General features: G+C 41.8%; 2 protein-coding genes and 1 pseudogene across 2 annotated transcripts; 2 read left to right on the top strand and 1 right to left on the bottom strand.

Moving 5' to 3' along the window:
* Positions 1–17,252: 17,252 nt before the first annotated feature.
* On the top strand, positions 17,253–26,262 carry LOC147439711 (uncharacterized; annotated as a pseudogene).
* Positions 26,263–33,996: 7,734 nt separating this feature from the next.
* LOC147439710 (butanoate--CoA ligase AAE1-like) lies at positions 33,997–37,517 on the top strand. The gene is made up of 2 exons (XM_086485515.1): positions 33,997–34,662; positions 35,861–37,517. The coding sequence occupies exons 1-2, from the start codon at positions 34,471–34,473 to the stop codon at positions 37,301–37,303; spliced, it is 1,635 nt and encodes a 544-aa protein (XP_086341641.1). The 5' UTR covers positions 33,997–34,470; the 3' UTR covers positions 37,304–37,517.
* Positions 37,518–39,504: 1,987 nt separating this feature from the next.
* On the bottom strand, positions 39,505–43,454 carry LOC147439709 (uncharacterized). The gene has a single exon (XM_086485516.1). It carries the CDS (start codon positions 42,008–42,010, stop codon positions 41,513–41,515), a length of 498 nt encoding a protein of 165 aa, XP_086341642.1. The 5' UTR covers positions 42,011–43,454; the 3' UTR covers positions 39,505–41,512.
* Between the last annotated feature and the right edge of the window lie 28,635 nt (positions 43,455–72,089).

The raw sequence follows: 72,089 nt of genomic DNA, 5'->3' as shown, positions 1-72,089 counted from the left end.
TCTTCACGACCACAGCAATGCACGGGTCACATACTACTATATATATGTACATGTTGCCACCTTTGGGGGAAGGTGGGGGAAGAGAGTGCCACAATTGCTTCTTCTTAGCGACAGCAACGCACAAGTCACATACTAGTTCTTATTGTTTTAGAAAGCCACTATGACTCTTTAACTTGTTTTTTTAACGGTTCGCGCATTCTCGCTTGAACAAATATAAGAGAGCATTTTTAGGCATCATCCAATCGCCATCGAATCCATGACGCGAATCACAAAGTTTGCTCCCGTCGATAATTATTTTTCAAAATCTTATCTCTTTTGAAGGGTAAATTCTTTTGTGTCTTTCTTTATGTAGTAAAAGTGCCTCACCAAAGCCTTTAAAATTTAGGTGTCTCTGGTAGGGAGGGACTAAGAGGTTAGAAATGATTGGGTTGATTTGTGATACAATAGCAAATCACGCACGTGCAGAAAAGATCAAGCTTTTCAAATGCTACTTCTATACTTCTATCTATTATCAGATTGGACAAGACTGCGTTTGATTGTGTGAATCGTCTTCTAAGATCATGGTTGGGCCGCTGTCAATGCACTTGCATGCGTGTGTGTGTGTGTGTGTGTGTGTGTGTGTGTTTACACACAGGCACACACACACACACACATACATGTTGCCACCTTCAAAGAAGGTGAGGGAGAAGAGTGCCACAATTACTTCTTCACGACCACAGCAATGCACGGGTCACATACTACTATATATATGTACATGTTGCCACCTTTGGGGGAAGGTGGGGGAAGAGAGTGCCACAATTGCTTCTTCTTAGCGACAGCAACGCACAAGTCACATACTAGTTCTTATTGTTTTAGAAAGCCACTATGACTCTTTAACTTGTTTTTTTAACGGTTCGAGCATTCTCGCTTGAACAAATATAAGAGAGCATTTTTAGGCATCATCCAATCGCCATCGAATCCATGACGCGAATCACAAAGTTTGCTCCCGTCGATAATTATTTTTCAAAATCTTATCTCTTTTGAAGGGTAAATTCTTTTGTGTCTTTCTTTATGTAGTAAAAGTGCCTCACCAAAGCCTTTAAAATTTAGGTGTCTCTGGTAGGGAGGGACTAAGAGGTTAGAAATGATTGGGTTGATTTGTGATACAATAGCAAATCACGCACGTGCAGAAAAGATCAAGCTTTGCAAATGCCTTCTATCTATTATCTATTATCTATTATTATACATATTATACAGCTTAAATTTTTCAATCTCTAAGAGCCCCTCCAGGTGTCGCTTCCTCCTTACTTCTCCAAAAGCTTTCAGCTCCAATAAAGGGCTTTCAAATCAAAAAATGCTTTCAACTCAAAAAAAATCTAGAGAGGGAGAGAGAGCCTTTCAAAACAATGCACGCTGAGTTCTACTTCGTCAGTTGTTAGTACCATGTCCATTGATTGCGCGTTGCACTGTGACGTGCACCAGATCAAACCGAGCGTGCGTTTGTGCGTTTGTGCGTGTGTGTGTGTGTGAGAGAGAGAGAGAGAGAGAGAGAGCACGGCTTCGACGATGTACATGTGTCTGTGTGTATGTGTGTGTGTGTGAGAGAGAGAGAAAGAGAATCTCAACAAATTGGCCATTGTGTGAAAGAGCGAGAGTATGAATTCCATCACCACGTCGACGTCAGTCAGTTTTGTGTGTGTGACTGTGTGTGTGTGTGTGTGGAGAGAGAGAGAGAGCGTACTCTGCAGCATGACCGACGTCTCGCAACACGGCCCTATGCATGAATGTGTGAGAGAGAAATACGTCGACGTCTCAAGAATCCCATCTAATCAGCATGGCCTTATGCGCCTTCAGATCATGAGGTTGATGTACTCTCTCTCTCTCTCTCTCTCTCTCTCTCTCTCTCTCTCTCTCTCTCTCTCTCTCTCTCTCGCACGCACGCTCACACACACACACACACACCAGGGTTGCAACTTGCACCGATTTGGAAGTCGGATCTGTGTTTGTGTGTGCAACTGCATCCATCCACTGCATCGTTGAGCTGGTCCTCGGACTATTGAGTGGGTGCGTGTGTGAGACAATGAGAAACACCGTTACACCACACGCAGTGCTGAGTAGCAAGTTGAGTGCCTGCGCGCGCGCGCGAGAGAGAGAGAGAGAGAGAGAGAGAGAGAGAGAGAGAGAGAGAGAGAGAGAGAGAGAGAGAGAGAGAGAGAGAGAGAGAGGCCACATGCAGCAAGTTCCATTTGTCTTGCATCTGCGGTCAGGCCATATTGACTTACTGTTTTGTTCAAGACTTGCTTGTGTGTGCATGCCTTGCCATTCCAAAATCCAAAATTGTGACAATTAAAGCTCGGTGGTCCTCCCTCGACAAGTGAACAAGGCGAGAAAATTGCGGGTGATGAAGGCAAACGACGAGGGGGAACTTTGAAGGCGAGCGATGGAGAGCAGTGGTGGGAGGCAAGAACAAGTGGCAAGTGCCTAACAAAGACAAGCGGCAAGCGACGAAGGCGGAAGTGAGTGAATTGCAGCGGCGAACAACAACGCTTGAATTATATTTGAAGGTTCTCACAATGCATTTATCTTTGTGTTTCATGCGTGTGACCATCTTGAGGTGTTCTCAAGGTCAAAATGAAAACTTGAAAATTACAATTTTTGACATAAAAATTGTAATTTTTACACTGATCAACCGATCTTTTTCACATTGCATTGCTCAATTCAAATGTGTTGGCATTCGTGTCAACATGAGAATGTAGGGAATTAAATTGTAGCACATGTGATGGGGTTGAAGGTGTGCGCATAAGTGAAACTAAGAACTCATTGTTCCCAGGACGCGTGCGCAAGTATATGCTCTCCTACTTACCGAAGTGCTTGATACACTCCATGTTTGGAAGGCCAAGTCTTGGAGCCCATTGATTACAGAATCCTATTAACAGTTTCAAAAATCTATTTTGTTCAAATATCTATTTCTTAAATCTAGCACTAGGTCTTCTCTCCAATTGTACTTGTGATGTAATCTCTTGGACTACTTCAATTATTGGGTTATGTCCAACATAGGCAGGGCCACGAAGCTCTTTAATTTTTTCATTTATAAATTGTTAGTAATGAGAGGAGGTTGAAACAAGGTGTTGTGCTTGGCAATGTTTTGGGACATGTAAGTCGAGTGTCGCATAGTCAGAGAACATAAACTTTAGGGTTTTTTAAAATTGAGGATAGTATAGTTAGAGAAAATAAACTTTAAGGTTTTTTAAAATTGAAGATGTGATTGTTATCATGGGTTGATTGTTTATTGCAATGGTGATGTAAGTAATGTGAAAAATTTGATGCAAGGAGGCAAAAACGTGATTAGCACGAGGCATGCATGAGGAAAATCTATCGAGGATACATGCAGTTGATCTTAAGGTTAATGTGAAACCTTGGGAGTTGCAACTCTTGAAGTGCGCTTGCACGAGGTATTATTTGACGAGTGTGTGCGTGGCTTTGCAAGAAAAGAGTGGGTGGTGGCCAATGGGGTGATGATAGGTCATGCGTAACATCTGTTTGTAGGTGGTCATAGGATCCAGTCGGGGTGCTGACATGCTACACGTCATCCTTTTGTGCGTGGAACTGCTAATATGCTATGGTTCAATGTTCCTTGGTTGAGTTGGATACCAAGGATTGGTTGTGCATGTAATGACAAGATGTCCTAGGTAGAACTCGGCCAAGGATTTTCTGTGGGAAAACTCTGATGGAAAATATATGCGATGGAGTACAACATGACATTAATGGATGCCATGTGCTAATGGACATGTAGAGCAATGCAAAATGGAGAAGAGGGACAGTGTATAAGGATTGTGGGTTGAGTGTAGGCCAATCAAGGTATCCCTTATGTGGAAACTATGTGTTGATCTGCAAGGAAAATGGTTGGAAGCCCTTAGGAGTGATGTACGGGTAGAGATCATGGCGATGAATGCCTACGAAGCAAGTGTATTAGCCAATTGTCTTGACATGGGAATGTTGTGCTTGCCAAGAGAGTGTATGGATTCTGAATAGGCACAAGCTAAGAACATGTGGTCACTAATGCACGATAATGACATTGAACTAGCCATGTTGGCTTTGGGGTGTTCATGGAGATGTAGACAACGTATGTTGGAGCATATGTCTAATCCCTTGGGATATGATTCATGGTGCATATTATCAAAGAATGTGTTGGGTGTGGTTTTGTGCATGCCGATGTGCATTAATGTAACATTTACAAATGCACCTAGATGTTGTGAATGTTGTCTCTTGGAAAAATGATCCATTGTTTGTGACATGCATTTTGTTTGAAACAAAATGATGCCATCCCCCCCCCCCCCCCCCCCCCCCCCACCTTATAATACAATGATGTTGTTCGATGAACTTTATAATTGCATTATGTGTGCTTTTGTATTATCATCTCAATTTGGTAAGGATAAACATGCAGGCTTTTGATTTCCCATCTATACGCACAAGAGTTGCACATGAGCAATGTGGAATAGTATATTACACGACGTCTCAACACAAGAAAGTTTTAATGGTGGTGGTGGTCCTAGTGAAGGAGTACGAGCGGAAGTGCGACACGAGAGAGAGTGCGAGAAGAAGAGCACGACGATATGGTGAACTCGCTCTACTGTAATGTGTAGAGCATAGTGAGTTCTTATTAGGTTTTTACAAAAGAATATGTGTACATACCTGGCGGCCCGCCCACTTACCTGGGCGACCACATTGGGCTTTATACCCCAACAACCTCCCACTTAAAGTCCAATGTGGTACTTTAAGTGTGAGAGAAGCTACTATACAAGCTAATATACAAGAGATGTAGAGAAGTGATGTACTACCCTACACCTAACTGCTTGCGAAAACGCGCAAAGCTCTCTGAGGGAAGTCCTTTGTAAGTAGATCAGCAGGATTTTCTGCGGTGTGAACTTTGACAAGCTGAAGTTGCTTATCCTCGAGCATTTCCCTGATGAAATGATACTTCACATCCACATGCTTTGTCTTTGAGTGATAAACTGGATTGCGAGCCAATTGTATAGCACTTTGACTATCACAATATAACACAGGCATCTCTTCTTTGATTCCCAAATCTGTTACTAGTCGATTAAGCCAAATTGATTCTTTGCATGCCTCTGATGCTGCAACATATTCAGCCTTTGTAGTAGACTGAGTAACACAATCTTGTAATCTAGAACGCCATGATACTGCTCCACCAGCCAATGTAAAGACATACCCTGACGTAGACCTTCGGTTGTCTAAGTCACCTGCATAATCTGAGTCTGTAAAACCCTTTACACTTAGCTCCTGACTCCCATAGCATATACGCATACTCTTTGTAGCTTTCAGGTATCTCAATATTCCTTTCACTGCCTCCCAATGTTTCTTGCATGGGTTTGACATGTATCGACTTACTACTCCCACTGCAAATGCAATGTCTGGGCGAGTAGCAATCATTGCATACATCAAACTACCCACTGCAGAGGCATATGGAATCTTATCCATTTCAGCCTGTTCTTCCTCAGACACACGACAATCTTGTTTGCTAAGTTTCACATATGGTGGCAATGGAACACTCAATGCCTTTCCCTTCTCCATATTGAAACGTTGCAAAACCTTGTCAATATACTCTGTTTGAGATAACCAAATCAACTTCTTTGATCTGTCTCTCTCAATGCGCATACCAAGTATATGACTTGCCTCACCCATGTCTTTCATGTCAAACGATTTTGCCATCTTTGACTTCAAAGCTGAAATTTCTTCCAAGTGCTTGCCAGCAATCAATATGTCATCCACATACAAAATAAGGATCAGCCAACTGCCATCCTTAGCCTTCTTTGTATATAGACAGTGATCGAACTCACTACGTTTGTAGCCTTGAGAAAGCATAAACTTGTGGAATTTATGGTACCATGCCCTCGGTGATTGTTTTAAGCCATAAAGACTCTTTAACAATTGGCATACCCAATCTTCCTTGCCTTTCTCAACAAACCCTTCTGGCTGCTGCATGTAAATTTCCACATCTAAATCACCATGCAAGAACGCTGTCTTGACATCCATTTGGTGCAACACCAAATCTAATATGGCAACCAATGCAAGAAAGCATCTCAATGTAGTCATCTTGACCACCGGAGAGAAGACTTCATCAAAGTCAATGCCTTGTTCTTGCTTAAAGCCCTTGGCAACAAGCCTTGCTTTGTACTTTGGCTGACTATCATGAGGGGTGATCTTATACCTGTAAACCCATTTACAGGGTAGAGCCTTTTTGCCCCGTGGTAATTTAACTAGCTTCCATGTCTGGTTTTTATGCAGAGCTGTCATCTCTGACTGCATGGCCAATTGCCAATTCCCGGAGTCCTTCATTTGCACTGCTTCCTTGTAACATGAAGGCTCATTGCAATCAGTCAACATGACATAGTTCATAGATGGAACAAACCTATCAGGAGGTCGCGTGACACGTCCAAATCTACGCACAATAGGTGGCTTAGGCTCAGCCACAACCTGTGGTTCCACTCTATCCTGTCCTTGCTCCTCTTGAGCCCTGACATTTTGTCTTGCACGTGCAGGTCCATCTTCTTGGAAGACAACTCTTCTAATCTCCTCAACCCTCTCTGGTTTAGAATGATATTTGGATTCATTAAAGTGAACATCATTGCTACGGACAACCTTTCTGGATTCGGGATCCCAAAGTTTGTACCCCATCTCACCAGAATTACCATAGCCTAGAAAGATGCACTTTCTACTCTTTGGCTCAAGTTTGTTCCTAAATTCCTTTGGAACGTGAGTATATGCCTCACAGCCAAAGACTCTGAGATGCTTGTATGAGGGCATTTTGCCTGACCATAACATCTCTGGCACTGAATCCTTCTGCAAAACCTTGCTAGGAGATCTATTCACAAGATGAACAGCTGTTGATACAGCTTCAGCCCAAAACCCATTTGGAAGCTGTGCATTAGACAACATACTTCTGACCTTCTCTTGTATGGTCCTATTCATCCTCTCAGCAACACCATTTTGAGGAGGATTGTAAGGAGCAGTAAGTTCACGTTTTATACCTTTTGACTCACAAAAGTCCTGAAAGGCCTTTGAAACATACTCTCCACCATTCTCAGTGTGTATGCATTTAAGCTTCTTGCCACTCTGATTCTCCACAAGTGTCACAAACGTTTTGAAAACACTAAACGCTTCATCCTTGTGCTTGAGAAAGTAAACCCATACTTTCCTCGAGTAATCATCTATAAATGTCATAAAGTAAGAAGCTCCCCCTAGAGATAGGTTAGGCATAAGTCCACACAAATCACTATGAACAAGTGCCAACTGTGTATCTCTTCTACTGCTTCTATGCTTATGTGGCTGTTGTGTTTGCTTAAAATACAGACAATGTTCACAGAATTCAAAATCATTAAATGAAAAGCCAGGCAAATAACCAGAACGAGACAAGATTTCCATTCCCTTCTTGGACATATGTCCTAACTGGCTATACCACAAAGAAACGTTCGGCTACTCGGTTACATTGATTACATTTTTAGAGACATTTGATACATAAATCATGTAAAGTCCTCCAGACTTTACTCCATGTGCTACTGTCATAGAACCCTTGGATATCTTCCACATGTTCTGTCCAAAAGTGGTGACGTAGCCAGCATCATCAAGTAAACTTGTGCTGATCAAGCTCTTTGTAATTGCGGGAACATGTCTCACATTCTTCAGCGTGAAAGAAGAGCCATTCTGAAACTTCAATTGAACATCTCCAACACCTAAGATCTCACATGTCTACCCATTGCCTAGCCGAACATGATCTTTAGTGGTCACATAAGAGGTAAACCACTCCTTGTTTGGAGACACATGAAGTGATGCCCCTGAGTCTATAATCCAGTCACTCAGTGCATTTCCATCAGATGTTGTAAGAAGAGCTGAGTCCATTGTATTCTTCAAGAAGTAGATGTCTCCTGACACTAGACTGTCATCCTCTGCAACAGTGTTTGTCACATTTATTTCTTGAATCTTCACTGAGGACTTGTTCTTCTCACCATGGTCTTCAGCTTTCTCTTTGCCTTTTTCTGCTTTCCATTCTCTCCAGTCTCTTTTCATGTGACCCTTCTTGCCACAATGGTAGCATTCTATGTCACTCTTGCCTTTAGCACTGCAGGACTTGCTACGAGACTGATTCCTCTTTCCACCTTTGTACTTTTCTTTGGTCCTTCCCCAGACAACTAAGGCTGTTCCTTTGCCTTTGTCCATTGTCTTTCTATTAGTTTCTTCAATAAGCAGACTTCCTTCTACACCTGCTATGTTCAAACCATCTGGAGGTGCAGAATTACTCAAAGCTGTGCGAAAAGTGTCCCAACTTTCCGGCAATGTGATCAACAGGAACATAGCTCTAACAGGTTCATCAAACTTGACACCTTGAGCTGAAAACTGACTATAGATTGTGTTGAATTCATTCAGATGATTCGACATAGGTGTCCCTTCTTTCATCTTCAAGTCAACAAGCTTCTTAAGCCAGTATACCTGTGAAGCTGCACTCTGTTTCTCATAAAGATCACTCAGCTTTAACCATGCTTGATAAGCCGACATCTAGTCTGCTACATTGAAGTAAACGCTTTCTGCCAAAGTCAGCATAATGGTAGAAAGTGCCAATTCATCCATTTTGCTCCATTCATCTTCGTCCATATCTTCTGGTTTTATCCCCTTGAGCTTTATAGGTTTTATCTGCTTCTTTTGTACCAACACGTGCCAAATCTGCTTCTCCCACAATGGGAAATTGGTTCCATCCAGCTTCTTGATATTGTAAAGAGCAGTGTCCTGTGATCCAGCCATAGCTACGCTTCACAGTAGTTTACTTTTCTCGGAAAAATTCGGCAGAGTTTCCCCTGTAAACTGACCTCTAAACCAATATCAACCTGTCAAATGAACCAAGAAAGCTTCAGATTCTGCAGAAATTTTGGCAGAGTCTCCTTTGTAAAATGGCTCTGGTGTACTAAAAACAGACCAAAAAACAGCTCCAAAAACACTCTCTCTGACACTGTAAGCTGCGGGTAAACCTGTCCTGCACCTATACTGTCTCTCACTGTCCTGTCACTGTCCTATAAGCATAGACTGTGACAATGCCTCAACGGCAGTAAAGCAAAGATGCAATCCCAACTGTCTAACCCACAGTCAATACATCCCAGCTGCCTATCTAAGGGTGCTCGAGGGATCGCTCCAAGACCTGTATCACCGAAAGGATCTCAACATTCGAGAATCCCCCAGCTCAATAAAACCTCACTCGACCCTCAACAAAGGCTGCAGTAAATCTGACAGTACATAGACTTCCCACAAAGTCATACATCCACAAATTTCCTACTGTATGTTGTAACCACTGCGGCGGTTGTTTGCTGCGTGACTCACAGCCAGCAAACCCTCAACAGACATACATCATCTCTGACAATACATCCCATGTGGAAGTACCTGCAATGTCAGGATGAAATCTGGAATATCAAGCAGCAAACACAAGCTACCTTATGAACTAGTGAATGTCGCCTACAGTCTGTGTGTAGATGCGCCCGTGTCGTATGTGACACGCCTCCAAGAACTGTGAGCCGTCCTTCGATGTGTAGACAACCACAAATCAGCACTCTGGGAGTGTCGATATCCTCAGCACCTGCAGTCGTAGGCCGAAAACCCCAAATTTGCAGAGTCAGATCTGCACCCGTCGAGACCACGTAGTCAAAAATGGCCTGCGCAGACCTTTGTCGAAGCCGAACGGTGGCCAAGATGACCTCAGAATGAAATTCTGAGAACACCATGCCCTTTGGGCTGTCCCACAAGATTTGGGGTCGTGTCTTCGCCTGTCGAATTTCACTCCAATCTGAGTTGGTGACTCTAGCCTCCTGCAGTGCTGCCCCGAGCCTCGATCTGAGCTCTGATACCAGTTGAAGGAGTACGAGCGGAAGTGCGACGCGAGAGAGAGTGCGAGAAGAAGAGCACGACGATATGGTGAACTCGCTCTACTGTAATGTGTAGAGCATAATGAGTTCTTATTAGGTTTTTACAAAAGAATATGTGTACATACCTGGCGGCCCGCCCACTTACCTGGGCGACCACATTGGGCTTTATACCCCAACACCTAGAAGGGTTTGGGAATGTGGTGAAATATTTTGGAAATAGACTTTTGAAAAGTTTTAATGGTGGTGGTGGTCCTAGAAGGGTTTGGGAATGTGGTGAAATATTTTGGAAATAGACTTTCGAAACTAAAAGAGGAATCGATGAGTTTGCATGTACATATGTGTGTGTAATCATGCATGCATGTGGTGTCTATGTGTGTGACTTTTCCATTGTGTGCCTTTTATGCTTTATGTAAAGAGAGATAGACTCTGAGAGAGAAGTTGAGACTTCGGGGTTTGACTCCCAACTCCAAAATATGTAGCAAACCAGTGCTCATGTATCGTGGTTTGTAATGTAAATTTCTCAATCAAAATTTAAAAATCATAGTTGTGATTCAGTTGGACCTTGATTTTCAAGGTAAAAATATGGACATTTTTGTTATAAATCTCAGTAAAAATCCTAGATTTTGTCAAAGAAATTTGATTGTCTCATTGCTTTTCTTTTTGAAAACCATGGCAGACAAAATGGTTTTTTTGAGCAATGAAGCAAACCAATATGTAAGCGCACACCTAAGATTATAACATCACCATGTTATCATACATTTTTTCCAATAAAAACATACTAGGATAATACATAGTAAACAAAACAAAGAGTGTTACAACATGATGGCATCTTTTCCCCATTAAGATATTGAGTTGTTTTTGAGGGTGTATTATCTGCTTGATTGGGGTAGACTAAGATTTCCATCAAGAGTGTGTGCATGTAGTCACAATCATTGTCTCAAGTGGGGTAGACCAGCATGTCCATCAAACCTATTGAGATGTTTCCTACGGGTATGTGTATTTGGTCCTTATTAAAGGAACAAATTCGCTCCGAGTGGGATAGATCAAGTGTTCGGATGGACTACGTGGTTGTAAATCTACATGGTTAAGGAAACATATTAATCTTTTTTGGGACCTCTCTCACCATCTTTCCCCTTTCCTTGGTCTTGGATTTCAAGAAAAGGACATTCCAAAAGATGAGACTTACATATTTGGAACTCGGTAGATATGAGTACATACTTGAGATTTGAGGGAAATTTTCAGCCAAGGAGGTCAAAAAAATGTGCTAGCATAGAGGTGAACAATAGGAAACAGTCAAGAAGCACAAGGTTGTGTGTGTGTGTGTGTGTGTGTGTGTGTGGAGAATGCAAAACTTTTTAAATGATAGAGATGGCAATGCTTATTTGATGTCTTTCACACTGCATTTTCTAGATAAAACCTTCTCTTCTCTGGCTCTCTTCTCTCCTATTGGGGTTGTGTCACAAATACAACCTTGGCAAGGTGGCATTCATTATCTTAGAGTCAAGGTTTTCCATGGGAATATCATTTCTAGAAAGAATTAAAATTGCAAACTTAACAAGTAAGAGAAGTTGTGGAGGTGCATCCAAAAGGTTATGACAGGGCTGATCGTAACATTTTGTGATTAATACAATTCAAGCATTATCATCAGTAAACATCAAATTGACCTACGGGACCAATGAAAAATGTTGCATGCTCTATGTTGATTTGATCAATGAATCTTGAGACTTGAAGATTACGGATTTAAGGATGGCAACTAAAAATCCATGAGGGCTAGGAGAGAAAGGTATGTTGGCAATGGTTGAGGTTAAAATGTGAGAAAAGCAAGCTTAGTGTGATGAGAAACTGAGCACTCACATAGGGTATGATTCTTAGACTCCCAGAGTCTCAAGGCACATAATGTGCATACATGAGAGACTTTTCCATGATGCCTCAACATTATGTTATGCATTGAGAGGAGCGGGAGCTATGTTAGATGGCTATTATGATGTGGTTTAGATAAAGGAGTAGACTCAATCATGTAAAAAATCTCACGTTATGAGAATTTGAGCACTCGATCAGTAGGACATGAAACTTAGATGCTTGAATAGAAAAGAGACATAATGTGCATACAAAAAGAGACTTTTTTCAATCCTCAACATTGCATCTTGCATCTAAGGGAGTGGGAACCAAACTGGATGGCTAGCATTGTGCAAAGTGTGGCTTAGGGAATAGTCTCAATCATCTAAATGAATATAGTCTCCTCTCCCATGTAAAAACATACTTTTGTAATGTGTGTGTGTGTGTGTGTGTGTGTGTGTGTGTGTGTGTGTGTGTGTGTGTGTGAGAGAGAGAGAGAGAGAGAGAGAGAGAGAGAGAGAGATCATTGAATGCTTTCAAGTCAAGGCTTCAATTTTGTAACATGCCCTTAGTTTAGCATAATGCCCAAAACACTTGCAGAGATAAATAACTAAGCAATTTTTTTCTTTTTCTTTTGCTGCCATCAACTTTTGAGGTGCCAATGGTGCTTGAGTACACCTATAAAGAATATATGTGCTACAAAAATAACATGCATATGTATTGTTGTGATTGGGTGATGATGTATGCTATTTTCATATCTTTCATACGTGGTTCACAACATAGGTGGAGGTACAAGCATGTGAGGCATCTAAAGAGAATTGTAGACATACATACTAATTACCTTTCAACGGATACTAAAAGAAAGCCAACTCAGCTCTTAGTTCTCATCTTTTCATAATTTACTGTCATAGTTGGTTTGTACCATCGATATTTAAAGCATTGTGCTCCCAATGTAGACCAAGGAGAGCATGAACTCTTGGACTATCACTTTCAAGAATGCAACTAACTTTATAAATGTAGAAATAAAACATTGATTATTTTATAGTTAAGGGAAGATAGCATTTTAACAATAGAAATCATATTAATTGGCCACAGCAACGCGCGGGTCACATACTATTTAAATTTAATCAAAGACTGACATGTGCACTTTTTCTTATTTGCAATATATTCACTCACTATTTGTGAGTTTGGCAAGAAAAAAAAAGGGACTGACTACTTCTGTACCCACCTTGAAAGGGGAAATGACCTTGAATGCATCCCATCAATCATCCTTTCATAATTGAAGTTTCATTTCAACCTTTTGAATAAAAGAAAAACCTTATGCACTTCAATTAATCCCACTAACTTGCGCCTTGGAAGGGAAAAAAAAAATTGAATGCACATCCTCAAACAAGGCATGGCTTAGTGTACTTCTAAGGCGCCCGGGAAGTGAACACACGATATTGTTGACACAAAATAAGACCAGGATCTCCTTGAGTGTGTGTATGTGTGTGTGTAAGAGAGAGAACCGTCATGCATATTTTTCGCTATCCACCACACCCTCTGTGTGTGTGTGTGTGTGTGTGTGTGTGAGAGAGAGAGAGAGAGAGAGTGAGAGAGAGAGAGAGAGAGAGAACAAAGCCAGGCCTACGAACCCTGTGTGTGTCAATGAGTAGAGAGAGAGAGAGAGAGAGAGAGCCAGGCCTATGAACCCTGTGTCTCAATGAGTAGAGAGAGAGAGAGAGAGAGAGAGAGAGAGAGAACAAAGCCAAGCCTACGACATCACAGAACGAAGTCAGGTCCGTTGCGACGTGTGTGTGTGTGTGTGTGTGTGTGTGTGTGTGTGTGTGTGTGTGTGTGAGAGAGAGAGAGAGAGAGAGAGAGAGAACATGGCTCATTGTTTCTTGATGGTGTTCATGTGTGTGTGTGTGTGTGTGTGTGTGTGTGTGTGTGTGTGTGTGTGTGTGAGAGAGAGAGAGAGAGAGAGAGAGAACGCGAGTCGTATCACCTGGAGCTGATGCGAGAGAAAATGCAAGGAGAATTGATATACTACAGCTGCGTCCCATAAATAGTATTGTGTCTTCAGCAAGTAATTGTGTGTGTGTGTGCGCGCACACACACATGCACAAGAGAGAGAGAGAGTATGTAATTTTGTAAATATGGCCATTTAAAATACACTAAAACCGATTATTTGTGAACACCGGTTCCAATTAAGCATTTCATAAGGTTCATGAATCACAAACAACCCTCAAATTTCTTGGGCAACCTACTACTTTTCCTTTTTGAGAAAGTCATAAGGAAACTTCCTTTTTCTTTCTACACAAATTGAAAGGGCATACACCTATTTTTTTCAAAATTTTCTACAATTTATATCTATACTATATATAATGGAGTTTAAAATGTTTAAAGAAGGAGAAGGCCTCCACGTGTCAGCTCTTGGAGCGTTTGCACGGACTTGCAGTGGAAATGCACCTTTCAAATGGAATTTGGGAACTCCTTTCAAATGGAATTTGGAAGCTTAAGCTATGTTGTTCAAATCTATAGCCGCTTGAGTGCATGTGTGTGTGTGTGTGTCTGTGAGAGAGAGATCAGCGAGACTCAACGATTGGGGAGAGAGAGAGAGAGAGAGAGAGAGAGAGAGAGAGAGAGAGAGAGAGAGAGAGAGAGAGAGAGCACGACTGGCACCTGTGTGTGTGTGTGTGTGTGTGTGTGTGTGTGAGAGAGAGAGAGAGAGAGAGAGAGAGAGCACGACTGGCACCTATGTGTGTGTGTGTGTGTGTGTGTGTGTGAGAGAGAGAGAGAGAGAGAGAGATCGGCGAGACTCAATGCTTGGCAACTCAATTGCATGGATGGGGGGAGAGAGAGAGAGAGAGAGAGAGAGAGAGAGAGAGAGAGAGAGAGGGTCTCACACCTCCCCGTTTGTAAATTTTCCTTACCAACTACGCTAGCTATGCTGGTGCTTAGCACATATTGCAGCCTATGAGCGCAATGGTTGACACCATGGTGAAGGGTGGACATTTTCTTGGTTTGGGTACCATATTGTAACTTTCTCTGACAAGGCATCTGTGGCTCTGACGATTGAGTTCCCACTACAAAATTTGACACTAGTGGTGGGCCAAGCCTTGGATGTGGTGCTGGCGGAGCCATAAGAGGTGAATCAATCATCAACTACATCACCCGTGGCTCTGATGTTGGTTGTTGGAACTGTGTACGTGGTGCGGGATTTGGTGATTCACATTATCGACTTTGTCTTAGTTGGGATGCATTTAACCCTCAGGCAACTCTTGCCTCACTGCTCGCCAAGAGAGAAAAGCTATAAGAGGAACTTCGTTAGGTTGAGAAATAGGTTTGAGACCTTGCAACTACCATTAGCCAAGTTGGGAATGTGCTAAAAGGGTGCTAAAAGGGTTTGAAGGTTTCCTTTCATCAACATTGAGGTGCAAGCAATTTGAAACAACCAAAAAAGTTTCAAATGTTTCAAAAAGGGTTTGCATGTTTTCAAATGTTTTCAAAAAGGGTTTGCATGTTTTATTTCATCAAAATTGAGGTGCAAGCAATTTGAAACAACCAAAAACATTTTAGCATGAGGATATGTTGTTTTCCTTATTGATAGTCATGTTAACTGTGGTTGAGGAGCATACATTTGGTCGTGATTCTGATGATAGAATGGATGACATTGGTCAGAGCTGCAAGTTAACTAGGCTACAAGGCATGGACCAAGTTAATATGCAAAGCGTAGGTGGACACAATCCAAGGATGGTAAAAGGATCAAGCATGCAAGTGAGCTAGATTTTGTCATAATAATCAATATCTAATTCTCCTAAATGATTTTCTCATATTAAACTGATCATTTAATGTGGGGAAGGCCAGGGGAGAAAAAGCTAGAATATTGGTTAAGCTAGCAGACCGGCCACAGTAGGGATCCAAAGGAGGGAAAATAGGGATCCAAAGGGGGGGCCATCTGCAAAAGAGCCATGTGCAACAATGGGCTAAAAAGACCCTAAGGTTCAGTCCATTAAGACTTCCAAAATGCTAAGGTTCCAAAATTCAAAGGTTGTGTCCAAAAGGTCAACCCTAGGGAAAATTGGATGCTTTGTGTGTGCCCTAAAAGTCTTTGCACATCCCTACATGGGAGGGGGCGAGCCCTAAAGGTAGGGGATGAGAGAGAAAGCCACACACACACACACACACACACACACAGAGGCTCCCTTTACACAAAGGGAATGAGGGACACATGTCAGCTCCCTAGGCCAGATGCCCACAAGGTGTGCCCAATTTCTATTGGATGACCCTTGAAGTGGACCAATGCGAATTAAGCTAGAGTAAATCTAGTTTAATTAATTTAAAAACATTTAATAAAAGAAACCAATGAGAATTAAGTCTCCTAGAAGACTATTGGGCAGTCTCCCAAGGGGTCCAATGAGCATTCAGGAGCCCCATGGCTTGCCTGATTCCTATTGGCCAGGAGGCAAAGGGGTCCAATGAGAGTTTAGTTTAATTATTTAATTACCTAAAGCTCTCACAAAAGGGGAAAGGGGGACACATGTCAGAAGGCTATCACTTATGCTGCTTAATTGTAATTGGCTTGACTTGGGGAGGGCCAATGAGGCTTCAGCAAGAGCAATTAGCAAGAGGGCTCGCCTAAGAGAGAGAGGGGGCTGATTTTTGCAAGGCATTATCACACACACACTCACACAAGCTCATGTGTGAAGAAAGAGAAGACTATCTCTTCCCCAGCTTTAATGGAGAACTCATCACCTACTCCAAGCTTGTGAGATAGAAGCCTACATCAACACTCTCTTGGCATGTGGATGCAAATCCAACCAAGAGCCAAGCTTCAATGCATGCTCATCTCCTCTACCAAGCTAATTACTAAGCTAAGCTATGCTACATATGAGTGATTATGTGAGGAGATGTACATCTTTCTCGTAAGATACTCCTTCTTCCTCTCAATCTACTCTCATACCCTGCTAGCTCTCACCATCTTCGAAGGTGTGTGAGGTCTTGGGTCTGAGAACGGGGATAATTCAAGTTGTGTTTGTTAAGTGTTTTGCTTAGTGCATGAAGTTTCCATCTTCATTGCACTAGCTAGTCTTGAAGGAACACAAAGAATCGTATTGTACAATGTCTCTCTTGATGGGAGAAACCATAATACAAAGCCTTTTGGAGGGGGGACCGGCTCCATGAAAATCCGGTCCTCAACTGTTGTCAATAGCTTAATTTCTCTCTCTTTTGAAAGTATTGTCGATGCTATCTAACTAGGTGTTATGCTTTTTGTTGCTCTCTCCACCAAAGCACTCTTGTAATTCTCATTAGGAATCTATTCTAATGAAATGCCCACTATGTTCATGCTAATTTCCGCTACACACAAGTTATTAGGCCATTAAATGTTACAGATCTACTACTAGTAGAAACACTCACAAACAAACCAAAGAAAGAGAGGCTGAGGTGCACTATTCGAGTGCTGAGGGAGTATGCAGGCCACTACCAAAACTGCGAATAATCTATGTAGCTACAAGAACTACGAAACTCGCCATGGGAATGGCCAAGTACTTCGTGTTTGGCCCCATTGCTTAAGCCCTCTACATGCCCTACCACATCGAAAAGCTTTTTGTGTTGCATTTCTGAGTGAAATTCGAGGTTCATGAAGGTTGCTTCAATGGGGGGGCCATTATCGAGCATGGTTTTTCTTCCATTCTCTACTTTTAACAAGGACTATGGAGATTTTCTACTGCAGCATGTGTATTAAGATTCAATCCCAGGCCCTCAAAACTAATCTTCTAGCATTGTCCTTCTTTGTTTTGCCTATATTAAGGCTTGCACATTCCTCCTTTTGACAAACAAGCCAGTTTTCTCATGCGTATCTGTGAAGCTGAAGCCTCAGGACATCGAACCTTGCTTGGATTCTGAGCTGTTTAACATAGCAAAAGACTCAGTTACTTTTGAGGAGCATGGTGAGGCCAACTCGATGCTATATGGAGAGTCTACGCAAGGACTAGATATGAGCAAGAGAGGATGGAGGGAAGGACACAAGTGCGTGGCTTGCTGTTACCGAGAAGAAAGATGATGATGATGAGGACAGCCACGATGTTGTTGCAAATGAGGAGGGCGTAGGTGATGATGGAGGACTTGGAGGTCCATGTTGGTGGTGGAGGCGAGGATGATGACAATGAAAAAGGAAAATGGGATGATGAAGAAGATGAGAAGGATACAATGGAAGGAAACAATGATGATGATGAATAAACACCAAAGCCTGATTAGAAGAAGAGAAAATTAATATGTACAAGTTTTTTCTTTGGATATGTTAACTACAATGAGTATTAGAGTCATGGGTTGTAGCTCAATCAAAGTTCTAGGCCTTTGATGGTAAAGAGTAACAAGCTGAAGGCTTTTGATGTCTTTTATAGGATTAGTTTTCATGTCTTGAACCAATGAATGCATTGCTTCTCTCTTTTGCATCTATTACATAACTCATCCCCAATATATATATATATATATATATATATATATATATATATGTATGTGTGTGTGTGTGTATACATATATACATATACATACATATATATATATATATATATAAAAGAAGAAGAAGGAAGGAGAAATTTTGACATCATAAGAACAACTCCAACACTCTAGGAAGAATCCCAAGACGCCTCAAAAATCTATTTTGACTTCATATAGGATTAATCCCAACATTGTAAAGAGAATCCTGAGAGACCTGAAAACGCCATAGAAAATTGGGACACACACACACACACACACAAGCAGGGAGATTTTAATGTCGTAGGAATAATCCTGTGAGATCTCAAAAGATCTATCCAACAAATCTTGAGCATAAGGCTTGAGTACTCGAAAGGGGATTGGGAAAAACAATCTACCACACTTGGGTGATAGAAAGATTATCCGGATTTTGTGAGAGACGACGGTGAAGAGATCTCTGAACGTCACAGGAACAAGTGCATGAAAGCTCAAGTCACTCAGATTGAGAGAGAGAGAGAGAGAGAGAGAGAGAGAGAGGGTGGGGGGTGGGGTTAAAAGACATAAAATATTCTATCGACAAACATTAATCCCTAGAGACCTCAAAGATCCATCCAACAAATCTTGACTCAAGACCTATTGTGCTAGAGAGACCTCAAAGATCTACATGACAAACCTTGAACCCAAGATCTAACACCCTAGAGACCTCAAAAATATACCCCAAAATTCTTGAACTCAAGATGTGTTTCTAGAGAGAAGAAGGGAAATCATAACATCATAGGAACAATCTCAAGGGACCTCAAAATCCAATTTGACGAGCCTTAAACCCAAGATCTAATACTCAATGGGAATAGGGATAACCAATCTACCGCACTCGGGTTGCAGAATGATTGTTCAAGCTTCCTCTTCTTATTCACACATAGACACTTGAGTGTGTGTGTTTTGTGTGTGTGTGTGTGTGTGTGTGTGAGACACACACAAAGAGAGAGAGAGAGAGAGAGAGAGAGAGAGAGAGAGAGAACCGGGAGAGAACTTTTAAATGCATTTGAACAATCCCAAGAGACCTTAAATACCTGGATTTGATGAGACTTGAACTTTCGACGTATTAGAAGAGACCTCAAAATTTTATCCCACAAGACTTGAACTCAAAACTTGGAGAAAGAGAAGCTTGGGGGGGGGGGGGGGGGGGGACTTTCAATGTCAGAGGAGCAATCTCAAAGATCTATCACCTAGATTGTGTGTGTGTGTGTGTGTGTGTGTGTGCGCGCGCGTGCATGGATCTATCACCTAGATTGTGTGTGTGTGTGTGTGTGTGTGTGTGTGCACGCGCGCATGCACGCGTGCACGAGAGAGAGAGAGAGGAGGGGGGAGGGGGGGGGGGGGGGGGGGGGGGGGAACTTTCAATGTCATAGGAGCAATCTCAAAGATCTATCACCTAGATTGTGTGTGTGTGCACGCGCGTGCATGGATCTATCATCTAGATTGTGTGTGTGTGTGTGTGTGCACGCGTGAGAGAGAGAGAGAGAGAGAGAGAGAGAGAGAGAGAGAGAGAATATAGAACTTTTAATGCTATAGGAACAATCTCAAAGATCTATTCGATGACTCTTGCACGCGAGCGCGCGCGCACACACACAGGGTCTATGTGTGCTTTGGTATACATACAAGCCCAAATAAAAAGCTAAACAAATTAACATACATAACTTTATAGGCAAAAAGAGAGAAAGAGAGAGAGAGAGAGGGAGAGAGAGAGAGAGTCATGGTCTCCTTGCTAGGTATGCATGCACCAAAATAAGCAAACAGAGCTTTATGGCCCTTTGGAAGGAGGTGTTTGCATATAATGTAGTCATAAGGCAAGCCTAAAAAGTAACACATGCATATACAGAGTCTCTAAATTTGATACATATATGGGGTTACATATATATATATATATATATATATATATATATATATATATATATATATATATATATATATATATATATAGATAGATAGATAGAGAGAGAGAGAGAGAGAGAGAGAGAGAGAGAGGAGGAGGAGGAGGAGGAGGAGGAAGAGGAAAAGGAAAGGTGAGTATGGTGTACACCATAGGTAGGTCCACCTTCTTAGTTGAGTTGGTGTTATTGTATTTGATTAAAGTGAAGAAGTTTATCAATGTATAAGAAACATTTTATATATATTAATGATATATGCATTGCATAATTGGTCTTACATGGTGAGAACACAAAAAAATCATTGTTTTTTTTGTTCCTTTGAAGGGGGAGGAGTATTATGAGGGCCGCAGCACCGCGCGGGTCACATACTAGTCACTTCAAAGAGGTGCAGTTAGCCTAGTGAAGGGTGGAACTTGGGAGGGAAAACAATTACCCTTTTTTTTGTGGGTGCCTATTTAGGTATCCCCATACGAGAGAGGATATTAGTAAAAACGATCATGAATTGATTGATTTGATTGGACCACTCTTACACACACATGGAACTTGGAAGGGAAAACAATTACCCTTTTTTTGTGTGGGTGCCTATTTAGGTATCCCCATAGGAGAGAGGATACTAGTAAAAACGATCATGAATTGATTGATTTGATTGGACCACTCTTACACACACATGGATCCCTCAACACTATATCACACGGGCATGGTCCAATGGGATCAATGGTGGTCTATTGGTATAGGAGGAAAAGGCGACGCGCGTCAATTATGGACCGTCAGATCTGAAATTTGCCCCAAATTCATCAGTTTTCTCGAATTTACTAATCGATCCACATTTATAATATGACATACTTGAATTCCCTATATTTCAACGTACGCATGAGAACGTAGTGGTTAGTGCACATGGCTCGTGGCGAGGAGGTCGGGGTTTCGAAACATGGGGTGCGGATCGACCCGAATTTATAAGTCTACCCGAATTTATTTTTCTTCTCGAATTTACCAAACGCTCCGAATTTACCAAATACGCATCTGACGGTTCAAATCACCTCAACCATCGATCCCAGTTGAGCATGCCCGTGCGAGATAGTCTGGAGGGGATGCCAGCTTAAATTTTGTGTTTGTTTTGCAATTGCACCTCAAAGCACTCAACAAAAACCACCAAACCAAACCCAAACAACCCTTGGCTATAAGATTTACAATTTGTGACTCACCAATCAACATGATTCATGGCACAATTAGTGTGCTTGGGAGACGATACATGTGAAACGAATCAAATATTGTATGAAGGAAATGGTAAAGAGTCAACATACAAATCATCTAGGGCAAGCATCAAATGATATGGAACTTGGAAGTGAGAGGCACTGAGAGCTACACGACTCCAAATTCCTATGTGCGAGGGACTCGGGAGGATATATTATATGCTGTAAAGTCCATCTTGACCTTTATGTCTCTCTCCATGATCATTAATGACTCACTGTTTGAACTTTTTGTAGTCTTTTCACTACTACTTTTTGGCATGCTGCGGTTTGTGCTTTCCCATGGTGCCACTTACGCTATGGTCACGCGGAGCTTAGTTTCCTGTAACTTGAGCCGGCAAGGTCTGACGGTCGGCAGCTTTTCGTAGGCAGCAACCGACATAGTAGGTTAACTATACCTTTTTAGGCATAGTCACACAACTATGCCCACCCACTGTCGGTCAACGCCTTGTTTCTCTCTCCTGCTTGCGCTTTGCTGTTCATCTCTCTACCTGCAACAAACGGTCATGGCGCTGAGCTCTTGCCAGAGGATGTCAGGGCTTAGTTCTAACTAAGCCTTGCGTGACCATGCCCTTAGACGTTTCTTAATCATCAAATGCACAAACCTCAGTACTTTCAATACTGCTTTGCCATGTCAACTAACTAATACACATGAAGTACATGGAAAAGCTTAGGGCTAGGTCGCGTGGCACTATTGTCCAACGAACTGCCCATCAACCTTTACCGGCGGTTGTGTATCTAACAAGAGTTTCAACTTTTACATTGATTCCTCGTGGGCCGTCCTCATCGCTATATCACACAGGCATGGTCAAATGGGATCAATGGTGGAGGAGGAAAACACGGGGGCACCAATTGTGGACTGTCAGATTCGACATTTTTTTCGAATTTACAAATTTGCCCCGAATTTACTACTCGGCCCACATTTACAATATGACATACTCGAATCACCTATATTTCAACGAACGCATGCGGGCGTAGTGGTTAGTGCTCATGGCTCGTAGTGGGGAGGTCGCGGGTTCAAGACATGGGTGCGGACCGCTCCGAATTTACAAGCCTACCCGCATTTACTTTTCTCTCCGAATTTACCATATGTCCCAAATTTACAAATGTGCATCTAGCGGTCCGAATCACTTCAACCGTCAATCCCATTTGAAGCCGCCCGTGCGAGATAGTGTGGAGGATGGGCCGTAACTTATAAGGCCAACCAATTAAGGGCATGTCAAGGGAGTAAATTGATTATACGTTAAGATTTTGGCACCAATTGTATAGGCTTTGAGGCCCTATACATGTTGAGATTGCACTAATGCCACCAAATTTCTATGGGTTGATCCCATTAGAAATTCCTTGAGTGGGCCCATCCCTCCAAGGATTGGGCACTATGTGAATGGGCCCGAAGATTACCTCCATGGTCAAGTGTTTGCATTCATACAAATTCAAGGAAGTGGTTGTAGATAATTGGGGACTTTATGTGAGTGCGCATGTGCGGTGCATGAGTACGGGGAAGGGGAGGAGCAAGAGACCGTGTGGGTGGAGCAACCTCTGGAAGTAGTAGTCTTTATTCTCATGTATATGAATAATAAGGGTATGTACACATGTGGACGGGCGGCCAGACATCGGACGTCCGGTCCCGGGCAAAGGCGCAGTGCCTTTACCCCAACAATCTCCTACTTAAAGGCAATGCACAGATAAGTGAGACCTACTAGCTAAACTACTAGTATGTATAAGAAACTAGGTGAGAGAGTCTCTCAACCTATGCCCACTGGCTCACTCTATCGATCTACACACAATTGTATCGGCTCTGGTGGTAGACGAGTGTGCGTACCCACGCTAGAGCCTGCATGTAAATCTCGTAGACTACTATGCATCATGCTAGTGTCAGCCATCGCACGACTGACAACCCCTGCTGCAAATGCTCCCACTACAGTTGCTAGATCGAGCCTCGACAATAACAAGTTGAACATGAGACGCTCAAACGTTGATGAAAGTTGCGTAAACCTGGTTGTACTCGCCTCCCCTACGCTATCTGCAATCACTGTATCATCAAGACTACCCATCGCGTATGGATGTGTCAACACCGACAGTGGGAAACCTACATCCCTGTCACCCATAGGCAAAACTGTACATCCTGGTATCAAAGAACTCCATATCTGTCAGCTTCGTCTATGTCTCAAGGGAGCATACCTACTCTACCTTTGTCTGCATAAAGTCTGATAACACCTGTTGTGTCTCACTAGAGCACTGTTGCTCTATCTCTGTCCCTACAGAGTCCATTGGTACGCCCTGCACAACTAATTGCTCTGTCTTGTGAGCATGGTGAAGCTCACCCGGGAAAGAGACATGTCTCGTCTCTCGCTCAAAGCATGTCAGCAACAAAATCGAGACTACGCCGTCTCGAACCTCAAACACATGTATAGGATTTACCATGCCATTGCGGGCTCCTCTGGATATCACTAATGAACCTGAAGCATCTGGAAAGACTGCTCTCTAAGAAGTATCTGACAACCAAAGTCCGCTAATAATTGTCTCACTGAGATCAAGCTCTGTCTCAATTGAGGAACATATCACACATGTCGTAGCGTGTAAGATGCACCACTGGGCAAAGACAAACAAATGTCTCCTGCACCCTCTATGTCAAACGCCGAATCATCGGCCAAGTGTAGACAACCAAAACTCCCACTAGAGAAGGTGCTAAACCAGTCACGATGCGGTGTGACATGGAAAACTGCATCCTCATCTAGCAACCAATGTTGAGAAGTGTCACTACTCAAAGACATGTAATCAGGAGGAACACTAAAGGCAAATGTGGCATCACCGTCACTGGCATATGAAGCCACTGCTCTAGCATGTGTCAAAAGCTCATGTGCACCATGCAAACATCTCAGATGTTGTCTCATACGTCTAAATCAACGACGTCTAATGTGCCTTGTGTGACCGCAATGCCAACAACGCAAGTATGGGCAAGAACGAGATCGTCGTCTCTCAAAAGTCACCGTAGTGGACTCTACATTGTCACACATATCTGCATCCATAAGTGGATGGCTAAGAACCAAAGTATGGCGAGAAATCTAGGAAAAATCTAGCAAAGTTTCCCTTGTAAACTGAGCAAAACCTCAAGTACAATCTCAACCATAAACCACGCCAAACTGGCAACAAAGTGGGAGGTAACTCGACCACTACACAATGCTCAAAAGCATGATAAAACACATCAAAACTGACGCTCACATATGCCTAAAATCAACACAATCTGCAAACTTTGCAAGCAAAACAACCTAGGAAAAACTGCTCAACCGAGCATAAAGCGCATAGCCATATATGCATGTAGAGAGCAAACTAGCTCAAAACGCATCCCCCAAGAGAAACTGCCTACAAAAATCTGAGAAAACCTGTGAAACCTGACTGTAGCCACACAAGCATATGCAAATCCTCACTCCTACGAGAGTGGGTACAAGAACACCAAATTGTGTCCAAACTGACAGAACTTGTCGAAAGTGAGAGTGAACACTCGGAGTCTGGCTTGACCACTAAATAAACCATCAGAGAGTAAACTTTGAATACACATAAACCATGACGAGAAATCCTGGGAAGAATTCGACAAAGTTTCCCCTGGAAGCTGAGCAAAAACTCAAAAATTCGACAAAGTTTCCCCTGGAAGCTGAGCAAAAACTCAAAAAAGGTCTCACCAAATCGCATAAATAACAGACACTCAATGTCTCAGTAAACAGATCCACAAATGGTCTACATGCAATGCCAAAAGCCTGGCAAACTGGCTCACTCTTGACCGAGTGGCTCTATGGACATGTACCTGTCCAAAAACCGTTGCAAACCTGTAAATTTGCTACTTGCGAGCTACACCTAGCTCTAGTTGTATCCACATAATGCATACATAGCATGAAACTGCACAAGACCGTTGAAAACTTGCTCTCTAGTGCTCCACACAAGCTACACTACAAATTGTGAGCAAAACTACTGGAAAACTGGCAATTAGTACCTCATCGATCGATAAACTCGTCAACCAAAAACACCGTCCAAGAGCTAAGTGCGCTCAAGGAAAAACCCGCTCCGAAATGGGCCATTGGAATCGAAAATGTCGGTATGTGCCGTCAAAGCCAAAATTGGAGAGAATCGTCGAAGTCGAAAAGCCAAGGATGGTCGTCGGAGCCGTCTTTCATCGTCGAGCAGAAGCGTCGATGTTGTAGCGTCAATAAAAAAACCGATGGGTGGAAATCGCTCATTGAGCATCAATGGGTGCCAAGCCTATGTATGGCCATAGAAATCTATGCTTGAAGCAGAGACTGAGCCGTTGTAGGGATTCAGGTGGATGCCGGTGTGTACCCGTCGGGCTTATTCGCCCATGTGGCTGGAAAACAATGTCGTCTCTCTCTATCCTGTGTACACACATCTTAGAGCGTAGACTCACTCTCTTTCCCTCTTTTTCTACCAAGCTCTGTCGGGCATGTGTGTGATTTGGGGTGTGAGAGCAGAGTCGGAGTGTCAAGAAAACCCCTGTGGGAGCGAGCCCTTGCACACAAAAAGTGTGTAAGGCTCAATGTTTAAAAAAAAAATTAACTCACTGTCGAATTCCTGAGCCTGCAGACTATTGTCTGATTGTCTGATGAGCCTGTCTTCTATCGGACTGTCGCTACCTGCTCAGGTGTGCCCCCAATTCCCAGTGTTCGGCCCTACTCACCATAGCACTGCCCTTGCTCTGATCACTGCTTGACTGCGATGCTTAATTTGCTATGCAGTGCACTGCCCAATTTGATTGTGCGCTGCACTACATTTGAATTCCCTCTCAATTGCCCGCTGTCTACTGCATTTGACGATGCTCTCCTGAGATCTGTTGCTCACGGCCCCGTTTCACCCGCTGCTTCCATAATTAGCTTTGTCTAAAAAGAACCAACAGTTCCTCTCGTACTAAGTTGAATTACTATTGCAGCACCACTCATCAGTAGGGTAAAACTAAGCTGTCTCACGATGGTCTAAACCCAGCTCACGTTCCCTATTGGTGGGTGAACAATCCAACACTTGGTGAATTTTGCTTCGCAATGATAGGAAGAGCCGACATCGAAGGATCAAAAAGCAACATTGCTATGAACGCTTGGATGCCACAAGCCAATTATCCCTGTGGTAACTTTTCTGACACCTCTAGCTTTAGATTCTGAAAGACTAAAGGATTGATAGGCCATGCTTTCACAATTTGTATTCGTACTGAAAATGGAATCAAATGAGCTTTTACCCTTTTGTTCGTGCCAAGCTTGCACACAGTGTGTGTGTGTGTGTGTGTGTGTGTTGTGTTCACACACACCTTACAATTGACCTCCAGTTCCAAGCTCTCTCAATCTTTTTTTGACTTCCAAGGCTTGCCTTCAAAACCTCAAATTTGTCGACCACTTGTACTGCCTTTGCCGAGACTGCTCACGGCTCCTACAGAGCTTGCCTTGGCTTCCTTGCAAGCGTCAAAATTTCCTGCTTTAATGCTCCCAATCTTGCAATGGTTTCACAAGCGAGACAAAGCTCTCTTTGCCTGCTTTGTCTATCAAGCTTTCCTGTCAAGCTCTCGACTCTTCCCATGAGCTCATGGTCTTGTGAATACCATGTTTCTTGCAGGGATTCTCCAAGCCCGAAAGGGTTCGTGCACACTGGGGATTGGACTTTCGAGATCGGAAATCCTCGATCTCCTCCGATCGAGCCTTAATCCGTGTCGGATCTGCTGCCACCGCCAAGCTCAAACTTGAGCTCCGATGCTTCCGAGTCGATCGTTGGAGAGAGGTCACGCACGCAGTTTGCCGTCGTAGCTCTGATACCTCTTGTGAGCACGCATGTGTGCGGATGCATGTGTATGTGTGCGACGTGGTGCGTGCGGGGAAGGGGAGGAGCAAGAGACCGTGTGGGTGGAGCAACCTCTGGAAGTAGCAATGAGGAGCTCCTTATTTTCATGTATATGAAGAACATCGGACATCTGGCCCCGGGCAAAGGTGCAATGCCTTTCCCCCAACACTTTATTGGAATTTCTAGGCATAACTCCAAAAGCTCTCACCCCAAGTCGATTGATGAATTCATGTAACTCCTCTAGACTCTACCCAGGAGACCTTTTAAATAATGATCGAGACCTTAGTAGCATGTAGCTGTTGGACCTCTCCTACAAAAAACTGGAGGGAAACATACCCAAAGATATCAGTTATCTCACTGCTCTAATGATGTTGAGCTTGGGGCACAACTTGTTGGTGGGTGCCACCCCTACGAGTTTAATGCATCTCAGAACCATGGGAGTTCTAGACCTCTCATATAACAAGCTTGAAGCAGGCCTTTGGCCACTTGCCAATTTCTCTTTTATGGTTCAAATTGATGTGTCTAGCAACTATTTCTCTGGCCCAATCCCTTCAATTGGGCAATTGAGCATTGCTTCTTCAACAGGTTTTGAACACAACCCATATCTATGCAGTGAACCCCTGCCAACTTGTGCCAAAGAGTCATAAGATAACAAGACATTTGTGAGATGCATTAGTGGTAGTGCATGCGGAACATGCATCAGTCATAATCACTTTACTATGCTTAGATAATAGGTTGCATGGAGATGAGAGGATGAAGCAGAGCCTGCCATGGAAACGCCATAAGAAAATTGTGTGTGGGCAACTCTAGGGCTACGATTTTCACATCAAGAGTGGCCGCCCCATATAATCCACAAGGACATAAAGTCCAACGACGTGTTGCTTGACCAAAATCTTAAGACTAGAGTGTTTGACTTTGGCATGGAAACACTAATAATTTCAATGGACACTCACGTAAGTGTGAGCACATTGGTAGGGGCACCTGGCTATGCACTTCGGTGCACTTTCAAAGGGGGTTGATTGTCCACGAAGATAGATTTTGTGAGAAAGAAACCTTAAGCTCAATGATTTTTTTTGGGTAAAGCTAGCTTAGATTGATGTGCATTTTCATTGGTAGGCCTCGTGATTGATCACTTGTTACACTAAACTTCTCTAAATTTTGTAGGTTTCCTCACCTTCAAATTTAGAAGAAAATAGGTTGAATTACACTAAACCTAGGCTTTTTTCAAGCACATGTGCCAATTAAGAGCCAAAGGAATCATGCAAACTTCAAAAATCATGCAAACTTTTAACTATGTTTAGAAAAAAATTATTTTCCATTGATATTGGGTATCAATTAAAATTGGCATGTAGGAAACCACCATTGGCATGGCATAATTGTCTAGTTGTCACACACATGCAAACAAAATTGAGCAATGTGTCAAGATGCTTCTCCATTCTAAATATGCCCAAGATATTTTGAATGAGGTGATGGTTTTTATTTCCAAGGAGTTCACTAAAGTATATGTAATATAGCACTTGCGTTCAACAGAAGGGATTTCAATTTCTTGTAAATTTATAGATTCATGTGTACAAGAGGGGTATAGGGGTTAATTGAAATCCATTTTGGTGAGCACACGTGATATATAAAAATTTTACTTAGTGAACGCCTTGGGTTTTGAGGAAATAGTTGTAGCCAATCCACAAAGTGGGTTATGCTGTTGGACTCTGAAGGGGCATACTATATGTTTCATAATACCCACTATAAGTACTAGTACTTTTATTTTTATTTTTGTTTGCAAAACTCACAATGATGAGTGAATTATATTAGCAAATCCAATAAATTACAAATTCTGCTCATAAGATGAGCCATGATGTCTCCTAGCAACCACAAATGCATCGACTGATTGGGGGGGGGGGGACCCCAAGACATTGACAAGGGCTTCGGAGAGAGTGTACTAATATTTTTGTTAAGCTTAGCGTGGAACTTTAGGGCTTTCTTGACACACTTCACAATAACAAGCACTTACCAAGCCTTCTCGATGACCTTAGCCAAGAACTCAATGACTTTTGTGACAAGTCACAACAACAAGCATTCACCAAGCGTTAAGGCTTTGTGTTTTGCCATTTCTTATATTTGATAGCATTTGTTGGTACTATCCAATTTGCTATCCCTCACTTGCCTACAAATATCAACGAACAAAATTCTTACACTAAGTGCACACCTAAAAAAAAACCTTCACTTGCTTGTACGGTAAATATAAAAAAATAAGCACACATTGTCTTGTTTATAGGACTAGGTAGGCATTTTGCTCTTCATAGGCAAGTTTCCATCTAATCACACTTTGTGCATAAGAGACCATGAAAATATGTGCAATATCCAGCTTTCTCATCACCATTTTTTGGAGTTTTTAACCAACTTTTTGATAACTAGAAGTGAAAGAAGACAATGCCTAGGCAATGCATCCCATAATCTATGCTTATGGATAATCCACATGCAAAAATGGCTCATAAGCAATCTAGCTATCAACGTTACGTCAAAAGATGTTAGTGAATGGTATGCGTCCATCGTCTATGGAGCTTATAGTCAACCCATGCACATAGAGTGCACTTCAAAATTATGGCTTCCGCTCAAGCATAAGCACAATCATAAACCAAACCTACCCATCTAAAATCTGCTTATTCCTCAAACTATGCAGTCATCAACTAGTTTTCAAATCATTGATATAACGAGGATATAACAAAACAAGTTATAACTCAAGAATTATGGACACATAGATGCCCAATACTTCACTTTTGAAGATGGATAGATTCTAATGTTTGTTTTAGAAAAAGTGTAAACACATTGGCATAACATGTCTTGGAGAAAAGGACTATGAAATCCATGAAAATACATCACCATAAGTTCACGAACATGCCATGACTAAGGCCCTTAGGTTTGCCACCAAGGAGCTAGACACTGAAGCCAACATACCCAAAATGTTGTGATACAAGGAAGCCACATTTTCATCCCAAAATTTTCCCACACATGGTGCCCAAGGAGTGAGGTATGTCTCTACAACTTACCTACTGTGATTTAGCAGTGTCAGACGAGAAAAATTATGCTTATGATTACTTGAGACACATCCCAATCACCTCTCTTTCCATTGCTAACTTGAAGATGACGGAGCACATAGTGATTACCTACAACTTACCTATTGTGATTTGGCAGTGTCAGACAAGAAAACTTATGCTTATGATTACTTGAGACACATCCCAATCACCTCTCTTTCCATTGCTAACTTGAAGATGACGGAGCACATAGTGATTACCTACAACTTACCTATTGTGATTTGGCAGTGTCAGACGAGAAAACTTATGTTTATGATTACTTGAGACACATCCCAATCACCTCTCTTTCCATTGCTAACTTGCAGATGACGGAGTAGATAGTGATTATTCAACTTTGCAAAACTTTATTTCTATGATTGCCCATCCAACACAAACACAAAACACTTTGGCAACATTAATTTTGCCCAATCAAGAGCCAAGGGAATAGTACGCATTGTGTGATCCACCCAACAATGTTTTTGGGGTTATGAAATTACTCAACGACAATCATTATCTGCAAGCATGATGGTTCTATGAATATTTTCAATGGGTTTCTCATCAACAAAAAATTTTGGCCGCAGGTTGTCATGATTTAGTGCTTCCCTTGTTTCTGGAAAAGGCTTCAGAACACCCTATGGTTTTCACATTTGTATTCATGTTGTCTCGTGTGCAATGTAAAGCATGGTTTGCCAAACTCTCTCTCTCTCTCTCTCTCTCTCTCTCTCTCTCTACACACACACACACACATGCCACTTTCTTCCATGACTTACCTATAGCTTACCCTAAAACCTCTGTTCTCAAACTTATAAAATAAAACTAGGTCTTACCCTAGTAGATGCTTTTAGCTCTCCTTTGGAGCCTAACCTTGGCCTGCACTATGTCTAATTCTGCTAAACCTATGGCTAAACTCACCACTCAACCCTACTATGTGGTCCTTCCCTAAATTGTGTAACTACTATTTCAACTCTTCTACCCCTATCCTCTAAAGAACTTACCTTTTTAAATATATATGAACCCCATATATTTTGGCTTTATTCCTCTCTCCATCCATTTACCTTCTAATTACATAAACCAACATCCTCAGCCTAACTACTAAAACTAGCTACAGGGGATGTTGTTTACCTTGTATTCTTCGGAAGCTCTGACAATTCAACCTTATCCCTAAACTCAATATAAAAACCCCTATTTGGTTATACACCTACTTGATCATTAATAGTGGGACCTCCCCCTTAGGCTTACTTTGACTTAAAGACGATGGCTTTGGTAAAAATGCACCCTCAAACTTATTCTCATTGAAATTATTACCCCCCGGCCTATGCGGGTACTGGCCTTTTAATTCCACGCCCTCTGAGCATGAAGTACCTGTCTGCAGAGCTCATGCCAAGCCTATTACATTGTTTGGTCCTCCATTCTCTTTCTCTTTCTTCCATATGCCTATTAGCTAAACTGCGTAGATGTGGTCTTAGTCTCTGAACCGATCTTGTAAGCTTAACATGGGGGAGATCAACCTCCAGCTACCACTATATATTGAGGTGAGGGTTGAATCTTCCACTCACTTAGCCTTGAATCTTGTTTTTTCTTGCATTCTGTTGAGTGAGGGTCGTGGTGTGTCCATCGGCTTGCTGTTTGCACTATGGAAACTATAGAGAAGTGTGAGAACTCTCAAGTTGGTGTCGATATTTTATTTTTCTGGTCTAAGTTGATACTATTTCAAAATACTAAACTTCTTGACGATCTACTGACTGTGGCCAAACTGGTTTACCTTTTTTATTAGCATTATGATAGGTATAAGTTAAGGAAAAAAAAAGGTTTTAAGTAGGACATGGATTACAATTGATAGGGTTCGTTGACACCTGTAAAACGTACTCAAGGCTAACGAATATGTTATCTTGTTTATATGGATGTAGGTGAGGACTCTATCTTTACTTAGGATCCTTTTTTTTTGGCTTAACTGTTGTCCATCAGTGTCGAACTTGGCCTCTTTTTTCACCTTAGAATCATTTGTGCTTGACTATCCTTTGGAAAAAACACTAGAAACCTCATTCTCATTATGATGTACAAAAATGAATCAAAGAATGAGTTGTTTTTGTGCTAAGGGCATGGTCACACGAGGCTCAATTATCAGTAAGTTGGGCGAATAATTGAGCCTCCTTTGTGGTCACGCATTCATAATCGAGGCAACTCAGTTCTACTAAGCATAGGCTCTTGTAACTATGCCAAAATTCGCATAGTTGCAAAGGCCTATTGGCTGTACCTTAATTTTTTTGCTTTTTTAAAGCCTGCGCATGTTGATGGTGCTGTCTACACCTCTTTGAGAGAGAGAGAGAGAGAGAGAGAGAGAGAGAGAGAGAGAGAGAGAGAGAGAGAGAGAGAGAAGGTTACGTGGCCATGGCAGCTGCAGCACGTGCAGAGCAGACATTTTGTTGTGAGGCACATCCAAGGCCAACCACCGACTCGTGGTCGGAGCTCAACCGCCAGGTGGCAGCAACGCAGGTTCAGTTTTGGCTTGGTTTTTTGGAGTGACTATGGAGTAGGCTCAGTAATTGTCGAATTTCTCAAAATAAAGCATAGTAGGCACAATTATCAATTATCGATAACTGTGCCTCGCACGACCACCACCTAATCCTTGTCCCGTGTTTAAAAGCCAATTGTCTTTTGGACTGTTATGTTCTTTTGTGTATAAGTATTATTTTAAAAACAACAAAACACACACACACACACACACACACACACACACACACACACACACACACACACACGATTTTGAAGTCAATTGTTGAGGTCTCTTGGGAATGCTCATAGGACGGTAAAAATTCTCCTTTTTTTCCCGCTCTTCTTCTTCTTCTCTCTCTCTCTCTCTCTCTCTCTCTCTCTCTCTCTCTCTCTCCGCCACCTTGTTCCCATAGTAGGGTAAAGGGGCCAGTGGTGGACCAGCTAAGAGGCGTTGGCCATAGCTCCCTCCCCCGTTATCAGATTTGAGTCGGAGGAGGTGCAAACGATGCACGCTGAAGAGAGGGTTTCATAGAAAAAATCTGAGCGCAATCTGCCTACGATTGCAGAATAATACATAGCGTAGCGCATTTTCCAATGTAAAATGAAGCTTCTCACGTGTTAGAGACAGACAAGACCAAGTAATAATCAGTTTTTCAACAAAGAAGGACACATCACCAAGATTCCAAGCATATTCCAATTTTTTGGCTCTAAATTGGGGGGAGGTGCAGCTTTGTTGTGGTACCCGTCCCCTTATTGGCCCCTTTACCCTATATGACGAGTGTTAAAGTCCAACTTGCTATTCCCTCTCACAAACCTAATCTCTCACCATCATGGAGAGATCCCTCCCTCAGTCTCTCCCTCCCTCTTACACACATAGTAGACCCATCTTACATTAATTTAGCACACACATGCATGCATGTGCACGCGCACGCGCGCACACACACACAGAAGCGATCGGCGGCGGTGGCCAACCCCATCTAGAGAGTAGTAAGATCACATCCAACTTCCAAGCACACCACCAAAGACTGGTTCACACCTGCCACACGTTGGAGTCTCTTGAAATGGTGGCGACGGCGGTGACATAAACCAGAGGGTCCACAGCACAAATTAAGAAAATAGAAAGAAGAAATGGAGAGCAGGCAAGCAGTGACTCGTGAGCACCTTTCTTATGTCATTGATGTTGTAAGACCCCAATGCTCGTAGATTGTGGATTGATTGATTGCTGTCCAAATTTTGAAACTCTACTTAAACAGATTGCGCAGACAGAGCTTTTCTATCGCTTTTCCCTCCTCTTCTTGGATCTCCCTTTCCGCCATCGCATCCCTTTCCCTTTGCGCGTGCGTGTGAGAGGAAGCGAAATTTACAAACTTTGGAGGTGAGAGAGAGAGAGAGAGCGCTTGAGCACATAAAGTCGTTTAAGAATTTGGTGCTCAGCTCTTAGGTGCTCAGCCCGCAAGCTTGAACACATAATCACAGCCGCTCACAGAGATGCAGAATCCCGCACAGCCTCTTCTCCTGCGGATAAGGCTTCTTTGATCGTGGCAAGAACCTACTTAAATCTGTACTCTCGCATCTTCTGCACAGCTTGTCTTGCGTTTCTTCCTCCCTTACAGAAAACATCCGTCTTCTGTGAAAGAATCAAACCCATTGCAGCAAAGAAACATCTCGTGAGTTCCCACTTGTAGAACGGACAGGGAAAATTGCAGACATGGGTACCAAATGTGCTGCGAACTATCCTGCTCTCACTCCACTCATGTTTTTGGAACGGACTGCCATCTCCTACGGAGACCGCACATCCATCATCTATGGTGACATTCAGTACACTTGGTCTCAAACTTTTGAACGCTGCAGGAGGCTTGCATCTGCACTCAATTCGCTTCAAGTTCAACCCGGAGATGTGGTATGCCTTTAGTTCTAGACATTTCCCTTCAATATGCTATGACATTGTAGATTTGAATATGTGGTCCAAACATGCGGATCTTAACTAGGAGCGGTCAAACTTGATTTTCTGAAGAAAGAATCTGCTGTGCATATTTCTTCTTCCGGTGATGTATTAATGGTAGACATTAGTGTGTTTGTCCGTGGCCTCAAATTGACTTTCTAAAGGAAAAATCTGATGTACATATTTCTGCTTGCGTTGATGTGTACTGCTACACATTCATGTAAAATTTGTGAGTTTGTCCATGGCAATGTATCTAAGTGTGCGTGGGAGTCTTGAAATAGACCCAACGTTTTGCCTAGTAACAGAAACAAGTGGCTGTTTAGATCTAGCCATGATGTGTTTTTGATGCAATGTTTGTTGTGAAAATACTGTCATATTGGCTTCTGTGGTGTTTTCTGCAGTCAATTTGATCAGGTATGCATTATCTCTTTGAGACCCTGAGAAGCTGGAAAGGCCCTTGTAGAGCAGCTCTTTGCTGTCAATGAGAGGGCCAGTGAAGCATGTACTAAGGCTTTTTTTTGAAAACTTGTAAATGAAATGCTTGCCTAAGCGTTAGATAATGTGCAAGCAGTATTGTGGGGCTAAAGGTGTGGTATTGAGGTAATGAGTAAGAATCTTGTTAGAAAAGGATTTGTTTGGGGCTAACAAACAGGCTAGTACATTTGGTTTTCCAAATGTTTTCCTGAAGAAGGTGATTCATAGCTATAACACTGGATGGTATGCTATAAGTAGTTGAAGCATGCTGTATTGTGGCTGTCTCTGTAAGAACCCTAGGAGTGGGTGGGAGCCTTGAATCATCCGCTATAGTTTGATCACGAAATGAGCATCTTTGTATGATTGAATTTATCCACTTAATAACCCCATTTGCGCATGGTTAGAAGGCGTGAGCCAAACGCGCTGTGAAATTACTGTGCACATGATATATAGCATAAACACATGCTGAGGAACAAGCCAAAGACTCTCTTGCACTGTCTAGAACTTTGCAACTTTTTATGATAAAATTTGAGGCCTCTAGAGTGTCAACCATGTTTTTAAAAAATCAGATGTTGCTGGAGGCTTTTACCAAGGTTCTTTTTGCCTAGGAGTTGTCAGAATTCTTATGTGCTACATGGTGGAAAGATGATTCAAATACTCTGGGTGTTATGTGTTTTTTCAGGTTTCGGTGGTGGCGCCTAATGTTCCAGCAATGTATGAGATGCATTTTGGGGTTCCAATGGTTGGTGCAATTCTGAACACCTTAAATGTTCGCCTTAATGCTTCAACAATGGCAAGCCTTCTGAAGCATTCTGGTTCCAAGGTGGTCTTTGCTGATAGCCAGTACTTACCTCTAGCACTAAGCTCTGTGAAACTTCTCATGGAACAATCTTTCAAGATACCAATCGTGATTGCTATTGATGACCCATTGGATTTTGGAAATAAGTTGAGCAGTACAGAGCTTGAATATGAAAGGCTCCTAAAAATTAGTGATCCGCAGTTCCCAATTCGATGGCCAACCGATGAGTGGGAAACCATCAGTTTAAACTATACTTCAGGGACTACATCAAGGCCCAAAGGTGTGGAATACCATCACAGGGGTGCATACATAAATGCCATTGTAGCAGCCTCAATGTGGGGAATGAAAGATTTTCCAGTTCATCTATGGACTGTGCCAATGTTTCATTGCAATGGTTGGTGTCTCACATGGACTATGGCCGCACAGGCTGGAACTAATGTGTGCCTTAGAAGCATCACAGCTAAGAGCGCCTTTGAGGCCATTCTAAAACATAAAGTCACTCATCTATCTGGGGCCCCCATTGTCTTGAACATACTTGCCTCTGCACCCATCAACGAAATCAAGCGGTTACCGTCCACAGTGCATGTTCTGACTGGAGGTGCCCCCCCACCTCCATCAATCCTTTCTCGAATGGAGGACCTTGGCTTTGTCGTAACACACTCATATGGTCTTACAGAGACATTTGGACCTGCTCTGTATTGCAGATGGAAGCCTGAGTGGAATGCATTGGTGCTTGAAGAGCGGGCTGTTTTCAAGTCCCGCCAAGGCCTGGGCACCCTTGCGGTGGTTGAAGCTGCTGTAATGAATCCCAAGACCATGGAGAAAGCTCCGAGAGATGGTAAGACAATTGGGGAGGTAATGCTTAGAGGGGTTGCCATAATGAAAGGGTACTGGAATGATGAAAAGGCGACCAACCTCGCCTTTGAAGGAGGTTGGTTTCATACAGGTGATTTGGGGGTGATGCACTCAGATGGATATATTCAGCTGAAAGACAGATCAAAGGACATAATTATATCTGGCGGTGAGAACATAAGCAGCATAGAGGTGGAATCGGTGCTTTATAATCATCCTCAGGTACTTGAAGCTGCAGTAGTAGCTCGACCTGATGAGCACTGGGGTGAAACCCCTTGTGCCTTTGTGCATGTGACAGGCCAGTTGTCGTCCGAGAGCGTCATTACACATTGCCGCGAGCGTCTACCTCACTTCATGGTTCCACGCAGTGTGGTTTTTGGAGAACTGCCCAAAACTTCAACTGGGAAGGTTCAAAAGTACTTACTGCGAGAACGAGCAAAAGCCATGGGAAGTCTGCAGAAGAGCAAACTATAACCCACCTGGTACTATTATTTCATTATTTTTCTGCAAAAATGCGTGCCAAAACTTGCTGTTGTCTATTTCCAAGCATTTTGCAGTCTCTGTGTATCATCAGTGTAAAGAGACATTGGCGATTGTATCACTATTGTAAATCCAGGCAGCATGCTGCTTACTGGAGGAGGTTTAGATCAATTTGATTATCATTAGCTATGATTTTTTGTGGAGCTAACTGATGTATTTGATTGTCTTGAAAGCTGGGCCTTAAAAATCTCCTCAGTTATGAACATGTCGAATACGCTACTCTTGTTGTAATCAAAGCTGGTTCATTTGCATGTTGATTTTTGCTTTTCAGAAGCTGTGTACTTGTTGTTCTAGCAAAGAAACTGTGGTTCTGTCGATAAGGTCCCCATTTTGCATCCAGGTTAACACAGATTTTCTCTTGTCATAATTCTGGATGTTTTCCTCTTCCAAATAAAATTTAGAGCATGTTGGGCAGCTCGAGACAGATAGAGTAGCATATCTCCATATCAAATGTCCCTAGTTGTAGGAAAACAAGGGAATGATTACTAACCTGGATGACCCAGTGTCTAATGAACTATGTCCTTGAAGTGGATAATTCCTAGATGCCTTGGTGAAGATTTATGTTTAATTCTTTGCTTTGGACAATACACATGTACCACAACCCCATCCTTGATTGTGTCACGTCAACTTTGTGATTCTGTGTTAATTTATTTAAATTTCTGCGCACTTATATCTCTGGTTATGTCAAATTTTGATAACAGAGAAACAATTGCTTTTGTGCTTTTCAAATTGAAATGACGTTGGATTGATTTGAAATCCTGTAGGATGCTAATATTGACCATGCATCTGATTTCAAGTGTGCATTCATTTCTAGCATGCTATGTTGGAATAGTTTCTATCAAGATTTGTTGGTTTACCATTTTTCAAAAATCAGTATTGCTTCTCATTAGGGGCCAAGGTGTCTTCCTAGACTAGTAAGAACCAACCTATTGTGCACTATCTACACCATAGGCTAAGTATAAGGCATTTGGTTTTCGGCCTGCAGAAGGCCGTAGACGTTGGTGTGTGCAATTCCTAGGCCGTTCCATTCAGTTCTACGATTAGTGATAGGGACCTCTTTTGGCGATGCAGCTTGTGTCGTCATGTGACACAGTGAATGTAGAGCAAGAACCTTGGGAGATGCATTGGTGCAAGTTCAGGCTCTGCGAGGAACCGCCTCTGGTGTGTGCACGTAATTCATCACTGCGCAGAATATGCTTCTATTATTTCCCTCCTCTGAATGGGGCAGGGTCGCCAAGCTGTTTCTGCATGAGATCAATGTCTTGCTTTTGTTTCTTAGGGCCACCTTTCTCGTCTGTTGTTGCAACCGCTTCGCTCTTGGGATTGTGTTTGTTGAGAGGGGCTGCTGCTGTAGCGGATCGGGATGGGGCTCCCTGTTTCCAGATATGGCTGCTGCTGCTTTTGTTTATTACTAACCAGAAATGCATCTTCAAAGAAGATCAGGAGTAAGCACACTAGTGCCATTTCGCACCACTACACTATTCATTTCATCGGCTTGCATGCTTCTGTTAAGGTTTTCTGATGAGATGGCTTCTGATGCATGCTCTTCATTGTATTGCTGGGAAAGGGGTTTGGCACTTGAACCTCTAGCTTTATTATGAAAGCTTGGTAGTTCTTCAACTTTTTGTTATGGTGGCTTCTCATCAGGGAATGTTACCATGACATGCTGGAACAACTGGCGGCCACGTCTGTTTCTGTTGTCAGGGCAACAGAGCAGTGCTTGAGATCGCTTGTTATTTTGCGGCGAATCAAAGCAGATGTATGGCATGATTTGTGCAGTGAAATGACCTGTCTTGGGATTGAACTCGAGGAGTAGCCCTCCATCCCCATCATGAAGCAGTTCACAAAGGCGATTTGAAACCATTTCTCTCCCAACATGCAGCTGATTGCGTCGGTTCTAATGGTCATAGCAATGCCATCTTGAGAGTTGCCCTTCAACAATGCATCAAGAAGCTTTGGAACCAATGCAGCAGGAAGAGGTGCACATCGCCGGCATCATGGAAACTAGTTTGCCTTGATTGAGACTCACTGTGCAGATGGTGAGAAGTAAAATAGCGATAGTGGTGTGGATTTTACCGCCTGGCATAGCTCGTGATGATGGCTCCATAGCATCTCTCCTCAAAGCTTTCGCCAAAAGCTCTATGACCTCGCATCACAAATGAGATTTTGCATGAAAAGATGTATGAATGTTTCTACTTGCTAGCATGTCAACATATTTAAGGTTTTTGATAGCCTCGTTGACAGTACATAATGGGATGAAGTTGGAGAAAGCCATGGAGAGAGATACAAGATGTTGCTACAGGTTGAACAAGAATGCCTCGAAGTATATCAAAAGAAAGTTGACCAAGCAAGCCATTCCAGGGCTCCCCTGCATTAGTTGACTGAATGGTGAGAGATACACTCGCTTTGCATCCGCTGAAAACAGCCTAGAGCTTTTTGTCCCTGCTCCTGTTGCGCATATCCCGTAATTAGTGCGTTCCAAGAGACGACATTCCGGACAAGAAGCTCCTCAAGCACTTTTTATGCTTTCTGAAGCGTACCACATTTGACATAAATATCGACCAAGGGAGTGCCAACCACGACCTCTATTTTCAAAAGCCTCAGACAAACAAAGAAAGTGTAAATTTTTGTGCCCATATCAGCATCTTACGTAGAGCCACATGCCTTCAAGATGCATACGTAGGTGATTGCATCTGGAGAAAGGCTCTCACTATGCATCTGCCGAAAACATCCTAGAGCTTTGTAGCCCTACTCCTGTTGTGCGTATCCCGCAATCAGTGCATTCCAAGAGATGCTGTTCCGAACGAAAAGCTCCTCGAGCACTAATTGTGCTTTCTCAAGTGCACCACATTTGGCACACACATCGACCAAGAGAGTGTCAGCATGGCATTTCTTTTCAATAGCATCTGAGTAACAATATCATCATGAACTTCTGTGTCCATATCAGCATCTTGCGTAGAGCTACATGCCTTTAAGATATACACGTAGGCGATTGCATCTGGAGATAGCTCTCGCTTCACATCTGCTGAAAACAGTCCACAGGTCCTCTTATGCATATCCTGCATTCAGTGCATTCCAAGAGATGCCACTCCGAACAGTAGGCTCCTCAAGCACTTTTTGTGCTTTCTGAAGTGCACCACATTTGGTATACATGCCAAGACAGTGCAAGTACCTCGTTTTTTTCCGACAACCTCTGGCTAACAATATCATCGTGAATTCTTTTGCCCATATCAGCATCTGCATAATGCCACATGCCTTGAAGATACAAGCGTAGGTGATTGCATTTAGGAGAGCTGCCCTCTCTTTGCATCTGCTGAAAACAGCCCAGTGCTAGGACCCTGTTTGGCATATCTTGCAATCACAGCATTCCACAAGACGACATCCCGCATAGTAAGCTCGCCAAAGACTTGTTGGGCATTGACAGGAGCATGATGCGAGATGCCTTCAACCCTCACGTGTAGGTGATTGCATCCGGAGCTTGAGGCCCTCTCTTCGCATATGCTGAAAACAGTCCAAAGGTTCCTGGCCCTACCCCTGTTGGGCATATCCCACAATCAATGCACTCGAAGAGACAAGATTCTGCAGAGGAAGCTAGTTCAACCATTGCTGATACACTCTCTCCCCGGTTGCGGTGTGCTCTGACTAACAAGATCATTGTAAACTCTTTTGCCCATACCAACATCTTGCATGATGCGAGATGCCTTCAAGCTGCACGTGTAGGTGATTGCATCCGGAGCTGGATGCTTTCAAGCTGTAGCAGAAAACAGTCCAAAGCTCATCATGCAAGATGCCTTCAAGCTGCACGTGTAGGTGATTGCATCCGGAGCTGGAGGCTTTCAAGCTGCAGCAGAAAACAGTCCAGAGCTTTGCGGTCTCGATTATCTCTCTCTTCCCGGCTATGGTATGCATCTGAGTGACAATATCATCGTGAATTTCTGTGTCCATATCAGCATCTTGCGTAGAGCAACATGGCTTTAAGATATACACGTAGGCGATCGCATATGGAGATAGCTCTCGCTTCACATCTGCTGAAAACAGTCCACAGCTTCCTAGCCCTGGTCCTCTTGTGCATATCCTGCATTCAGTGCATTCCAAGAGATGCCGCTCCGAACAGTAAGCTTCTCAAGCACTTTTTGTGCTTTCTCAAGTGCACCACATTTGGTATACATGCCAAGACAGTGCGAAGTACCTCGTTTTTTTCCGACAACCTCTGGCTAACAATATCATCGTGAATTCTTTTGCCCATACATGCCTTGAAGATACAAGCATAGGTGATTGCATTTGGGAGAGCTTCCCTCTCTTTGCATTTGCTGAAAACAGCCCAGCGCTAGGACCCTGTTGGGCATATCTTGCAATCAATGCATTCCACAAGACGACATCCCGCATAGTAAGCTCGTCAAAGACTTGTTGGAATGCCTTCAAGCTGCACATGTAGGTGATTGTATCCGGAGCTTGAGACCCTCTCTTTGCATATGCTGAAAACAGTCTAGAGCTTTGCGGTCTCTCTCTCTCTCTCTCTGCTCCGCGCACCTGATTCTCTCTCTTCCCAGCTACGGTATGCATTTGAGTAACAATATCATCATGAATTTCTGTGTCCATATCAGCATCTTGCGTAGAACTACATGCCTTTAAGATATACATGTAGGTGATTGCGTCTGGAGATAGCTCTTGCTTCACATCTGCCGAAAACAGTTCACAGCTTCCTAGCCCTGGTCCTCTTGTGCATATCCTGCATTCCTAGAGATGCCGCTCCGAACAATAAGCTTCTCAAGCACTTTTTGTGCTTTCTCAAGTGCACCACATTTAGTATACATGCCAAGACGGTGCCAAGTACCTTGGTTTTTTCCGACAACCTCTGGCTAACAGTATCATCGTGAATTCTTTTGCCCATATCAGCATATGCATAATTTCCGACAACCTCTGGCTAACAATATCATCGTGAATTCTTTTGCCCATATCACCATCTACATAATGCCACATGCGATACAAGCGTAGGTGATTGCATTTGGGAGAGCTGTCCTCTCTTTGAATCTGCTGAAAACAACCAAGCGCTAGGACCCTGTTGGGCATATCTTGCAATCACTGCATTCCACAAGACGACATCCCGCATAGTAAGCTCGTCAAAGACTTGTTGGGCACTGACAGGAGCATGATGCGAGATGCCTTCAAGCTTCACGTGTACTTGATTCTTGAGGCCCTCTCTTCGCATATGCTGAAAACAATCCAGAGGTTCCTGACCCTAGCCTTGTTGGGCGTATCCCACAATCAATGCACTCACAGAGAAGATTCTGTGTCCATATCAGCATCTTGCGTAGAACTACATGCATTTAAGATATACGCGTGTGACGTAGGTGATTGCGTCTGGAGATAGCTCTCGCTTCACATCTGCTGAAAACAGTTCACAGCTTCCAAGCCCTGGTCCTCTTGTGCATATCCTGCATTCAGTGCATTCCAAGAGATGCCGCTCTGAACAATAAGCTTCTCAAGTACTTTTTGTGCTTTCTCAAGTGCACCACATTTGGTATACATGCCAAGACAGTGCCAAGTACCTTGTTTTTTTCTGACAACCTCTGGCTAACAATATCATCGTGAATTCCTTTGCCCATATCAGCATACGCATAATTTTCGACAACCTCTGGCTAACAATATCATCGTGAATTCTTTTGCCCATATCAGCATATGCATAATTTTCGACAACCTCTGGCTAACAATATCATCGTGATTTTTTTTGCCCATATCACCATTTACATAATGCCACATGCGACACAAGCGTAGGTGATTGCATTTGGGAGAGCTGTCCTCTCTTTGCATCTGCTGAAAACAACCAAGCGCTCAGACCTTGTTGGGCATATCTTGCAATCACTGCATTCCACAAGACGACATCCCGCATAGTAAGCTTGTCAAAGACTTGTTGGGCACTGACAGGAGCATGATACGAGATGCCTTCAAGCTTCACGTGTAGGTGATTGCATCCGGAGCTTGAGGCCCTCTCTCCCTCTCTCTCTCTCTCTCTCTATGCTCCGCGCACCTGATTCTCTCTCTTCCTGGCTACGGTATGCTCCACTCGTTTTCCAAAAATACCTCACTGCCTTTCGCCCTTTCGCTTTTTTGATAATAATTAAATCTCTCCAATGGGATTCTGCCAAGTGGCATAGGTATTCTTGCAGCATTTTCAAATACGATATTACATAATCAAGGTAAAAATCAAGTCTTTATTCCTAGTCACTTCCTCCACTCTCGTCAAGTATGCAAAAGCTTGGTGTGATGTTCTTGTTATCGTACATTTATTTATACACCATTAGTGGGCACACCAGTCTCCCAGGTTGTCACGCTTCCACGAGCAACCCACCACAGTGAGTATCCCATCATTGTTACCTTCTCCGTCAAGGAGAGGGAACTGCTGATCTTGGCCGTCTATCTAGTGGTCATTATCGGCCGTAATCTACATTGCAGTTGTTGGATGCTTGCCAAATTAGCATGCGTAATCTGCATGATGTCAACCAATCAACACCTTCCAAGTTAGCACATGGAATGTCAGCTGCTTTCGACACATCAGCACTCGGAATGTGAAAAGCCACACCAAAAATGATGGATACCAAAAGCTTATGTCTTCTTTTATACAATGCACACTTTCTCTCTCAAATATCTTGAAAATTACACATCTATGGAGAGAAGTGAGCAAATATCTAGATAAGAAGGGATTGAAAATTCCTCAGTGAGCCATCCCCTTAGATGAATATATGGGTAAAATGACACAAGAGAAACCGCAAGCAAAACCAATATCTGTAAACAAAGAGAGAGATTATTGTGCAGGAGAAGAGGGAAACACCACCTTGCCACTGGAGCACAAAGGGATAAAAATGATTGCCATACTTGATAGCGGGGCTGGGGTGGCCATAGCAACAAAAGAAATATGGGAAAAATGGGGGAGACCAGCTTTCAGGAAGACACGAATGAAACTGCAACGTGTAGATGGATTTATAAAAAGACATTTGGGCATGTTGGATTAAATCATAGTATCCTCATGTGGAATCGAATACGAGCATACCTTTGCAGTAGTGGATTTTGGAAAAGTCAATAACTTTGATATCATTTTGGGACGACCAGTCATGCGTCAGCTTAAGATGGTGCAAGATTGGGGCTATGATCATATCCACTTGCGGCATAAGGATGTTACGATGAGGATCGACATCAAAGACCATAGCTACAGCGATGTTAGTCGAACTCCCGTAGAGGACTTTGAATCAATGAAAAAAAATACTTGCACGGTTGCACGACAATGCGCATATTTGGATATGCGGAGCATCCGAATGTGGGAGCTTGAGGAAAGAAGATTGCATCCTAGAGAGATCAATAGAGGACACGAACTACATTCTGTACTTGAGGAATCCACAATAATTGATTCAAGGAAGCCGACTCCAATAAAAGTGCAATGGAAAGGAGATGAAGAAGCAATGTTACCAAGTTCCACATCAGATGTTCGAGAAACTCAAGATCACAAGAAGATCGGGGATAAGACAAAGGAACGATTGTCTCTTACAAGAATCAAATTCAGCGTATGTGGATAAAAATTACATGTTCAACGTTGATAGGTCCTTATGCGACAAGGAATCTAATGTCTTATGACACTTGGATAATGATGGGAAAGCCACCAATCAAAGAGTTAGAAGAAACAATGTACACTAGTAGTCTAGTTCTCAAATGCAAATTCTTAGCTTTGGTGTTGCAGAAGCCATACTCAAGCTAAGTACTCGAGAGTTCAATGACATTTTTTACATAATCGACTTCCATCACATCAAAGAGAGTGCGATCCTGACAAAAGTTGGATAAACATCTTCTTTCGACAACAACAAAAAGCTTCAACAACAACAAAGGTCCCAAAAGCATCTCAAGTTTATACAGAGAAGAAACAACTAATGATAGTGGTACATCAAAAGCCAAACCATCAACAATGCAATGGAAACCTAAGCAGAAAATCTATCAATCCAAGTTTTCATCACAAAGCCTCCAAAAGAAGTCGAAAAGAGTTAACCAAGTGTTAATATGTAAAGAGCCCATCAAAGTTAAAGATCCAGGTTGGATACACCTATCACAAGTTCAACCTCAACAGCCACAGGTGACGGCTTGGGTAGTATCAGATGAGTTTAGGCCAAAAAGCTTAACGTAATAGTCTGGACCTAATCACCTCGAGAGAACAATTCTGCAAAGAGAGAGTTAAGCTATCAACGGAAGGCAAACACCTCAATTAAGAGGAAGAACAAACACAAAAGGCAAAAGAAAAGATCTTCAAAGAAAACACCAATGCGACAAGTATGGATACCAAAGTCAGATTTCACAAAGACGGATGAATCAACGGATGATTCTAGTCAAGCTACTCGAAGCACATGGATTTTATGAAAGCAACACTCAAATATGACTACCCAAAGTAGTAGCTCAACTTGAAACAACCAAGATCAGTCATGCAACACAGGCTCCGTCAAAAGGCAAGCACTCACAACAACAAAGAGCCAACATAAGACAGTCACAACCGAGGATGCTGTGACCTTTAGATGGATACCTCGTCTTCCACTGCATAATCAAGACTTTTACAACTATAATCATCATATATGGATACCAAAACCTAGTGTCCATCAAGTCATGGGCAAAAGGAGCAAATACAAAAGATGGTCACATGGAGACAAAAAACAAGGTGGTTCCCAAAATTGCTATTGGAAACTCCATCAAAGAGAATCCACACGTCTATAACTGCTTCTCATGGGAGATAAAGCAAAGGCTCCATCAATCTCTACTACAACTATAGAGTCTACTTCACAAAGTACTATTGACATACGACAAACGAAGCAAGAGGAGCACAAGTATGCCAACCTATTGGATAAAATGGTGGTATCCAAAGACCAACACAATGCAAGCGGCCTAAATCTCAAGAACCTTTGGAATTAGGTTTCTTGCCTTGAATATGTACGTCCAAGTCGCCATTAAAAATATATGGAATAAGAGTTAGAGTCGAGCAGCTAAGCCACTAAATGAGCAAGACATCAATCCCAAAGCTTCACGTAATATTTTATGTGGTCTAAAAGTCTTAGTGAAGTCCCATGCACACTAGCCACCATGAGGGATGAGTGGAGAAACTTCTACATCGACAACCCTTCTTGGGAACGTGGAAGCTATTGCTGGTATACGTGAGCATAAGAGTCGAAGTCTATGTATTATAAGTCTGATGAAGTGAAGAAGGAAGTCCCAAAGACACTTACACAATGGGCATAATGAGGGATGAGTGGAGAAACTTCTACATCGACAACCCTTCTTGGAAACGTGAAAGCTATTGCGACATCCTTAAATATCACATGTGCTACATTTGTTTTTTGAAGCACCCATCAACTCCATCTTTCACACTGCATGCTTTTGTTTGAAAAATTTCTCATATGCATATTGAGTGTCCCTGTTGCGGGCGTGAATCACACCACCCATAAAGTGCATGTAACACAACCGATCAACATAATCTCAATCGATGACACAAATGACATGATAAGAACACGATGAAAATCTCTCTAGCTTGTCAGGTTGAGACCATCCTACACATACGACACTCTGGAACATACACACAACGGAAGGAAACCCATCAAATCATGCTAGAATCGTAGAAACTCAAGGAACACCATCCCCTTACTAGGATACACCTGTCCCAAAGCCTCTACACTCAAAACCCTTGCTCTAAACCCATATGCGAAAAACCCGTATAAAGACAAAGCAGAATTCTAAAATGCCCGAAACTGAAATCTATGAGTACCTATGCGTAGTTGATGTCACCACGATTCTAATGACTACTTGCACGCAAAAAATAGATATCGTTTGATACACTTATGACCACAAATATCTTGTACGTGCGTCAATGCGTGTGCTTCGTCTCGCGTGGAATGCTTGGCATTGTCGCGTAGCTCTCCTCTAGCCTACAACTAGATAAAAGTTCAAACTGTCCCACTTTTTTATGCAAAAACTTGGTTTGGAAAATAGCTTTCTCTTTTGAGTTTTTGGGAAGGAATTCACACCACTTAACACCTCTCTGTATGAGGTCACTAATACAATTTCAAAACATCTAGATAAATTATGCTATTGTCTTCAAGATACCAAACTTCTAGTACTTTTTTCCACCTATAAACTACACAAGCATAAATTCAGATGGATATCTGATGCTTCGAATGGTATTTTTACTAACATTACCAAGGATATCACCCTTTGCCTTGACTTAGTACTTTCAAAATATGAATTTGTCTGTGTCTCTAAACAAAAAATCTGCTCTAACTTTCTCCAAGTACATTATAATTCTTTTTGGCTAGTAAAAAACTCCACATAAGTTACTCTTAACCTCCTTAAACAACTTTTCCATCTCTTCATAGCCGATATTACTCAATGCTATGAGAACATACCCATGGTACGAAAAATTAGGATCGAAAGATGTTCTATTACAAATGATTAAGCTTGCTTTTAAACATGTCATGAAGAATGATTTCTTTTACATGTCTCTTTCCAAAAAACCTAGATGGATCAAGAAAATACTGTTTTCTAATCCCTTACACTTCGATAAGGATAAACTATTTTAAAATATATCTTGGATCCTTGATAACTGCACTATTCTTTTTGGAGGACAATGCTTTAACCAAAACTTAGGCATTCCCATGGGTTTTCATGCTCACCACTTATGTGTAATTTATACTTGGCCTTCTTTAAATACAAATAGTTTCTCAAAACCATGAGTGACAAAAACAAGTATCATAAACTTGCACTATTTAAACACACTTATAGATATATGGATGACATATTAAACCTCAAAAGTAAAACATTCTCGGAAGAAAGTAGTTATATTTACCCTAACTGACTAAAAATAGAACTAACATATGGACAAGGGTTTAAAACATTAACCGGCTTCTTTTCTACTTCGGTACAATTCTTTAACTTTACAATTACACTCCATAACCCTTGTGTGGGAGGTTATGACCAATGGTTTACTTGGAAGAGGGACCTATTAGATATCCCACCCATTGAATTCATACAAAAGAACAGTAATCTATAAAGCTGCTCTTAGTACCTGCATCGGCCTCCTATACTTGATTGTGTAATCCTCCTCTAATTGCTTCTTAGCATGGGAAGATATCAAGATACTTATCCACAAATTATGCCTTGATGGATTCAAGAGAAGTGACATAATTAACAAAATCATAAAATCTCTTTCTCAAAATGATTGGCTTGGCTTACATTTCAACCATACTAACCTCATTTCTCTAATTAGGTAGTAGGTCGATTCACAATGGGCCTACTATCAACCTGTTGTGTATAGTAATTGGGACATGGCGGGTACACACACACACACACACACACACACTTAAGTACTTCTACATCTAGTATTTAAACCCAGTAAAGAGACCCCCGACTCTTTTTGACGAGTTTAGGACTTCTTTACCACAACCCCTCAAAATATATAATAAAAAAAGGTCTCTCCCCCCCCCCCCCCCCCCCCCCCCCCCCCCCTTTTTTTTTTTCCTCTTCCTCTTTTCCTATATGGGAATTGTTACCATATACATGTGGTAGTGATGTGTGTGAACACACTAGGACCGCCGGGGCATTTTTTCCCTCTTTAGGAGGTTTTTTCCCCCGAGCATTGTATATACGCACAACACTCTAGGGCTCAGATTTTTGATTCGGACTCATTTCGGCCTTCGTTTCCACTACAGACAGTACTGCACAGGCTATTTCGTCATTTTGTGCAAAAATTTTGTTAGTGCCGTTTTCTGCATACCAGGTGCCTTATAGTCTTCTACAGTTTGTGCTATATAGCACATGTTGTTCCCGCTCTGTTTCTCCTATTTTTGGGCAGTTTTCACATCAGGTGCAGCATTTACCATGGCTGACAACAACAACACAGATGTGTTCAAGATGTTTGCTGCTGTGGACAGGTTGGATGGGGGCAACTACCCTATGTGGGCTTATATGATGCAACATGTTCTTGTGTCAAAGGGTGTCTGGAACATTGTGCAGGGCATTGATGTACGTCCTAGTTCTGAGGATGTAGGCGATGTTGAGGATGTTGCAGGTCTTGCTGCAAGGATTGCTACTATTAGAGTTGTTTTGCCTACGGCAGAACAAGCTCGTTGGGATGTTAAGGATGCGCAAGCTCATGCATTGATTGCGTTGTCTGTGAAGCGCACCATTGTTCCTCACATCCGTTCAACAAAATCAACAAAACAGGCTTGGGATATTTTGGTTGGTCTTTATGCAAGTCACAATGAGGCTAAAATTGCTTTGCTGCGTAAAGAGCTGGAGTCGAAGATTATGCATGAGGAAGATGATATGGACACTTTCCTTGCTAGAGTCAAGGATATCAATGAGCAGCTTATTTCTGCAGGTGAAGTCATTCCAGACAGTTCACTTGTGTAGACTGTTCTTGATGCCTTACCAGATTCTTACTAAACTTTTGCTAGTACTTGGAGACTTATGACCCAAGGAAATCCAGAAGTTGTCAAGTTTGATGCATTATGCACATTACTGTTGCAAGAGTCACTTTCTAGAAAAAACAGGACTAGACAGCGTGCAGTTGAACATGCTGTTATTGCTTCTCAAAGAAAAGGTGGTAACAGCAATGCAGCCACCTCTTATGGTTCTGCTGCGAGTGGCAAAACTTTTGTTCCTAATCCTTTTGCTGGCAGCACTTCATCTGGCAATTTTGGTGATAAGGGGCAAAAGAAGATGCGTTGCCATTATTGTAAAGCTAATGATCACTTGATCAAGTCGTGTCCTAAGGTGAAGGCAAAAAAGGCTACGAAGAAAGAGGGTGGTTCCACTGCAAATGCTGGTTCCACTACAAATGCAGCCATTGTTGAGTCTTCTGTGAAAGGAGACTGTGATGCTGATGTTGATTTAGAATGGCCTTTTGGCGCAGAGTGCACTTACAATCTTGCTGTCCATGATGCATGCTTGTCAGTTTGCTGCAGATTCACATGTGTGGTATTTCGATAGTGGTGCTACAAAGCACATTACCTCACATAGTGAATTGTTCACCTCTCTCGAGTCTGTCCCTCATGGGAATTGAGTCACTTGTGCCAACAATGCCTCTTATCCGGTTCAAGGAGTTGGAAAGATTGTGCTTACTGCTACAAATGGCAGTTCCTTCACACTTGTGGATGCACTTTATGTACCTGGGATCAAGAAGAATCTCTTGTCTGTATCCGCACTTGCTAGACTTGGACTTGTAGTCAAATTTGTGGATGACAGATGTACAGTTCATGATCTCAGTTTTGGTGATGAAATTGTTGCATCTGGCCTTTTGTGCCGTGGGCTATATAAGCTCACTTTGTATGACAAGTGTGGACAAAATTTTGCAAATGCTGTTGCAGATTCAAGGGCTATTTCAGATGCAAAACTTTGGCATGCACGTTTTGGTCATCTAAATTTTGCCAGTTTGCTGTGTTTGCAGAAATCTGATATGGTTGCTTCTTTGCCGCCTCTTGAAGCACCTGTCAAACATGTTTGTGAAGGTTGTATTTTGGGTAAGATGCAGCGTTCTAAGTTTCCAAAGGATGGTTCAGTTCGGGCACATGCAAGTTGCAGCTTGTGCATAGTGATGTTTGTGGGCCCATGCAACTCCGTCCTTGGGCAATTACCTTTACTTCGTAACTTTCATTGATGATTACTCAAGGCATGCATGGGTATTTCCACTTAAAGCGAAGTCCGAAGTTTTTATGTGCTTCAAAAAATTTTGTTGCTATGGTTGAAAATGTCTCGAAATGTACTATGGGCACCTTCCGTTTTGATCGAGGGGGGGAGTATATGCCTCATGAATTTAGTGCATTTCTGGCTAGTCGTGGGATAAAACACCAATGTACAGTGCCTTATACACCTCAACAAAATGGTGTTGCTGAGAAGAAAAACAGGTCGCTGACGGAAATGGCACAACGTATGGTCAAAAGTCAAGCTTTGCCGCATTCTTTTTGGCTTGAGGTCATCATGTGTGCCACTTATGTACTTAATAGGTGTCCTACGAAAGCTTTGCACTCTATTATTCCATATGAAGCATGGCATGATAGAAGCCTTCTATTGAGCACATGCGTGTTTTTTGCTGTTTGGCATATGCTTTGGTGCCACAAACATAGCGCAGAAAATTGGATGAGAAGGCTGTCAAATGTATTTTTGTTGGTTATAGTGCTGAAAGCAAAGGTTACAGGTTATATCATCCGTAAACAAAGCCTATTCTGGTTTCACGGGATGTAGTGTTTGTGGAAGATTCTGTTCAGCCCTTGCTGTCATGTACTAGAGACAGTAATGTAAGCTCACAGGACATTTATGACACTTTGTTACCTCTTTTCAGTGGTGGAAAAACGAATGTAAGTTCCAATGAGGCAAATGTACAGCCTATGGGGGTTTCTAAAAATGTTACAGATCAGCCTATGACTGATGCAAATGTACATGATGTACTTGATGAGGAAAGGGATGAAAATGAGCAGGCTAGAGGTATGCCAAAATGGCTGGTGTACACTTTGCGTGACAATAAATTGGATGCACCTTTGTCTAGTCGTACTCGTTCAGGTTCTCGCCATGCATCTTATGCATCAGATTGTTATGCTTTGGCTGTGTCTAGCTTACATGATGTTGAGGAGCTTTACTTTCAAGACATATTACTCATTTGAATGCTACTTTCAAGATGAAAGATTTGGGGCTGTTGCATCATTAGTTGGGTATACAGTTTAAGGAGTGTGATGGTGGTATTGCCTTGTGTCAGAAAAGTTACATAGAGACATTGCTATGTAAGTTTGGACTTGAGGATTGCAAACCTATTGCCACTCCCATGGAAACAGGTTTGAAGTTGAGTCTACATGATGCTGGCAATCCTGTTGATGTCACTCTTTACCAAACTGCTGTTGGCTGCCTCATTCATGTATGCAACACGAGGCCGAATATTCAGTTTGCAGTCTCACAGGTCAGCAGATTTATGCATAGCCCAGGGTCTAAGCATTTGCAGGCTGTCAAGATGATTTTCCGCTACCTTAGTGGCACTTTACATCTTGGCTTGTTTTATCCCAAGGGGGGATCATTGCCGCCAGACTTAGATGCTTTTTCGGACTCAAATTGGGCTAATTGTTTTGACACACGAGTGTCCACAAGTGGTTTTTGTTTCATGCTTGGCAATTCATGTATATCATGGTTGAGCAAGAAGCAACCTACTGTGGCCACTTCGAGTTGTGAGTCTGAGTACAGGGCAATGTTCACAGCTACGGTTGAGTGTGTATGGCTCAGATGCCTTATGCCTGATTTGGGTGTTGGACAGGACACTGCCAACACTATCTACACTGATAGTCAGAGCGCATTGGCAGTTGCGAGGAACCCATTTTTTCATGCTCGCACAAAGCACATTGAGGTGCATTACCACTATGTCAGGGAGAGGCTCTCAGCAGGAGAGATTAGCTTGGCTGATGTGCCAACAGAGGACAACCTTGCAGATCTTTTCACAAAGGCATTGTCTCGTGAGAAGCTTGAAGCTTTCCGCAAAGCTTTGGGCTTACTCCCCTTTGTGGACTAATCATGTCCTTAGGGCATGGCACTTCCCTTTACTATGTGCCAGCTCTCGTTCACCGCATCACGCCAAGGGGGATTTGTTACCATATACATGTGGTAGTGATGTGTGTGAACACACTAGGACCGCCGGGGCATTTTTTCCCTCTTTAGGAGGTTTTTCCCCCCGAGAATTGTATATACGCCCATCACTCTAGGGCTATCTATCTTTCCATTGCACACTAAGTAACACACTCTCTATTTTGTGCCTTGAGCTTCCTTCGTCTTCTCCAAGCTGTGTGCGTTTCTCTGCAACCCTAAATCCAACCGGAATGGTTAAAGCATAATTTGGATAAAAGCCTTTCAAAGGCGCATTGAAAATAAAACAATACCCCATAATAAATTGGCGGAAAGCATTGGGTATTGTGGTTAATGATCTTGAGTCTATCGAGGTGTTCACGCCCGTCACTTATAGTGTATACCACACATGGGAGCTCTATGCACACACACGCTGCATGATGATGCTCTTTACCTCCTCTCTCACACTCAGTCCCCCTATGGGGCCAAGGTGGCTGCCCCTAGAAGCCATATTGAGTTGTTCACGCCTGTCGCTTAAAATGTATACCACACATAGGAGCTCTATGCACTCGCATATTGCATGATGATGTTCTTCATATCCTCTCTCCCACTCAGTCCCCATATGGGGCCAAGGTGGCTGCTTCTTGAAGCCATACACTTTGGGAACGGAGCCGGTTTCAATACCCTGGTCTGCATCACCATCAAAACACTATATAAAGGTGAGGATGACCCTGAGCCCCTCACTTAGTCTCTTTGTGTAGAGTTTGTGTTGGTGTAAAGAGAGATTGAGAGTTTGTTTTGGAAGCTTGCCTACTGTCTAACCATGGAGCTTGTGGCAAAAGAGGGTGCTTCTCAGGTCCGCATTCTGTACAAATTTCTTTTTTACTGGTTTTTATGCACCAGACATTCTGGTTTTCATATGATGTACAAGAAAATGGTTTGGCTTGATATTTAGCGACCATATATTAAAAAACTATCCGTATTTTCTCTGGTTTTTTAACGCAGGTGATCTGTTTACGGTAGTCGACAGAATTTTGTTGTTAGGCATAAAAGGCACTTGGCCTGAGAACATTAAAAAAGGTTTGTATAGCTTTATGATGGGTCGTTTTCACATGCTAGGTATATTTTATGATTGCATGGGTATAGGTTTCCCTACACCAAGGCTTGGACTAGCATTTTTGGAAATTTTTTCCATCTCTTTGATGGTTTGGGGTGACTGGCATTAGATAATATCTGTTTACATCATGTACAAGCATGGCAATATGCCCGTGGCCTTCGTTTTGAGTTCGTTATTCTGCGTACTAACTCAATATGATTAGGACATTGCTGCGGGCGCTAATGCCAATATAAGGCAATAAACTCCCAGGGTATAGCTACATACTGATTGGAAATGTTGTTATAACTGTAAAAAAGAGGGGCGGAGTCCAACGAGCCTTTGATTGCATTTTGATGACTGGTTTTTTGACGAGCTGTAGCGTAATCATGGTGTCACATTGATAAAAAGGTGCGCTATATAATATGGGCTACATTGCATACCATGATGGTGATGTCGTGAGTAAACAGTTTGGATTTCTTGTTTTTTTTCACTCAAGGCATGGCTTATCTACACTCGTTTGTACAATTTTCAGAAATTTTTGATTCCTCTTACCCTTAATGTAGAGGAGTTGATATGTTTTGCTGAGTGTTTTTTTGCCTAAGCCAAGCAACTGACAAACTATTTAAGGTATAGAACGATGTTTTGAGGGATTTATCTAAAGCTAAAGACAAAAGTAACTATGTTTTGACTAATGGTTTTAAGATGGAAATGGAAAGAGATTATTGCATTTACTTGATTAGTTTAGGAAAGTTGTCTGACTATATTTTACCACATTAAGTAAAGAATAACATAATCTTGATGGAAAAGATTGAGAAGTAGGCACAAAATAAACTTTGAACTAATGGTGGTATTAAGTCACTTGGATCAGAAGGGGTGGTGACCTTCTGATCAAAATGATACATATGTAAATATCTATTTAAGGTCTATTAAAAATTGGGCCATATAGAAACCATACATATAATAGCGACCATAATTCCAAGGGGTTATGATTTTTTCACAAAGCTTTAAAGAATTTTTACAAATTGAAATACATTTACACTTTGGACGTTTGTTTAAAGTAAAAAAGTTGTAAGTTTGACATGGATAACAACTGATATAGTCCATTGACACCTGTAAAACGCATTCAAGACTAACATATCTGTTGTCTTGAGAATGGATGCAAGTGAGGACTCTATCCTTTCTTGGATTTTTTTTAGCTTGAAGCAAATGTCTATCCATGATTACACTGGCTCATACTACTTGGGAAGTACTTCTTTAATGGGTTACTATCATTATATACTAGAATGAGGTCTCATTCTTATATGCCATGTACAATGATAATTCTAAGAGTGAGTTGTTTTTGTACTAATCTTTGCCTTTTCTTTAAATCAACCTGTCTCTTGAATGCTAAAGTTCATTTATGTTTTATTATTTAAGTAAAAATAGCTACACACACGTCCTATACATAAGGTTTTCATTCTTCTTGGAAAAACCATGATGCTAGCTTTGGAAACTAGTGTGAATCTTAGTTCTAGGTTGGACCAACTGCCTATAAATCTTTTTTTGGTTGGTAGGTGTTAGGTGGTCCTTCATAGTCTAATGTTTTGGATACCTGCTCACGGCTATTATAGTCTCTAACTTTACCGGATTAAGGATTGCAAGCCCAACCTACAGGAGTAATTGTATATTTTCTTTTAGGATCACAAACATTTTAAATTAACAACTCGCATGAGAGTAAACCACAACCTTGAGAAGAATACAAGGATTTTAGAACAAATTAGGTTTTACCTAAAGGACCATTCTCCAAAAAAAGCCTTGGCTATTAGAACTAGACCTTTTCTTGCTCTACGGGCCAAACGTTGTGTTACATATTACCATAACTAATCCGTGACTTACTGATAATTTTGTCTATTGCAGAACCTTGTCCTCTCGCAAGGCTTGGAACTGTCTTCTGAGCCCCTCTCTGTGGCTACCTCTCTTGTTCTAAGATGTATTGGCAGTCTCGATGCTTCTCAATTATTATATGATTCGGCTCTTACCTCAAATAAAAAGCTATCTATCTTACACATGCTGTCTTTCAATGATTAGGTCAAGATTTTGGCTACCGTAGACAAGGACTCCAAAGATGGGGTTAATATGATTTCCCACTACATAGCCCAACTACCTGTACTTTCTGTACAGTATCAGCAAGAGCTGACCTTATTTTCTTTGTTTGGGATTGAGTTATCTAACTTTTTGAAAAAATTATGTGGCCTCGATACTTCTTTTATCAGTACCCCTGCTACTCCAAATGTCCCTCAAACCGGTGGTATCTTTTGCAGAGATAGTGCAGCTCTTGAAGCTGTCAAACAATCTTTGCTCCCTTAGTGACTCTAATCTCTTAGAAATGGTACCCAAAGTGTCCAAGGTTTTTCCTTTCCTACCAGTTAGACAAATGAAGATTGAATCTTTTGGTGTGGACCATTAGCCCTGGGCTTTACCTAACAAAGCCTTTTTGGCACCAATTTTTAGTTCTATCTGGGTAATCTTCTTGCCTCCACAGTTGAGGATTGTAGACTCAAAATTTTGAAAGGAGGACAAGTCTTAGACAAAGCAGAACTCATTAAAGCCCCCTTCAACCTTAACCTTATTGATTATTCCAAACGCTCTTGCACTATACAGGTCTATACATTCAGACAAAAGGGAACATGGAGTTTGCTAAAAGTAATCCTGACTTCTACACGGAATCTATTTAGATTTTTTTTCTACCATATGTTAAATGTGCTTGCAAGTTTCTTGACCCTAAAGCATCGTGTGAATCCAACATTATGTGGTTTGACCATGCGATCTAGTTTATCCTCAGCCATCTAGACCAGCTCTTTCCCAAGAAGCTAGTGGACTTTCAGCTATCCCTTATCTGTTCTTGGTTAGGTGGCCAAGCTAAACAATTAGTGATTTCTTAGATTGCTTTCAATATTTTTTGTGGGCTTATGCTGGATATCCTTAAAGAATTGAAATCTGATGAATTTGGGACATATTTGACTACGTATGCAAACTACATAGGTGTTAAGATTATCACCGTCTCAAGCCATGTATTGAGGATGATGATTCCCCCTCATTGAAAGTACCTAACTCTCTAGCCACCCCAAATTCATACATGTCATTTCTGACACTTCGCTCGTCCTCTAATTTTACTAGAGGAAGAAACACCCCTATCTGGCACCTTCTTGACTTATGATCACCTATGTTGTGCAGGTTGCTATTGGCCCTTGTGGAAGGATGCATCTTACCAAAAAGACTTCTTGCAAAGAGTATATTTACGAACATTGTCTTTTTCAAAGTGAACTTATGGATTGGATACACCGAAAGACACTTTCACCCTTTGCCTTGACTTAGTACTTTCAGAATTTGAATTTGTATGCGCCTCTAAACAAAAAATCTACTCTAACTTTCTCCGAATACACTATAGCCCTTTTTGGCTAGTGGAAAACACCACAGAAGTTACTCTTAACCTCTTTAAACAGCTTTTCCATCTCTTCATAGCCGATATTACTCAATGCTATGGGAACATACCCCTGGACGGAGAATTATGATTGAAAGATGTTCTATTACAAATGATTAAGCTTGCCTTTAAACATGCTAGGAAGAATGGTTTCTTTTACATGTCTCGTTCCAAAAAACCTAGATGGATCAGGAAAACACAATTTTCTCATCTCTTACACTTCGATGAGGATAAACTATTTAAAAATATATAACTTGGGTCCTTGATAACTGCGTTCTTCTTGGAGGACAATGCTTTAACCAAAACCTAGGCATTCCCATGGGTTTTTCATGCTCACCAATTATGTGTAATTTATACTTGGCCTTCTTTGAATACAAATGGTTTCTCGAAACCATGAGTGACAAAAACAACTATCATAAACTTGCACTATTTAAATACGCTTAGAGATATATGGATGACATATTAAGCCTCAACAATAAAAAATTCCCGGAAGAAATTAGTCATATTTACCCTAACTACCTTATATAGAACCTATGGACAAGGGTTTAAAACATCAAACGGCTTCTTTTCTACTTCGGTACAATTCCTTAACTTTACAATTACACTCCATAACCCTTGTGTGGGAGGTTATGACCAACGATTTACTTGGAAGAGGGACCTATTAGATATCCCACCCATTGAATTCATAAAATAGAACAGTAATCTACCATATAAAGCTACTCTTAGTACCTCACCATCAGCCTCCTATACTTGATTGTGTACTCCTCTAACTGCTTCTTAGTATGGGAAGACATCAAGATACTTAGCCACAAATTTTTCCTTGTTCAAGAGAAGTGACATAATTAACAAAACCATAAAATCTCTTTCTCAAAATGAATGGCTTGGCCTACATTTCAACCATACTAACCTCATTTCCCTAATTAGGTAGTAGGCCCATTCACACTGGGCCTACTATCGACCCATTGTGTATGGTGCCTGGGACATGGCGGGCGCACACACACACACACACACACACACACACACACACACACACACACACACACACACACACACACACACTTTTAAGTACTTTTACAACTAGTATTTAAACCCAAAAAAAAACCCCGACTCTTTTTGACGGGTTTAGGACTTCTTTACCACAACCCCTCAAAATTTATAAATAAAAAATGGTTCCTTCCCCCCCCCCCCCCCCCCCCTCTTTTTTTTTTGCCCCTTTTTTTATATGGGAATGACCCCTTAAAGAATAATTTGGATAAATGCCTTTCAAAGGTGCATTGAAAATAAAACAATACTCCATAATAAATTGGCAAACATCACTGGATATTAATTGTGGTTAATGATTTTGAGTCGATCGAGGTGTTTGCTTGTCACTTATATCGTATACCACACATGGGAGCTCTATGCACACACACACACTGCATGATGATGCTCTTCACCTTCTCTTTCACACTCAGTCCCCCTATGGGACCAAGATGGCTGCCGCTGGAAGCTATATTGAGTTGTTCACGCCTGTCGCTTATAGTGTATACCACACATAGGAGCTGTGTGCACCCACATGGTGCATGATTATGTTCTTCATATCCTCTCTCCCACTCAATCCCCATATGGGGCCAATGTGGCTGTTGCTAGAAGCCATACACTTTGAGAATGGAGCCGGTTTCAATACCCCTGGTCTGCATCACCATCAAAACACTATATAAATGTGAGGATGGCTGTGAGCCCCTCACTTAGTCTCTTTCCGTAGTGTTTGTGTTGGTGTAAAAGAGAAATTGAGAGTTTGTTTTCGAAGCTTGCCTACTGTCTAACCATGCACACACACATTTGCATGCATACACACTCCTCTACCAAAGCATCTGACAATGGCTGCAGACAACACAATGAAGCTACAAGTGTAGTCGAACGAGCATTGGATCACCGATTGTCATCAATAGGCATGTCGCGACCATCTTGTACAAGCATTGGATGTTGTCTTCGACGGCATGACCATTTGTAAATATTTCTTTTACCCTACCTATCACCACAATCATATTTTCTTGTAAATTTATAACCAAAATTCATTGTATGTACCACTCTCTAGCCGCAACAGATACCCATTGGCTAGAGGGCATCTAGGCATCATCATCATCCCTAAATAACACTAGAGCAATGGTCTTCCAGGGAGGGTCGGCCCATGTGCCAGGGCCCTCTTTGTTTGGCAATGAAAAATTGTGAACAATTCCACCCCTCCACCTATATAAAGAGGGTTAGAGGTCACTCTCAGGGCGGGGGAGGGGGGCACACCGACATGACATCACACAAGATATAATACATGAGACACGAGAGATGCAACACACCAACCAAGAGGGATGCACAACAGTCACCACATTCACTCATGCAAAAACCATGCACTAAGGTAGTAGGCAAGCACTTGAAGGCACCATGAGCACTCTTGGGCAACGAGCATAACTCCATTCTACTCTTGGGCACTTCTAGCACTTCTCATCTCTCATGATACTGTCGGCGTCTTCTAGTACTAGGAGGGTCAGGTGCGTTCATAGTGTGTTACTATGCATGGTTAAAAATTATCAAAATGGGATTTTGAAGTTATATTTAGTTGTTGCTGGTCAAACTTATTTTATGCATTAAAATTTCATTTTTTAAGGGCCATGTGTGTTGGCTTGGTTTGATTGAAGTGTGCATGGTCAAACTCCAAGTGTGGGAGTTGGTTCAATAAGGAATATGGTTTACAGTAAAGTACTGAGATCCCCCATGGAGAATGGTCGTGCTTTTGGTTGTGGAACTTGCCAGTGTGGCTCTTGGATCATTTTTTTTTTTTATAGTTGTGTTACCAAAATGTTGTCAAATTTTTTATAGCCATATTATGTGCTAAAGTGGTTTTGCAGATCGGATGTGCATCACCCAGATTTTGGTGGAGTGCTCATCCATGTGATGAGATTGGATTTTGATTTGTTGTCTTGAATTGGATTATGATGTGATTTTGATGGTTTATGATAGACGTGTAAGGCTAGAGACTGTTACCATATACATGTGGTAGTGATGTGTGTGAACACACTAGGACCGCCGGGGCATTTTTTCCCTCTTTAGGAGGTTTTTCCCCCCGTGCATTGTATATACGCCCATCACTCTAGGGATATCTATCTTTCCATTGCACACTAAGTAACATACTCTCTATTGTGTGCCTTGAGATTCCTTCGTCTTCTCCAAGCTGTGTGTGTTTCTCTACAACCCTAATTCCAACAATTGGTATCAGAGCAGGTCACGTCCTCCCGGGCTTAGTCGCCAGCTGCTCCATTACACACCTGCTCACTTTCTCCGATTTCAGTGAGCTTTGGCGAGCGTTCGCAGGTCAACAAAAATTTTGGGCTCATTTCGGCCTCTATTTCCACTACAGGCAGTACTGCACAGGCTATTTCGTCATTTTGTGCAAAATTTTTGTCAGTGCCGTTTTCTGCATAACAGGTGCCTTATAGTCTTCTACGGATAGTGCTATATAGCACAGGTTGTTCCCGCCCCGTTTCTCCTATTTTCGGGTAGCTTTCACATCAGGTGCAACATTTACCATGGCTGACAACAACAACACAGATGTGTTCAAGATGTTTGTTGCTGAGGACAGGTTGGATGGGGACAACTACCGTATGTGGGCTTATATGATGCAACATGTTCTTGTGTCAAAGGGTGTCTGGAACATTGTGTAGGGTATTGATGTACGTCCTAGTTCTGAGGATGTAGGCGATGTTGAGGATGTTGCAGGTCTTGCTGCAAGGATTGTAGCTGTTAGAGTTGTTTTGCCTACGGTAGAACAAGCTCGTTGGGATGTTAAGGATGCGCAGGCTCATGCATTGATTACGTTGTCTATGAAGCGCACCATTGTTCCTCACATCTGTTCAACAAAATGTGCAAAACAGGCTTGGGATATTTTAGCAGGTCTTTATGCAAGCCGCAATGAGGCTAAAATTGCTTTGCTGCATAAAGAGCTGGAGTCGAAGATTATGCATGAGGAAGATGATATGGACACTTTCCTTGCTAGAGTCAAGGATATCAATGAGCAGCTTATTTCTGAAGGTGAAGTCATTTCAGACAGTTCCCTTGTGTAGACTGTTCTTGATGCCTTACCAGATTCCTACCAGACTTTTGCTAGTACTTGGAGACTGATGACCCAAGGAAATCCTGAATTTGTCAAGTTTGATGCATTATGCACATTGCTGTTGCAAGAGTCACTTTCCAGAAAAAACAGGACTAGGCAGCGTGCTATTGAACAGGCTTTTATTGCTTCTCAAAGAAAGGGTGGTAACAGTAATGCAACTGCTTCTTATGGTTCTAGTGCGAGTGGAAAAACTTCTGTTTATAATGCTTCTGCTGGCAGCACTTCGTCTGGCAATTCTGGCGATAAGGGCAAAAAGAAGATGCGTTGCCATTATTGTAAAGCCAATGATCACTTGATCAAGTCGTGTCCTAAGTTGAAGGTCAAAGAGGCTAAGAAGAAAGAGGGTGGTTCCACTGCAAATGCTGGTTCCACTACAAATGCAGCCATTGTTGAGTCTTCTGTGAAAGGAGACTGTGATGCTGATGTTGATGCAGAATGGGTGTTTAGTGCAGAATGCACTTACAATCCTGCTGTCCATGATGCATGCTTGTCAGTTGTTGCAGATTCACATGTGTGGTATTTTGACAGTGGTGCTACAAAGCACATTACCTCACATTGTGAATTGTTTACCTCTCTCGAGTCTGTCCCTCATGGGAATTCAGTCACTTGTGCCAACAACGCCTCTCATCCAGTTCAAGGAGTTGGAAAGATTGTGCTTACTGCTACTAATGGCAGTTCTTTCACACTTGTTGATGCACTTTATGTACCTGGGATCAAGTAGAATCTCTTGTCTGTATCCGCAGTTTCTAGACTTGGACTTGGAATCAAATTTGTGGATGACAGATGTACAGTTCATGATCTCAGTTCTGGTGATGAAATTGTTGAATCTGGCGTTTTTTGCCGTGGGATGTATTAGCTCACTTTGTATGACAAGTGTGGATAAAAATTTGCAAATGCGGTTGCAGATTCAAGGGCTATTTCAGATGCAAAACTTTGGCATGCACGTTTTGGCCTTCTGAATTTTGCCAGTTTGTTGCGTTTGCAGAAATCTGACATGGTTGCTGCTTTGACACCTCTTGAAGCACCTGTCAAAGGATGGTTCTAAGTTTCCAAAGGATGGTTCAGTTCGGGCCACATGCAGGTTGCAGCTTGTGCATAGTGATGTTTGTGGGCCCATGCAAACTCCGTCCTTGGGCAATTACCTGTACTTCGTGACTTTCATTGATGATTACTCCAGGCATGCATGGGTATTTCCGCTTAAAGCGAAGTCCGAAGTTTTTATGTGCTTCAAACAATTTCTGGCTATGGCTGAAAATGTCTCGAAATGTACTATGGGCACCCTCCGTTCTGATCGAGGGGGGGAGTATATGTCTCATGAATTTAATGCATTTCTGGCTAGTCGTGGGATAAAACACCAATGTACAATGCCTTATACACCTCAGCAAAATCGTGTTGCTGAGAGGAAAAACAGGTCACTGACGGAAATGGCACGATGTATGGTCAAAAGTCAAGCTTTGCCGCATTCTTTTTGGCTTGAGGCCATTATGTGTGCCACTTATGTACTTAATAGGTGTCCTACGAAAGCTTTGCAGTCTATTACTCCATATGAAGAATGGCATGATAGAAAACCTTCTATTGAGCACATGCGTGTTTTTGGCTGTTTGGCATATGCTTTGGTGCCACAAGTGCAGCGTAGAAAATTGGATGATAAGGCTGTCAAATGTATTTTTGTTGGTTATAGTGTTGAAAGCAAAGGTTACAGGTTGTATCATCCGCAAACAAAACGTATTCTGGTTTCTCGGGATGTAGTGTTTGTGGAAGATTCTGTTCAGCCCTTGTTGTCATGTACTAGAGACAGTAATGTAAGCTCACAGGACATTTATGATACTTTGTTGCCTCTTTTTAGTGGTGGAAATACGAATGTAAGTTTCAATGAGGCAAATGTATAGCCTATGGGGGTTTCTGAAAATGTTCTAGATCAGCCTATTACTGATGCAGATGTACATGATGTACTTGATGAGGAAAGGGCTGAAAATGAGCAGGCTAGAGGTATGCCAAAATGGCTGGTGCACACTTTGCGTGATAGTAAATTGGATGCACCTTTGTCTAGTCGTACTCATTCAGGCTCTCGCCATGCATCTTATGCATCAGATTGTTATGCTTTGGCTGTGTCTAGTTTACATGATGTTGAGGAGCCTCTGTCTTTTGATAAAGCACAGAATTCAGAAAAGTGGATGGCTGCCATGCAATCAGAATATGATGCACTTATAGAAAATGACACATGGACTTTATGTGATTTGCCTCCTGGCAAAAAGTCCATTGGTACGAAGTGGGTTTACAAGTTGAAACGCAAGCCGGATGGTGAGATCGATCGCCATAAGGCTCGACTTGTTGCAAAGGGTTATGCACAACAAAAAGGCATAGATTATGAAGAGACTTTTGCTCCCACTTGTCGTATGACTACTGTGCATTTTCTATGTGCATTGGCAGCTCATTTTGGTTGGGATGTACATCAATCAGACATTGTTACTGCTTTCTTGAATGGTGACATATTTGAGGAAGTTTATGTAACGCAGCCTCGCAGTTTTTTCATAAACGGACAAGAGGACAAAGTGTGAAAATGTAACAAGGCTTTGTATGGGTTGAAGCAATCTCCTCGTGCTTGGTATGAGAAAGCTGACACTCATTTGGTCAAACAAGGCTTTCGTAACAGTCCAACAGAAAGCACATTGTATGTAAAGCGTGAGGGTGATGTATTTCTCATCGTGGTTCTTTATGTTGATGATTTGCTGATCACTGGACCAAATGAGAGACATATTGATGAATTTAAAGCTGATTTGAATGCTACTTTCAAGATGAAAGATTTGGGGTTGTTACATCATTATTTGGGCATACAGTTTAAGCAGTGTGATGGTGGTATTGCCTTGTGTCAAAAAAGTTACATAGAGACATTGCTATGTAAGTTTGGACTTGAGGATTGCAAACCTATTGCCACTCCCATGGAAACAGGTTTGAAGTTGAGTCTACATGATGCTGGCGATCCAGCTGATGTCAGTCTTTACCAAACTGCTATTGGCTGCCTCATTTATGTATGCAACACGAGGCCGGATATTCAGTTTGCAGTCTCACAGGTTAGCAGATTTATGCATAGCCCAGGGTCTAAGCATTGGCAGGCTGTCAAGAGGATTTTCCGCTACCTTAGTGGCACTTTACATCTTGGCTTGTTTTATCCCAAGGGGGGATCATTGCCGCCAGACTTACATGCTTTTTCGGACTCAGATTGGGTTGGTTGTTTTGACACGAGAGTGTCCACAAGTGGTTTTTGTTTCATGCTTGGCATTTCATGTATATCATGGTTGAGCAAGAAGCAACCTACTGTGGCCACTTCGAGTTGTGAGGTTGAGTACATGGCAGTCTTCACAGCTACGGTTGAGTGTGTATGGCTCAGACGCCTTATGGCTGATTTGGGTGTTGGACAGGACACTGCCAACACTATCTACACTGACAGTCAGAGCGCATTGGCAGTTGTGAGGAACCCAGTTTTTCATGCTCGCACAAAGCACATTGAGGTGCATTACCACTATGTCAGCGAGAGGCTCTCAGCAGGAGAGATCAGCTTGGCTTATGTGCCAACACAGGACAACCTTGCAGATCTTTTCACAAAGGCATTGTCTCGTGAGAAGCTTGAAGCTTTCCGCAAAGCTTTGGGCTTACTCCCCTTTGTGGACTGATCCTGTCCTCAGGGCATGGCAGTTCCCTTTACTCATGTGCCAGCTCTCGTTCACCGCATCACTCCGGGGGGGATTTGTTACCATATACATGTGGTAGTGATGTGTGTGAACACACTAGGACCACGGGGGCATTTTTTCCCTCTTTAGGAGGTTTTCCCCCCCGTGCATTGTATATACGCCCATCACTCTAGGGCTATCTATCTTTCCATTTCACACTAAGTAACATATTCTCTATTGTGTGCCTTGAGCTTCCTTCGTCTTCTCCCAGCTGTGTGTTTCTCTACAACCCTAATTCCAACAGAGACCCTGTACAATTTGTTGACTGCTTGAAAGGATTGTTTGTGCATATGAAAATTGTTATTTTGATTGGACCCATGTTCTATGTTTCTCATAACAACATCGCTATAAGATTATGACCACCTACATGACTTGACCTTAGATGAAAGGATCAATGATCTAGGGCTTTGTTAGATCGGGGGTGTTGCTTGCATCTTCTTTTGGTTAGGCTCATCTACACAATTAGTATGTCGGGGAATGCTGGGCATTGAAGAGGTGTGGTGCTTAAACTGGTATGGTTGGTGTTGATTTTCTTACCACCTATTGGTATTTGGAATCCTTTCAAAGCTCGGGTTGATGGTGGGAGGTAAAGCAGCCTTAGCTTATGTATGGATGAGGTAAGTTGGAGATGTTCTATCTTGCTCCCTATGAAATGAAGTTCTCTTTGCTTGTAGTAGAAATGGAAGTGGGCTTAAACTCCATTCTAGGTCGGGCATTGAGAAATTATTTCCTATGAAAATGGTGTCACAACTCTGATGTATATTGAAAATGTATAAAAGTGCAAATTGTATAATTTTTTCAGACCATTGGGGAGGGGCATCTTTCACCTGCTATCAAAGCCTAAGATTATGAGGATAGTGTGAAGCCTGATACTAGTTGGGGTAGTCATGCATTATGCACGCATTCATGCATGCTGTTTGGGAAAGAATACTGTATTCATGAGCATTTATGAGTGACATTGATTGTTGAGATACCTGCTTGGATTACCTTCTTGTGTGGAATTGCGTGGTATTGGGTTACAAAAAATCAATTGGAGTGTGATACAAGTGTATCAATGATCTTTAAATATTTGTTTTATAGTTGAACAATGGCTCCTAAGGTAACGTCTGAATGCTTTAACAAGGGGAACGAAGTTCTGGTCATAGTATTCAATAACATAGCAACACAATTACCAAGGGATGCAAGGGAGCTCCTTTACCTTGAGATCAAGGATAAGGTTTTTGAAATGGTAGGAATGATGACTTGTTGGAAGAGTGTTGATTGTAGTTACCTCACTTGTAATGAATAACCCTTATGTGAGTTCTTTATCTATATTGATGATGGCCCAAAGGATTGGTTTTCCAACCTAAGGCTTTCTAGCTTAGGATGTGGCTAGTCCTAGGGGATATGTACTATTACTTGGTAATGCACTTGTGGATGCTTAGGATTATCAAAGTTACCAAGAAATTTGAAGCACTTGCCGCCATCATAGGGAAGGAAAGATTAGAAGATACCTATAGACCAGGGTGTTGTGTGAGAGGTCTAAGGAAATTTCCAGTGAGATGAGAGTTAAGAGGGTATTTAGAGAGTTAGCTCCATGTCTGTGTAATATTGTAAGCACCCATAAAAATCAAATTTTAATGAATAAAGAGCATAGAATCAAATTTGATGTCCATGTGTACTAAGTCTTCTCTCTCCTTGTCTTGTTTTAAATGGATCTCTTTAATCGTCTAGATGAACTCCCAAGTGACTTTGAGAGAATGTTTTTTTCAACTATACTATCGTGTTTAATGTTTGTTGGGGAGTGTTGGAATTAGGGTTGCAGAGAAACACACACAGCTTGGAGAAGACGAAGGAAGCTCAAGGCACACACTAGAGAGTATGTTACTTAGTGTGCAATGGAAAGATAGATAGCCCCAGAGTGATGGGCGTATATACAATGCACGGGGGAAAAAACCTCCTAAAGAGGGAAAAAATGCCCCGGTGGTCCTAGTGTGTTCAAACACATCACTACCGCATGTATATGGTAACAAATCCCCCCTAGAGTGATGCGGTGAACGAGAGCTGGCACATGAGTAAAGGGAAGTGCCATGCACTGAGGATAGGATCAGTCCACAAAGGGGAGTAAGCCCAAAGCTTTGTGGAAAGCTTCAAGCTTCTCACGAGACAATGCCTTTGTGAAAAGATCTGCAAGGTTGTCTTGTGTTGGCACATAAGCCAAGCTGATCTCTTCTGCTGAGAGCCTCTCCCTGACATAGTGGTAATGCACCTCAATGTGCTTTGTGCGAGCATGAAAAACTGGGTTCCTCGCAACTGCCAATGCGCTCTGACTATCAGTGTAGATAGTGTTGGCAGTGTCCTGTCCAACACCCAAATCAGGCATAAGGCATCTGATCCATACACACTCAACCGTAGCTGTGAACACTGCCCTGTACTCAGCCTCACAACTCGAAGTGGCCACAGTAGGTTGCTTCTTGCTCAACCATGATATACATGAACAGCCAAGCATGAAACAAAAACCACTTGTGGACACTCGTGTGTCAAAACAACCAGCCCAATCTGAGTTTGAAAAAGCATGTAAGTCTGGCAGCAATGATCCCCCCTTGGGATAAAACAAGCCAAGATGTAAAGTGCCCATTAAGGTAGTGGAAAATCCTCTTGACAGCCTGCCAATGCTTAGACCCTGGGCTATGCATAAATCTGCTGACGTGTGAGACTGCAAACTGAATATCTAGCCTCGTGTTGCATACATAAATGAGGTAGCCAACAAAAGTTTGGTAAAGAGTGACATCAGTAGGATCGCCAGCATCATGTAGACTCAACTTCAAACCTGTTTCCATGGGAGTGGCAATAGGTTTGCAATCCTCAAGTACAAACTTACATAGCAATGCCTCTATGTAACTTTTCTGACACAAGGCAATACCACCATCACACTGCTTAAATTGTATACCCAAGTAATGATGCAAAAATCCCAAATCTTTCATCTTGAAAGTAGCATTCATCTCACCCACAATCAAAACAACACATTTTTATTGACGTTGTTTTTAAGCTCAACTACCAAACCAACTGAGATTTATGGCCAAAGATCAAGTTATTCTCATCATTTAAAACTAACGTGCCCATAAATTCTCCTTGAAAATTAAGGACCCATGAAATTCTTACCATGATTTTTTTCGACTTCAACTTAAAAAATTCACTACAAACTGGGCTATGTGAGCATTACTAGAAACTACCTCTAAGTTTCTAACCCATGTGAAAAGTCTCCTACTTCTAGCACAAAAGTGTGCACACTATTTCTTTTACTTTTTCCTGTTTAATGCACAAAAAATGGTTTCTACAGGGCTCAAATAGGTAACTAAGTCCTCTACAACAAAAGATATGTTGATAACCCTAAGTGAATGTTGATTGTCTAATTCATTTAGTTGTAACTTTTCGCTAATGCATTGTAATCTTTCAATGGTTATAGTCCTTAAAATCCATTTTCTATCTCACAATTTTAAAATTCCTCTAGATAGTGCTTTTAATTTCCATTTATATTCTTACACATAATTTTAAAACTAATGCTCTTATCAATATCCCAATCATCGATCATTTTTGCAGCTTTATAGAGGTATACTTTATCCAAAAATGGGTAGCAAGTCATGTCCATTCATAATCAAACACACAATCTTTACTCATCTACACCAAAAGTTTTTCTCCTTTGATTTTCTTCTATATTGTAGGTTAATTTATATTACATTACAAAATTGATCTATTTACTTGAGATACATTTATTTTTATACTAAGTTAAAATATACCACACTAACAAGACATTCATTCTATGCAATCACCTATATGAATGCATATATTAAAAACATGTACCATAGATGATTCACACATATTTTTCTATACCTATTCTTGCACACTTTGGTATGATATTGATAATTTGAGGTCCCTCTAGCTTGTCACAGTGAACCTATTTGAAAATAAAAAAAGGCATCACATTTAAGTTGTGGAATTTCATGTATAACCCTCCCACATAGGTACATTTTTTGGTGTAGGAGATCTTCTAGGTCAACCCCAAGAACAAATGTAAATCTCCATCTATAGTCTCATCTATTTCTCAATGCTTTTAAGCGGTTTTATAGGTCAATTTTGTTTCTGCATGCTAACTCTTTAATCGAAAAGCCTCATGCTAATATTCCAAAGTACAACACATGTACACAAACTCAACTCAAATGGAAGTGGTCACTTACTTCACTTTCTTGTACGTTACTCTCTCTATAGATATGTATATGGGGCCACATCCAAATAGTTTTGCAACAAGGAAGAATATTGCCCGACACAAACTCAACTCAAATGGTTTGCTCATTAGTTGATTACTAACTACTCTTACAATAACTTTTAATATGGAAATTCCTCAATTTAATAAGTGCTCACTTACTTTACTTTCTTGTAAGTTACTCTCTCTATTGACATGTATATGGGGCCACAACGAAATAGTTTTGCAACAAAGAAGAATACTGCCGAACACTTTTAGAAGACACGGCTCTTTTACTTACTTGCATTATTTTACAAGCTATGAGATCAACCATCTCTAACATCATGTCATATACTTGCACTAATTGAAATAACTCTTGACATGATTAATCATTGAGCTATAAAGCTACTCACGTGAGCTCAGACGATCGATAACACTTCGTACGTACTTCACTATTCCAACCTACTCCAAGTTGGTGTCAAATGGGTAGTAAATGTTTTGTGTTTTATGCCTTGTTTAGTCCATTGGTCACGAGCACTTAGATTCACCAATTTAGGCAGTGTGTGTATGCTCATCTTGGTGTAGATTTTTTGATTTAGACGACACCAAAATTGTGCAAATCCATCGATTTAGGTAGCACAAGTGTAGATTTGTCGATTTAAATAGCACATCAACAAATAGCAGAATCACTACTTTAAACAGTCTTAGTGAAAATTTGCCAATTTAGGCAGTAAAAGTGTAGATTTTTCAATTTAGGTAGCACGTTTGATTGGTGTCAATTTGCCAATCTAGGCAAAACCTATCACAAAATCATATTGCACTGGCTGGCCACCACCATTTCTCCTAGTATAATTTTGTTATCGATGTATATAATGTAAGTGATATGGATTTAGAATTGGAGTGATTGTAGATTTTTTTAAAATTTGCATTGACATGCCATGTGTAACTACTGTACAAATTTCCATAATTTACGCTGGCAAATTTTGGTAGTTTGTGACGCTAGCTTTCAAGAGCAGATGCTTTTGGGGTTTAGTGCTTTTGAACGAAGTGTTTTTGGGACTATGCTATTGGGAATTCATTAGTTTAAAAGAGCCTAGAGCATAGAGGGCCACTATTCTGGAAAGCATCTAGATGCAGAGTCGCGAATAGAGTTGGATCGTTGAGAGTTGTACTTTGATAAATACAATAATAAGACATACCAAAAGGGAAGTAAGTCTTTGTGATTAGTGTATCTTGGCTCAAAACTCTACCATGTTGTGCTTACTATCCTTCTCTCTCTCTCTCTCTCTCTCTCTAATCAAGTTCAACAATTTTGTAATTTTTGTTTGTGTGTTTGTAGAAGTTGAGTTATTTATTGGAATGTAATAGTGACATCAAAGCTCATAACAAATCTTCTTCTATAGCTCCTTTTTGCAACACACACATGGGTTCTTGTAGAGAATCTGATAGAGATATTTCTATGAATGTTGGTCATTTGAGGAGATAAAGAAAAGTTGAAACCAAGCGTGGAAACATAAGAAACCAACAAATATTTTGGAAAAATTTTGGTGAGGAATCTCAACAAAATGGAGCACAAATGGCAAGTCTAGGTTGACACATGTGTGACATAATTGATCAAGTACTCCAAAGATTTGAAATGTGTGAATCACCTAAAGAATTATCCAATTGATGAGATTCACTCGAGATGGTGAGAGGCCATTGATTCTCCTCTCAAGATGGTAAGAAACTAGAAATAAAATCCTTTAAAAAAAAGCAAAAGTTGCACTTGCTCTTGTAAAGAAGATGAACCAGTCATGGAAAGGCTTATGGCACTCTTGAAAGAAAAGAAAATCAATAGATTTCCTGGATTATTTGGGCCAAAAGTTGACTTTCAAGGTGGTAAGCAGATCCAACAAGCATGTTCGTTTTGAGGATGACCCATGTTTTTCTTTGTCTTTAGAGAGTTTTGGTAGTTCATCATCCTCTAGTTTGAGAGAGGATGAGAAAAGGTAGAAGGAGCGGAGAAAATTTTAGAAAAGCAGAAATTTGAAAAAGTCTAGAAGGCATGGAAGGCCATCTAGCCATTCAAAAGAGAAGAGCTTGTCCTCTTCAGTTAGTGAACAAATAGACAAGAAGACCAAGGAGTTTAGGGATGAGATTCAAGCAATCAAGTTTGACAAGTTTTCAAGCTACCAAGACATGCAACGAGCCCTTGAGTTCATGCAGCAGTTTGGCATCGCCTTCTTGAGAGATCGGTCCTCGCATTTCTTAAGGGGGTGAAGGGTGGCATATTAGACAAAAGAACTGCACATACATTTGGTCTACTCTGTTGTTACACAAGGAAGCACCTAAGAATTGGGTAAAATTCAAGAGAATTTTCACTTTTTCTTGGATAACAGAAGAATATGTCATCCCAACTTGGCATCATTTGAGAATGACTAAGAAAGACACATTGGATGGCTACGGCTAGAGGTTTTGG

Source organism: Adiantum capillus-veneris, chromosome 16 (genome assembly GCF_014529385.1).
Source record: "Adiantum capillus-veneris isolate H3 chromosome 16, ASM1452938v2, whole genome shotgun sequence".
NCBI lineage: Eukaryota > Viridiplantae > Streptophyta > Polypodiopsida > Polypodiales > Pteridaceae > Adiantum > Adiantum capillus-veneris.
Note: the sequence above shows the minus strand (reverse complement) of the source record. Positions and strands in the feature narration are given on the sequence as shown.

Excerpts from the sequence above, each read along its gene's own strand:
- LOC147439709 (XM_086485516.1), bottom strand. The coding sequence starts at position 42,010 with ATGTATATCTTAAAGGCATGTAGTTCTACGCAAGATGCTGATATGGAC.
- LOC147439710 (XM_086485515.1), top strand. The coding sequence starts at position 34,471 with ATGGGTACCAAATGTGCTGCGAACTATCCTGCTCTCACTCCACTCATG. Across the intron at positions 34,663-35,860 it reads AAGTTCAACCCGGAGATGTG|GTTTCGGTGGTGGCGCCTAA; the intron begins GTATGCCTTTAG and ends GTGTTTTTTCAG.